The sequence below is a fragment of the Pholis gunnellus genome (genome assembly GCF_910591455.1).
Source record: "Pholis gunnellus genome assembly, chromosome: 1".
Lineage (NCBI taxonomy): Eukaryota > Metazoa > Chordata > Actinopteri > Perciformes > Pholidae > Pholis > Pholis gunnellus.
In genome coordinates, this window is record NC_136528.1 from 23,739,891 (window position 1) to 23,795,156 (window position 55,266).

Sequence of the window (55,266 nt, forward strand, 5' to 3'; positions counted from 1 at the left end):
TTCTCACAATTAGTCAATTGTTTTTCTAAACCATCATCCCACTACTCTGTTGTAGTAAAAAGGCAGCATTTTGAAACAAAATAACAGGTCTACAGCAATAAAAAAAAAAGACAAACTTAAAACATAAGTAAGCACGAAACATACATTCTAATAATCTAAAATATATTGTAATTTTGCTTTCAGGTAAGTGTACAACTAAACTTTTATCCAATAACTGAAATATACATTCATTTTCAGAAATTCACAGTCACTTGAAGAATTCAGTGCCCTGAAAGCAACATTGTTACATGGGTCCAGTTGGCTGATCGTTCTAGTTAGATTGAAATCTTCAGGGGAACTCGCTCCTGGTTAGTTTTGCTCGGCCGTTTGGGGTTCTGGTAGGAGAGTCTCACAAACACAACAATGAGAATAGTCCCTGGAATTGAAAAACAAAAAAATGCAGAGACAATCAACAGCAGTTATTGTACAATGGCCCAGAGACTACCACGTACTACTGTACACACATTTATGATATGTTATAGTGGCAGTAAAACTGTTTGTCATTCTCTCTGCTTACCGATGACTGCAAAGGTGCCAAGCAGAATCCCCACTGCAGACTGAATAGTTGGCATGCCCTGCAACTGCTTTGCAGCCATTTTGCAGTTCCCTCTAACGTTGCAGGGACACACTGTCACTAACAGGTGAGGAACAAGGGAGATTAGTTGTGACTAAACAGGAAAAGAGGAAATACGACTCATTGAAAGACTTTGTGTATTATATTTAGGGTTGACGTTCGGCACAGAAGTTATAAACAATTTGATTTGAACAAAAACACTGATCAACTTATGATTTATTTGAGAATTCTGAGAATTATTCATATACACTGTGCAGTAGACAGGTGAAATGTGTTAAATGTTTACCTGCCCATACGTATATTTATTGTTAGGGCCAAAGTACTTTCAGTGCCAGAGGCCCAGCGGTCCCTAGTGCCCCCCAATGCGTGGAAGGCCTTAGTTGGGACATAGTTGCTCCGATATTCACAGAATTTGGTACTCATATTGCTCTCATCATTTCATACATATTTCACTTGGCTTTCCTCAGTTCCGCCTAACCGGAAGTCGGCCAGTTTCAATTTTGTTTGCAAAATTTACATTTTATACAAACCTTTTCGAACTCTTTCTAGAAGTTTATCCTATTTGTTTCAAATTTGGTTGGGATAACCCTCCAGCTAATGCTAATTGCTAAGTTGCAAAGGAATAGTTGATACCTCAAATAATGATGTCATAGAGCAGGGGTATTCACTATACATCACAATAATGTCTTGTTATGGTGTATAATACTGGTGTTATGATTTAGTCCCATATACTGTATATTGAAGTAGCCTAACAGTTGTATTAACATCTGTATGTAGTCAACAACTGACTGTCATTTCAAATATAGAAAGTTCAATTAAATATCTCAACAATATTTACTGTCAGATTTCAAATTTAACTGGATGAATTATTAATAATACATACTCTAATAATAAATAAATGTTCTCTCGTTTCAAGTACAATATGGGCTGCATTTAAAAATAAAATACAAAACCGAAACCTTTTAAAAAATGAATTAAATTGAATTATCCTTGCCCTGCAGCTTTAAATTCAGTTTATTCAGGTGTGAAGTGATGTCAACCCAACAAAAGCCCTTTCTTCTCATTTTGTAAAAAGAGAAAATTGTGTGCGGGACTTTATCCGTGGTTATTGAAACCATTTGTTTCAGCTTTATTCCCCTCTCAGTTATAACATCACTGTTGGGCAGTGAATGAATGTGTTTGGATTCTGATCATATTGGGCTCTTATATTGTTTATTATCTGTGCCTACATTCCGGATTTGAGTGGTTAGATTTGCTCAGAAGATTTGTGCTTCGTCTCGTAGTGGCGCTTCACATTGCCACAACGAATAATCGCCACTGCCTCTGAACATACTGCGATGTACTGGTTTTTAACTGCCCGTGGGAAGATTGAAAATATAAGAGTCTGTCCCTTTTTGTTTAAAGCTTCTGGTTTCGCTGTCGACTTTTCTCTTTTTGGAGCACGCTATGTGAGATAACTCTGACTCACGTACTTCTCCGACTATTCGGTCTCTCCCGTTTGTGTAAATCTCACTCTAGCCGCGATGCTTATCGGAACACATGAATTTGATTGGCTGACTAGCATCACGTGAGATGATTTACAATGCATGTAACTGGTCTGTGTGTTTCCTGGACCGCTGAACGAGTGCTAGGCTGGAAAAGCTGCGCCTGTTATAATAGAAGCGCTCTGTCAAAATTAAATAATTCTCAATTATCTATCGGTTATAGATCCGGGTCTGGATACAACGGCATCTGCATCCGGACTCGGACCGCAGTCCCCCTATTAGTGACCCCTGTCATAGATCCTGTGACAATACGCCATTTTTGGCACTTTACAGGTAAGCTTTTGTGTGTGTCTAAGTTGTGTGCTTAGTGTCCGAGGGTCACGAAAATGCAAGGTTACGTTAACGACCACCCTGCAATTACTCTCTACGTATGTGCACAGAGGTTCATTGCTTTTTTGCAGCTTATATGATTTCATATTCAAGGTGAGTGGCAACACAAACTGAATTTAACTGCAAAACTGCAAGCAAAACTAAAGGAAATCTAAAGGACATTACTCTGCACACTTATACCCATTATTCCCTGAACCATATAGTTTATTCTAACCCGTGAATGAGACGTTATGTGTTGTTTTGGGCTATGTGTATAAGGTGTCAGCAGGCTGTACTGGGCAGAGCACAGTCTTAAGAGAGCTGTGTAATCACAAGCCTGGAAAAATCGTTTGTAAAGCTCCATTGCATCATTATTAAACAAGAACAGTGCTAGCACAAGCTGGCACACACAGGGGTTGATTTGTATTGATTGTTCCTACGCTCTTGTCCCATAACCTCCCTGTATTTGCTTTAGCTTATCAGCAGGAGAGTCGACATTACCTGGCAAGTTTATGAAGGTGCTCCTGGGAGGAGAGCTGCTGTCAGAGATGGTGAAGGGCACAGTGTACACCTCAGGAGCCAGGTACGGGATGTTTAACGACAGGTTGGTGTGTGTATCTGAAAGACAAAACACAAAAATGACACAAAACAATGGGATGTTAATTACAATTTTGTATTTAAAAAAATTAGACGTATAACATTGTCCAATTTTTCTTCAATGAGGATGTAAAGGTTGTCAAAGGCTAAGACTGCTTATTTTAGTTTTTCTTATTACATTTTGATTACATTTACTTATCATGTAATGTACTTATCAAACTCAATCTAAACTTGGCACAATAGCAGAACCATAAACAAAGGTCCAAATTCACAACTGCAAACTGTTGTACTTTAGATAACGTTGGAGAAATAAATAAGTGCATACCCCCTGGTATTTGTATTTGGTGGATTGAGAAACACATGCACTATAGTAACAATATTGTTTTCATATTTTCTGCACATAACGAGAAGAAACATCCCTTCCTGTGCAGCAATACAATTTAGTACCAGTGCTGTACATCACAGATCAGAAAAGTTAATTCTGAAAAGGTTTTTTAATATAAGCTAAATACTTAGTTATATCCGATATGTATACAACAATATTTGACCATTTCTACTAGCAAAGGAACAAAAACCAAGCAAAACAGCATGCATACAACTGCATAACTACACAATACACTGAATAAGAGAGACTGATGGAGCTGTGGAGTGGTCTGGAGTGTGTGACTCTTTATCTTATCTCTGTGAATCAGTCTAAAATACACGTCTGGCTGCATGACGTAAAAGCCCTGTTCCTTAAAGAGAAATGTTTTATCAAGTTGTTTGAACCCTTATCTGAGGGTCCTAAACTACACGCTCGCACCTCACCATCGTTCTCCTTCATGTTCCATTTGTCAGTCAGGGAAAATTGATCCTCTATCTGCACTGCTTCTCCTCTGATCTGACATTTTCACAGGTTGGATCTGTGACCACCTACCAAAAAGTTATTTTTACATTATAGTGCTATCAAATGCATTACATTAAGACTGTATATCTCACATTTCTCTCCTTACTGCTGTGAACAGCTATTAAGAGTGGCGGTAAGTGGAATAAGAGTGTGCTGCCGCATCAACTGAATATGGCATTGAAAAGAACTGCCAATTATGTAGACATGGTACTTTTGAGAGTCTCTGAAAGACATTCGATGAATGGCCATGGCACACTCACACACACACACACACACACACACACACACACACACACACACACAACCTTGTACTTCTATCTTTGTGAGGACACTGACTACGTTTACGTGCACCAAATATTCAGTTTTTTGCCCGTATTCCGAAAAAGACAATATTCCTACTAAGCTGACATGGCTAATGAAAATGAATATTCCAGCAATCTACTCGTTTACATGCAGCTGTGCATAATCCATAACGTAAACGGTGGCAGAATGTTCGACCGTGCAAGCAGCCTCTCTCTTTCATTCTTTCAACCACCTTCTTAAAAAAGGTTGGTATTTTTTTACATGTGTGCATATCAAAACTGTTTGTGTATAACTATTGTACAACACACACAGCAAAAAAAAAACAATCTCCCATTAAGACTCATATTACGAATGCGCTGTCTAAAGAATGTTCCAAAAAAACTGAATATTATCAGCATATCCCACGTCTTAATCAGAAAAAGCTTAAATCGTAATATGCAAACGGAAATTTCATTTACATGACCCATATCAAATTTGAAATACTGTCATATTCGAAATGATAGTGTAATATCGATGTGCATGTAAACAAAGTCACTCATAGAGTGCTGCAGAAATTAGTTCTAAACATAAATTAGGTTGCATTTTGGCACTCGCATCCAAGTCAATGTTTTTTTGCCTGAAATAAGGTCTGTGGTAAACACAATTTTAAGAGATTTTTTTTTTTTTTACATTAACTACGTAGCCCTCTCGTTCATTTTGAATCTTCTAAATGTCTTTAAGAAGGCAGTTGCCAACTACTGGCTGAATGAGACTACTAAACGTCATCCTGCCATACACAAGTCCACCTTTAGCTTAGTAGTGTTGTTGTGAAGTCATGCGACCGTGGTGGAGTTAATTTATAGCTTAACGTTGGCTTTGAACTTCTGGTGATTGCATTCATGCTTCAAAAATGATTAGAGTGGTGTTCATTTGTGAACATTATCTCGCTGAACAAAACGTGTAGTTATCATTAAACTGTCTTTGCTGCAGAGCTTATTTTCTACAATAATCCAACATCCAAAGGAAAAATACCATTGCCTTAATGTTGAGGGAGCCAGTGCGATGTTAAACATCGGGTTGGCCTACAAAAATATGTCATCCCTTCAGCATTCTATTGACATAATGCATTCCCTAGCCCCTTACCTTAACCTTAACCATCACAATGAAATGCCTGACCCCAACCCTTACCCTAACCAAACCAAAGTTTTACCTGAACCGTGAAGCCAATCTGAGCCCTTAAAAACAGACCTCTAAAGTTCTGACCCAAAGTGAGGACCGGCCAAAATATCCTCACTTTCCAAAATGTCCTCACTCTGAATGTTTAAAACTCAAATTGGTCCCCACAAAGATACATGGTCCAAGTAAACACACACACACACACAAGCATGCATACACACACGTGTTCTTCTCTGCATGAGAGGTTGTGGTTGTGTCACGCAAACCGTACAACTCTACAGCAGACATTACACTGGCACAAGTACACAGTTCATTGGTACGACCATTACTGGCTGCGACCAGGTGCAAAGCATTCTGAGAGATTCCTCTTTTAGCCTCCATCAGCTGGCAGGAACCCAGCGGTGACGGCAAAAGAAATTACACAGAAGATATAATTACAGCTCGGCTCAATCAATACCAACAGGAACAGGGAGTGAAAGAGGGAGATTAAAAAAAAACCTGAGCGGGAAGTGGCTGAGCTGTTTGAATGACTTAATGACAGACGTCATTGCAGTAAATAGTTGGTATTTAAAATAACCCAACAAGCACTTTACAACGGCAAAAAAAGGATGATTACATTATAACTTCCTTCCCAGACAGGGCCAACGAAATGATGCAGGAATAAAATAGAACAGAGCAATTTGCACATCTTCAGGGCCAGATCACTCTGTTTCTTTGACTATCCGTCCTCATGGACGCTGCATCGCCTATTTTCAAGTCAGAGTAACTCAAAACATTTAGCACACTGTGGCAAACTCAAGGTCCACAGACACAACTTTAACATATACATCTTAAACAAACTCAAACTACAGGATAAAATATAACATTTTTCAAATTAGTAATCAAATTATTTGATGTAGTAATTGTGATACATTTTAGAATTTGGGCTAATACTTACATCAATTAAGCAGCAGGCTGGTTTTGAGTCCATGTTGGCACCCAAAATTAGACAGAGTACTTGGGCATAACTGATACTTGAAACACCCAAATGATATTTGAAACACATTATTATAAAAATACTTAGAATAATGGCTTCAAATACATCTCAGCTTGTTTAGCCGACAAAATCAATGTTGAAAATGAGCTTAGGATAGTCTCTTCTAACAATGTGACCTTACTTGTCTTCTCTTTTCACTGTGAATCATAAGACTAACACTGCATGCTGTGGGTTGACCAGGTTCAACAAGTCTGCATTCACCTCACCATTAATAGGTGTAAGCTTCCAGTTACGACGGACTGTGGCATCGCTGCGCAGGGAGAAGTTCAGTCGTCCTCCATGCTGTGGCCCGTCACTGTCCCGTGAGGCCAGCACCAGAGCTTGGTCCTCCCAGCGGGGCGTACACAGGTACTTCCAGGAATAGTCTCCGACCAGCACTGGACTGTTGTCGTTCACATCCAGGATTTGGACCGTCACCAGGGTGGATGCAGATAAGGAAGAGTTTCCTAAGAGGAACATGAGAGATGTGGAAAAGATGTGAGCCCAAACAAATGAGGTTGGACCATAATACACCAGCTCAGTACATTCTAACTTCCCTTGCTGGTTGTTTGGGTTGTTTTCTGTTCTCTTGCACTCATAGTGCTTTCTCTTGATCTCACTCTTCTGCAACTCTGTCTCTTGTTCTACATCTCTATTCTAAAGACTTTAAGATTCAATAGAAAAAAATTACTTGTGACTAATGGCTTTTTCACATTTGAGAGAATATGTTTAGAGAACCATAAATCAAATAATATTATTCATATGTTTACACCTTAAATAACATTCAGGTGAATTATTAATTAATTAGAAGTGATGGATTCATCAAATACTTGTGTGGCATTTATAATCATGAAAGCGAACTCACGGCCATCCACTGCAATGACCTCCATGGTGTACGTGCTGTTCTCCTCTCTGTCCAAGGCCTGCACAGTCTTCAGTTCACCAGAATACTTCCCTATTGAAAAATATTTCTTGGTGTCCCCTTGAAGAGAATATCTGCAAAGAAATATGTGCAACTCTGTAAAATAAACTCTGAAGGTAGATAATTATTCCTACAGCATTCATCAGTTAAGGCTTACCTGATTGGGTGAGAATCGGGGTCGTAACCTCTGATGGTGGCGATAACCCGCCCTGGTTCTTCGCCCTCTCTGACAGTCACCTCATAATGGCTTTGAGACAAGATAGGACCTTCATTCACATCGTCGACATAGATGGAGACTGTTGCTGTGGATGCAGGTCCGTAACGGCCCCGGACCAGAGCCACTGGGTTCTGAGCACTGATCACGAGGATATATTCACTCTCACGTTCAAAGTCCAAGACCTGTCGACCCACATGTACACATGTATAGCTTCATTCCAAAGAAACAGTTTTTTGCTGTTTTTCCAATAAGAGCCAAAAAAATGGTCACAGGGAGATGAGCCAATTGATTCACTGTGTCACTAATGAAACATTTTCCATAACGATGGACTTAGAACAACTGCTACTGTATGGGACAATGAAATAAATTCCAATGTTTGAGCTCAATACACTGTTAAGAAGATTTGAATGTACATTGCACGGTATTCGATATATACAGCTCTTGATTGTAAAAACAAATTAATCACAATAAAACAATTAGACTTCACAACAATATTTGAGGCATGGAAAGATGAACTGCCTTATAATAGTGTTTACATTGCAGTCAGTGATTTTAATACTTGTCAAACATTTAAAGATTTCACCCATTTTAGAAGCAAACAAATGAAAAAGAAGGCAAAGGGATCATTAATCATTAATGCAATCTTTTTAATATTGCAGCTTGTATTTGCTGTGAGGTTTTAGCCTTAAATGTGTTCTGTCTGCCCATGAAACAAGACATTATCAAACCAGCGCTTCCTGACATCATGCTGCTCAGGCAGGAGTGCGTCTTTGTTGCCAGGGAGAAGAAACGCAGACCTTGGAGGATGTATGAGTACTGCCGTTGACTGGCAGTGATGCATCAAACTACTCAGCGCACCAGAACATGTGCGTGGACTCACTCGAGGCTATATCTGAACCATTATATTACTCAACGTCTTCACATGATGTACTACTTTTGATTTGTTCATATTGTACCCTGAAATACTGTGGACAGCTTTTATCACCCTTCCCTCACCTGCACTGCATCCAATATTTTCAGAAAATATCACTCGTTTATTTTGTTAAGTATTAATGTGATTGTTCTTTTATTTGTACTGATTATTATACCGTTTTTTTCCAGCCTGTAGGGGGGGGGGGGGGGGGGGGGGGGGGCGGGTTAGAAATGAATTTACTTCAAATTAATTCTTATTTCATTTTTTTTCTTTAACAAAATGTTTTTGTCATCCTGATTAGATTCCCTTCTCTTCCACCAGTTCTTTACCGCAATCGGCAGCCTCTAGTCTGTGTGGTAAACTGCCATTAGTGTCTGCTCACAGTCTAATTATTCACTTGGGCTGTAAACAGTGTGTGATTCATAATAATTAAATGTGTCTGCCTTCTGGCACTGACTTCACGCTGTAACAAGATGAATTAAAACATTTGCTCAACTGCATTTTAATCCAAAGCTAAATAAACAACAGTATCCCTTAATACAAAGTTAGTTGTGATAGTTCACAAGGCCAATACAAGAGCTTTAAACCAGCTGCTCAAAGAGATGACAGTTGAATCTGCCTGGTATCATTTCTAAAAAACAGAAGTCCTCTTGTGTTAATCTGAAATAAAACGAGATCCATTTTTAGCTTTTAGATACCTCCTGCTTTATCTCAGCAGAGCGTGTGCAGCTCACAGTTCAATCACGTTCGTCAACTCCCACAGAGGGGTTGAAAATAATAGACTGTCTCCTGCCTGGCCCACTTACAAAGCGCAGACCATAAGTACACACACACACACACACACTCGTTCCCTCATGCATCCCTAAAACATCCTGCGGGATTATGCGGCGCAGGCTAAGGGCAATTCACCCCGAAGGACAGGAGAGATTATTAGGCTAAAACATTCCACTGTCATCTGGACTCATTTTTTTTTTAGGCATGTCAGACTGAAGTATTGACGCATTCGAATATTGTTTTCCAACCTTTCGTCGGTGCCTCACACGTGCACACTGTGATATTAAAACCATGTCCTCGTAAAAATGATCTCTTAGAACTGCACAGACAAAAGAGGAATTAGTTTGTACCTTCTAACGCAAACAGGATAAAGAAAACAATTAACATATCTGATCTTTGTATATGTGTTAAATAATCAATAAGGTGGTCATATGTGTGTGTTTGGAGGTCACCATGTGGTTTGTGTTGATTACCTTTGAAAGGATGAGGGAGACCTCATTGGTCTGCTTGTCTGTCACTAATGTAAAGACCTCCTCCTCGTTTCCAGACTCTAAACGGTAGTCCACCTGCCAGCTGTCTCCTCCTCGAACATCTGCATCCCCTGCCAGCACAGCTGTTACTGTGGTGCCCACTGGAGCGTCCTCTGGAATGTGAAAGGGCCCATACTGATGGGAAGGAGACAGGAAATATATGCTTACCCAGCAGAAACTATTCATTTGTGACACTGTTAAAATGCACTTAAGGCAAATATATAGTAATGATCTATAATAAAATTGAATAAAATCAGCAATTTTCTTTACACATGTAAACTCAAATCAGACCTCACTGAGAGGAAACCCTTCAAGGAAATGTTGTGGAGAAAAATAAGGTAAGTAAACAGGACTATTTAATGATCACATGATAATAAAGCAAATCACAAACTTGCATTATCATCACTATTCACAATACTGACTGATCTTTGTTGTAATCATCTACCTTACTCCTTATTATAAAACATAACTTAATTGTTTATTGCATCTGACTGATACTGAATTTACACAATGTTGAACTAGATATGATGAATTAAAAAAAAATGATGAGAGAATATAAAATGATGTTCTTTTCTAATTCATAAACACACAAAGATCTCTGAAATGTAGTTATCTCAGATATACTGGAGGCGGGATAATCTAAAGTTGAACAATAATATTCTCAACTGACTCTGCATTAACAGCTGCATTAAATATTTGATAATACAAATAAATAAATCAATAAAAGGCAAATGTACATTTTCATATTCCATTGATGGTGTTGTGGTCGACAATAAAAGTCACATCTGACTGACTATCTGCTTATCAATATGCCGTGCTGTCGTGACAATACATGTGACTACATGTGAGTGTATGTTCGCCCCCTCTTGCCCTCTTGGTGTTAGCTAACCTTTATTCACACACCTATGTGTGTTTAGACAGCCGTTTAATCTGCCACTCACAGATGTCCTCTAGTGAAGCAGCCATTCCTCTGATCTAGCTGCCCCATCTACAGGGTCGCTGAACCCAGCCCTGTCACCACTCGCCTCCCACATCACCCCCTATAGTGCTGCCTTCACATTGCCATGGAAAAAGCTGCACTTCTCAGGCGTGACCTGCTCAAGAGCATTTTTTCCACCTCTGTGTGTATATGTGTGTATGCGTGTGTGTGTGTGTGTGTGTGTGTGTGTGTGTGTGTGTGTGTGTGTTGTGTGTGTGTGTGTGTGTGTGTGTGTGTATGCGTGTGTGTGTGTGTGTGTGTGTGTGTGTGTTTGTGTGTGTGTGTGCGTGTAGTAGCCATTATCTGAGCAAGTCCACACATTTGTTTGTAACAGCTTGAAATAAGCTTTCTGCCATGCTTGACCAATTTTTGGTTGAATCCTAAAGTATAAAGAATACCAGACAGATGTATAGAAATATATATATATATATTGCACAATCTTCCCAATCACAAAAGTCTGTATTCAACAATACTGTCTCCTGTGATTGAACTGTATATTCATACCAAAGTTCTACGGCCAATTACCACTTTTAAATTTAAAGGCGGTACCTTCTCTCCCTGCTCAAAATAAAATGTTCCTTCACAGCACACAATGTCTGTGCAGCCTTTCATGTTAATGTGGTCTGACAGAGAGAACAGCCAGAGACGGTTTCCCCATTATCACAGCATGATGGCTCTCCCACGTAACTCCCAACGCTCATGACATTCCTCTCTTCCATTATAGGGCACATATGGGTGAAAAGTGAGGGGATTTCCTGTAACTTCCTAGCTTTAGAACATTTCTTTTATTCCAGCAGCTATGTCAAAATGAGGGAAACCACTGTCACAATTCATGCTGGGCATGCAGCACAGATATTGGCAGAATTTCCAAAGATGATAAACTATTGCAAATATATTAATGAAATATAAATGGATGCAATACAAAATCAAAGTAATTATTTGTTGGATTGACACAATTGCTTATCTTTCTTTTGTTATTATTTAAGCATGTTATGGCTTTATTAGACAACTGAATGTAGAGAGAAATAGGAAATGAGGGCAGAGAGAGAGATAGGGAACAACATGGAGTCCCTGTTTAGAAGTGAACAAGGGATGTTGGGCTGTGGTCGGCGCCTTAACCTCTACAACACCCAAGGACCACTATTGCTTATCTTAAACACCCAAAGTCAATGTGGGCGGTATAGACTCAACTCAGGAAGGCTTCAAAGGTGGCTGTAAACAAGAAGTGGAGAAGTAGATTATGCTGAGAATGGTTCGAGAAATTTCTTTGGATTTGAATTTTGACTTCTTATTTTCAACACAAAGAAGCTTCTGGTGATTCTTTTTTTTTTACTTTGTCCGCTGTGAAAACCTGTCAGCATTGGAAAGTATTGTAATCGATATGAATACACCGTGACCACAGCTGCCGTTCTTCTGATAAAAAAATATTCTTTACAGTCACCTTTAAGCAGAAAGTGTATGTTTAATATGAAAATTAATTGTGGAGATTCAAAGCAGTAAGCTGCTGAAATAGCTGTGATTCTGACATCATTTCTAACACGTATAGTGTTGTCATGATGTAGATTTGACTATATTATCAACAAATGAGTGGAAACTACTCTCCAAAGAAAGCTTAATCAGATTACACTCAGAACACAGTCCACTTTGAGGACAAAGAACTGAATAAAACTCCTCCAATAACATGATGGTGCCATCGCTATAAGCCTGAGATTAGAGGGCATATCTAGTTCCCCGCCAGGAAAATTAGATCAGTGACCTGCAGAGCGGATTCACAGTCACCAGTCCAGTAGCCACTTATACGATGGCCTGTGATGTTTGGCCTTTTGAAAAGTATTATTCATCATGTCCCGAGCAGACTGTTCTCTCATACCTCGTGTTGGGAGAAGACTGGTGGGTTGTTGTTCTCATCCTGCACCGTCACAACCACAGTGCACGAACTGTTTAGACCTGACAGGAACATCATCACAGCTTCTGTTAGTGACTCAGGGTCAGCCCGTCAGCCCATCACACATATTAATTAAAAATGCTGAAGGAACAGCAAGTACCTCATCTTGTCTCCATCACGACCTGACGCGTGAGTCATGCAAACCACATCTGTCACCCCAGAGGCTAGCATACATGCATCTCTGGATGTCATAGTGTCAATGAAGCTACTTATTAGATTGTAAAGCTAACAGTCTTTTGGTTGTAACAGTCGTGATGGAAGCTGCAGTGTTTTACATATCCGAACATTATGTTACTCCCCACAGTGACTGATTTAGAAGTTTTGTATCACTGCTTTGTTTTCTCTCCCTACTCTTAACTGTCACCGCAAAGTCCCATTGGCACAAAGTTAGAGCGTCTTTAGCTTCTGGACTGCGACGTTTTTCCCAGTGAAACAGAATATTTGAGCGTTGTACATTTACAAGAGGGACTTAAATTAAACCCTTTGCATCTGATTGCTCCACACACAACTCCCTTATCATTAAAAGGTGAAGAAAGATTGATGGATGTCATAATATAATTGGGAGGGATTAACTCAAATAAGCACATTTGATATAATAGTATATATATATATATATATTAAATATATATATAGTTAAATAGGTGCACAAAATAATGTAATCTAAAATGGTCAAAGAGGCACTTTAAATCTTGAATTTAAATGTAATGTCCTCTGAAATAGCTTGCAGCTAGATTGGCAAGTATTTATTATCTTTTTTATCTTATCTTATCTCTTATCTTTCTTATTTAAAGGACAATGTGATTGGCCATGTAGTCTATACCATCAGCTAATAAAAGGGATTGGGATTGGAATCCAGGCTCTTTAATCCTCTCAACATAATATCCTACCTCAATAACAGGAAAGTCACAGTTGAAATGGTATTTATGCCTTTTTGTGAGATTTAGTAAGGGTTGCAAAAAGAAGAATCACAACATGAGGAAGGCTGTATTTTACATTGATGCCAAAGTCACCTTTGGCATCCTCAGCAGTGATGGTGAGGGTGTATTGAGGTGCTGTTCCCTCCATACTGTCTGCTTGGACGGAGATGACCCCTGAGTCACGGTCCACTCGGAAGAGGGCGCGAGGACTCTCTGGAATTTGACCAACTAAACGGTAGAATATCCGCACATTGTCCGTCTTGGGATCATCGTTATCGGCTGCCTGCACTGTCAGGATTTCTGTCCCTGGGGAAACATAGACCAGTAAAGAACAGTCCTGAAAGACAAGTGTCTTAAGATCTCTTAAGACGCAATCATAACATACATTAAATGTTATACTCTAATTATCTACTACACTAGACTTTAGCCTCTCTCAGTTTCTATAATACAGCCAAAGAATACAAATGTTTTTCTCTCTGCAATAAATTACGGTCACAGAGCACACTGAATGGGAATAAGGAGGGGAAGGATATAACAATAGTGTTCTCATTTAATCCTCACTCAGTAATTCCATTTAGATTAACAGATTGTCCTGTCTCATTCATTTCCCAGAATCAAGTGTATTAAAGCATCAACAAAAAAGCTTTTATGCCGGAGCCTGATATGTCACAACACACCATGTGCCTTTTATGAGCGAGGGTGCTTTCCCCTCCTGGCAAAAATCCCAATCTGCTTTAATAAAAGGTATCTGGCACTCTCAGCTCTTTCATCACTGCAACGTCCCTTCCAGCCAGTGTTTCCTCTACCTTGTTTTGAAACAAGATTCCCATTATGGAGTAAATGTGACAAAGTATTATTCAGAGGTCTCATTGTGTTGTTTTATAATGATCCCTCACTTCATCAGGACTTAGAAATATAACAAAAAAGCTAGTGAAACTTTGTTGAGTAGTATTATGTACTGAGTATAGTACAGTATAGTACAGTTGACCAAAGTATTTCTACAAGGAAACATTGTGACTGTTGACATGCTAGTTTTGCGTTGGGTTTTAGCCTGATCACCTCTGTTATGCAATAAATAAATATCCACCTGTAGCACATGTTGGCATAGAGAAAATGAGACCAAAAACAATTCCAAATATTTTTTAAACTGCTAAAATATAAATATGAAAACGTATACATGTCTGTTACCTCGAGCAGCCAGTTCCTTGACCACAGTATGGTACTGTGCCTGTGGAAAAGTGGGTCTGTTATCATTGGCGTCGCCCACCATCACCCTCAATTCCACAGGCTTGGCAATCTCTCTGCCATCTGGACGCTCAACCACAATGCTGATCTGGAACTGACAAGGCAAAAAGAGACACAATGTCTGCCTGTAGCGTATCAAAGGCACAGAGTGGTTAGACATATCTGGTCAACGATTGTGGTAGACTGTTAACCAGTGCAGGGTGCTCCCATCCCCACTGCATAATGGGATAGGATCCTGCAATGGGGGAAATCTGGTGAACAAAATAAAATAAATAAAAGTGAGAAACAACTTCTGTGAATAGGAACCTCTACGTTCATCATCCTGCAGCGGGCGACTTACGATAAAAAGTGTACGATGGGAAAATGCACCATCAACACCACTCATGAAGGATACTGAGTGATGGAGCTGTATTTAGAAAAGTGAAGTTTGGCATGTAGTGGCTCTTTAATGCCTCCACAGATTATCAATCATATTTTGGAGTGATGGTAAGTATGCAACTGCAACCTTTCCATCACTATGGGTAGAGAAATAGCAAAAAGTTAAAGTCTTCTGCATCTTTAAATTAAATGGTCATTCAAGAAGACAAATGACGCATGTGTTTAATTAACCACATCCACTGATGTTGTTCAGCTTCTCTTGTGTTGTTCTTTGGCCACTTGAGCATGTGTGCCAGAATATACTGTTCAGTGAGCCATTCAAAGCCCTCAGGAGCTGAAGTTGTACGCAAAACTCAGGAGCAAAATTCAAACAAATGATACTTTTTAATTTCTAATCCAACTACAAATAATGATCATTCACTTCAATATTTGAATAAATTATTTTAGCTTTATAGTCATTGTCATAATACAATAATTATTTTTTGCCACAGGCAGAATATGTGCAAGGAGCTGTTCAGCATTTGGGTTGTTTGCTTAATTACCTCTGTCTGGTTTAAAAAATAGACTCAGTGCTCAGTGCTCAGTGCTCAGTGCTCAGCATATTTTCAAAAATATGTACCAGAGTCCCTTTAATTAAAATATCATTCGTAATATGAAGTAATTAAAATAGGAGTTTTCTTTTAAGGAACAACATGATAAATTGTTTAGTGCCATCAAATCTGTCACTTCGTATTGTTCTTCTTCGGCATTTTGAATTCACTACCGAGCTCCCAGTGGTCAGTTGCTGAAAATAATTAAAAAGTGAATGAAATCGACTGAAAATGATTTGAAAATAGGAAAAGTACAAACGTGTGATTCTGTTGGTTTTCATAGAGAGGATATTGTGAGAGCCAGAAAATAATCATCTTTTAATTCAGAGCTAACTTTATATTAAGATTATATAACACACAGATTTATTGTCACACGTGAGACCAACACAATGTGACAGAGTTCAATAAACCTGCTTCTGTCTCTCTTAAAGGAACAGTGTACCACCTGCAGCCCTAATGTTTTGACGCTTTAACCAGTAATCATAAACTGACATGTATTATTATGCTGGATATGTTTAGCTTGCAGTTATACAGACCTGGTCTTGTGTCTCTCTGTCCAGAGGGGCGTTGAGATAAATGACTCCTTCTCTGCTGATGGTGAAGAGCATCTCTGGAAACTCTCCCTCCAGACTGTACACTACCTGGCTTCCACTCCATTTGACCTACATAAACACACACGAAAGCACAACAACAACAAAAATCTGAGTACAATTTTTTTATTTAATTTTAATATATATAAACTAGGTAAACATTTTAAACATATTTGTTATGCTTCCAAGCCAGGGACAGCCTCGGCCGGAAGCCTTAAGTTTTTGGGTCAATTGTCTTCCCGGCCCATTCTCAGACCCACGATATCTGAGGAACGCCTTGAGGGACTTTCTTCAAATTATGCTGAAGGATGAACTGATTCGATTTTGAGGGTCAAATCACATTTTCATCACTCAACAATTATGCTAATTATGACAATTAAAGACAAGTTTCTCATAGGATGAAATGATGAATTGTTGTCATTTTAGACAGACATGGATGTAAACTGCAACTTTGCTGGTTGTTGGAGGCATACAACCGCAAGACAGTAATTCTACAATAAGGATCTATAAAGCGTATATATATATGTAAATGTACCATGCAGTATAAACCTAAAGAGCTATTCACCATGGGCCTGCATGATGTATACGTACAAAGCTAAGCTACGTTTGTTTACATGATAAGGAGCAAACCAAATGCACTGACAATGATGTGGAACAGAGTGCACAGCCAAAACTAACTATGCAGGCTGAAGGGGATTTTCCACTCTGCTTTACAGCCCTCTGTCAAGGGCTGTGCAGTGGGGCTGAAAGGGCCCTAGTAGCCATCAAACAGCACCCAAGAAGGAGAGGAGCAGCACAGCTGACGGACACCCAGGGCATGTGTATCTCCTCAACTCACTGTCACACACTCCTCCCTTGTTTTGGAGATGGCTGCCCAAACACTATGCTCCTATATACACAAAGCGGCTTCACACAGCTGGCTGCCTCTCAGCGGTACGGTGTGTTTCTAGACCTCAGAACTTTAAAGAGATATGTTTAAAGAGCTGATTGATGATCACCAACTGCTCGATATAAAGGTCTATACAAAACATCTATGAAGTCATCTGTTTTGCCTCCGTCAGTGTTTGAGTTTGCGGAGCACGTTTTCTCTCCCCTGCTTGCTTGTGTTACGTCAAAAGAGTGACTCGTGTCTACGTGTGCTTTCATCCAACACACTGTGGACTGAAGAGTAATCAGCTGCTGAAATGCAGTTCAAAAGCTGGAGGGCAGAACAGAGTTGTCTTGTTTTTGCGGTTGGAAACATTAAAGCAGCAATAACAGATTAATAAGAAAAAAAGAAAAAAATGTTTGGCTACTTGGCAGCAACAAAAACAAGTTGTAAACAGAACACTGACATATTATGACCTCATGTAGTTAAGATGGCGAATAAATTAGCAAACAGTTGCCTATTTACAGCAGATAGTGAGCAACATTAGCATTTATTGTGATCAATTGTTAAAATTATATTTTGGTCACAGCAGCTTTATTGTTGGCGTAATTTAAACCAACATGAGATCGCCTGTGATGACTAATGTTATAGCTAAAGCATCACCTTGATACAACTATCATTTGTAATATTGAACAGTGATTAAGGGGCCACGACGAAGGTCTAGTGTGGCTCAAACTAATTCTGTAACAAATAATCTGATTTAATTTGACTGTGAAAACTGACAATTCAATGCAGTTAAGAGCCTTGACTCATTCATTCACAGGCTCTGAGGCCTCTCTTGCAGTCCAGTGTCTCAACAGATTGCATTACAGAGTTCAAGTAGTTCTACACTGATTGCATTACGTAATCAAAGTTTTAGGCAGACAATCAGAAACATGCAATTTCAACATACCAGATTGAAATTAGCCTCCCTAGCCCTAGTGACGCAAAAGTACCGATAACAAATGCCTGGATTTCATATTTAAAATTACAGCCAGAGTTTATTTTCATCTGATTGCAGAATAAGTCAAATTGATCACAACAGCAATCTCTGGCTTAGTTTTATAACCGAGTTCTACAAAGAGAAATATGATGGCAGAAATGCATAAAGTAGTACGCTAGACAAGAAAACAACATTTGTTACAGATGAGTGGATGAAAACGTCACTGCTCCATTTATCTGAGACCGTAGGGGAGGTGAGATTCATCTCTGCATGTGTCATAACAGCGGTTAGTCCCACCACCTACTGAGCACAGAAGTACAATCACTCAGCGTGGGCAAAATGAGGCTTCCCCCAAGTAAACGTCCATGTCGAACTAATCCAGTTTTGTGTGCTTTAGATTCTGGATGTAACAAAATAGTTTTCAAGTAGACGCCGCTTCAGTGATGGAACAATAGAGGCTTCATTTCTCACTCTCTTAACACATTTTTTGTACTAGAAATTAAAGCGGATACACTGAGGGAATCTGCTCATATTTTCACATAGGCTCATTTACATAAAGAGGCACAGATGCTATTCGTTAATATAAAAATTACGAAAATTTATTATAATTTCAAAGTCACCAAGCTGTGTGTAATAGCATTGGCAATTATATTGTACACCTTAGAAACAAGAAGATAGATTATTATTGTAGATTTGAACTGGCCTTTTGAAAGCTATGAATACAATAAAAAAATAAAATGTGCCTACACTTGTGAATCCACACGTTTTCTGTGGGTGGAAGGGGCTGTTAGAACAGGAGAGATGAGAGGCTGAGGGCGAGTGTGGGGGAGGTGGGAGAAAACAGGAGGAGGGGGAGGTACTGTGATGTACCTACTGGCCACAGCGACTCTCACAACCTGCACAATGCATTTAATTCAGCACCAGTATCAGCTCTACCAGCCTCTTTGTTATCACAGTTATCACAGTTATCAGTAATGAATGAATAAAGTTTTGTTTTTTATAGTGCAGGCGTATATTTGTAAAATGTTCTCACAGCCACTGCTGGCTGATTTTTGTTTCCATGTGTTCAAAAACCTCCGAGGGCTTTTGAGTTATTTATAGCCATGTAGCTGATATGGCTAATATTATAACAAGCAAAAGGTTAGACAAGACCCGGGACAGACACAGTAATACGTTAGGAGAACCTGAGGGAAACCTTTAAACAGAACTCACATTACGGCACTGCATTAATGTAGAGCAGTGCTTTAAATCCAAATAATCTCTTTTAACCTGAACTCAGTGACAAATTTTGGAGCTGGTCCACAATAATGATTGACTCTTTGAGCTTTGACTGTTTTAAGGGAGAGACTACATCCAAAATGTAGTTTGAAGTATTTTGGATTTCCATCTTTAGATCTGAAAATGTGCCTATATTCTCTAAAATCACCATGGCTACTTCTGTAGCTGTTACATCATTCAGTTCCAAATTTTAATTTCAACAAACTTTATTGGCTGCAACCAACAATCATTGTCATCATCAAGGGATCTGGTGTATTATTCCACAGTCCTAGATGATGTCTTTATATATATTATTTCATCCAACAAACAGTCCAAAACTCCAAAATAATCACATTACAATGATGTAAAAAAAAGAACTTTACAATGATGTATATGTTGTAGAAAAAGCAACAGATCCTCACGACTGAGAGGCTGGAACCAGAGAGTGTTTGGCATCTTTGCTTAAAAAAAAAGATTGATTGATTATTAAAATAGCTGCTGAGTAATGTTCTGTTAAAACAATGACTTTGCCAAAGCAGACTTTGAGGATACATAATAGTTCAGATATTAAGTAGACATGTATGCCAACAAAAATAAATAATTACTGTCTGTGGAGTTGGTCCAGTTTTTTTTCTAGATTGCGTGAAATACTAAATTATGGATACAATATGATTAAAACAAGTATGTGAAGTGTATTTTAGGCTGGATTCTGCCGTTAATCTCAGAGTGGTGGTGGTGGTTGGTGGGTGGGAGAGTGAGTGATTATGGGAGTTAAAGGGACTCAGTCAGGAGGTAGCCTGAAAGGATCCATGGCATTTGAACAGCATCAATAATTCAGTATTTGGTCACTTAGGAGGACCCAAGAGCCACTAAAACCAGCAACTGGTTATATCATGCCACTTCACCCGGCCCAGGCTATTGACAGAGTTTGTTTTATTGTAACATAATATAACACTTGGAGATGCATAAACAATAAAGTCAGCACTTACTCCCATTGTTTTGCATGATTTATGGTAAAGATCAAATAAGTCAAAGTGGTTTTAATGGGGATTGGGTGAAAACACTCTACGTGCTAAAGTTGTGGATGTGTGTTTCAGAGTGAACACATGTTGATCGGGGTGTGGCTGTCCCACCTGTGAGATGGGGATCGGGTAGGGGCCTGGGAGGTTCTCCTGGAGTCGTACAGGGTCGGGCGATGCCCAGGTGTTTCCCGTCACCTCGACGGTAACGATGCCGCTGGTGAAGAAAGCATTCGCCCTCCCTGCCATGTCCTTCACCATCACTGAGAGCTTGTAACGGCCGCACATCTCCGGGTCAAGAGTAGAGGCTCCTGGTGGTCACAGTGGGACAGGTGATACAAGAGCACCTTAAATGATTCTCTCATTTTCATTTTATAAAGATCTACAGAATACATTATGCAGTGATTAATGCCACGATGTTTGCAATGTATACGAGGAATCAAAGGAGTAATTTAAGGAGACACAAAAAAGGAAAAAAAAATACATACAAACATCATTTGATTATTTGATGGTCTATAAACCACAAAATCTATAACAGACTATATTTTCCCTTCGATTACTGAGACATTACACAAAGTGCTCATCACTTAATTTTCAATTTCCTGCTAAAATGGAGAATAAATACCAACCCACTGGGGAGGTAATCATAGCCATCAGTTACAGCTAACCTGAAAATAAAGTAGAAAATTAGGAAGGTGATTTAAAATGTTCACTGCTGAAGCTCTGTGGAAACCAGCCGCAGCAGTGTGGGCCGGAAGGGACCAGCAAGCGTGAAAGTCATCCAGCTCCTGTCAAGCTGTGACAAAGGGCAATACCAGAGCTACAGAAATAGCACCAGCATACAGGACTTTACGACATCTAGTGTAATTACAGTATTATTAAGAAGTGTTGTTGGCCAACATAATTGCATCCTTATTATACACATCTTAATTTGTATTTTATTTCACATATAGAATGCAGTAAGCCTGAATGTCAAGAAACTCGAACCTTAACAATGTGTCATGTTTTGCTTTTACAGGATGTATCTGTGAACCCTTTTACTTTTCATAAATGTAAGCTTTTCTCTCATGTTCATCATATTTCAAAAACTTCAATGTGTATAATTAACAAGAATAAGACCTTTTAAGGAGAGGGGTCACATCTCTGTAGCTTCTCTTTAAGACTTTCAAAACTGTATTCAATCCAGAGCTTGTTTCCAAATCAGCACTACATGTATTACTAGAGCCTGACCAATACCGGGTTTTTGAGGCTGATAAACATAACAGCTGATGTTCTTTTGTTTTAGAGTAAACACATTAACAAACTGTGATGTGTTAACAAAATGTATTTGAATGTAACCAACATTAATACCAACATCGGTATTTGACATTTAAAAAATAAACTTGTTGTCAAACTATGGAATGGCGAGCCTGGTACTAAACTTCAGCAAACATATCGTGAACATTTCTCTCCTGCCATTTCTTGTTACTATCTGCTAAATGTTAATGGACTGTGTTTATTATTCGTGGAAATGTTGGTTAAAACTAATGGAATAACAAAACAAGACTAAAGGTTTCATTACTAAGTGTCTTGTTCAAATTGCTAAAATTGCAATAAAAAGCATTCTTGAGTATGAAAAGAAGAGGCCTCTGAAGTTGCAGGAAGTTAACCCTAAACTGGAGCACATTGTGAGTTCTTGTATCTCTACATTGTGAGCTCCCCGAACAAAAAATAAACATTTGTATAAAATCTTCCCGTTGGGGACAAACAAAGTGTCACTGGATACTATCCCTACAGACACTAGCAGGGACTGACCTTCCTCGGTGAGGGAAACTTCTCCGGTGATGGAGTTGATGAAGAACATTTGGCTGGAGGGAATCCTGGGTGTCTGTTCCATGAGCCTGAACCGCAGCTCGGCGTGGGCGGTGTTGCGGTCATCACGATCCAGTGCGTCCACCTGCATGAATGGGATTCCTGAGAGACACAGGTGGTGCAGGGTCAAAAATATGACTTTCTTTTTGACACATCTCTCTCCCACCACAAATTCAAAGCACATTCAGTCTCTCAGGATAGAACATGGATTGTTTCCAATCAGCAGGCACCAAACCAAACACCTACAAGCATTTTATGTATGTTTTTTGTTGTTGTGATTTTATATATAGAAAAAAGTATATTGATACCAAGTTAAAAGATGTTACAACGAAATACCTGATTTGCAAATAAGACAACGTGATCCAATAATATCTTAAGCCATTACTGGAGGAACTGACCCTGTAGGTACATGTGCCCTCGTATTTCTAAGTGATAAGTGGCACATAAAAACAGCTTCAACAAGCAAGCAGTACAATAGCAACTCATATGCAAGTCAGATGATAGTTCTCTTTTTAAAATGAGCTATACAGTATTTTTTTTGGGAGGGGGGTTATTCTCCATCCTTCAAGGTACAAAGGAAATAAAGGAATTCGGTTAAAATAAATTGGTGGTATTGTATCTGAGCCGATGTGATTGCTAGCCATGTGACAGTTTGAAGTCAAGTCTTTTTTAGTGTAATCCAAATTTTAGTGACCCAGTATGCCACGTCATTGATTCTATAAATAGAGATGGTTGAGGAGTAAATTGCATTTTTCAGGGACACATTCAACACATTTATCCGTTGTTGGGAGGCCATGAGTTATTGAATGAGTTATTGTATTTCATGTAGCGGTACTGACACAAATGCGACCCAGACTGAAAAAGGTTGTGCAACGCGGTGACTTTGGTGCTCAAGGTTCTCGTACCTTTGAGAAGCCCGAGCTGCACGCTGCCTCTCATGCTCTCCTCTATGAAAGTGGGCACGTTGTCGTTCTTGTCGATGACACACACTTCAACAGTGAAGCTCTGGCGGTGCTCTGACGTTCTGAAGGACACCTGCATTAAACAAACACACACACGCACAGTCTGTAGGTATCTTTGATTAACGCTCTCTGGTGAGAATCTGATGATCTAGGAGTAATTCATTCTTCATACATTATTGAACATAAGCATTTGAACCTCATACGATGAACAAGAATATGAAAAAAATCAATTATATTTGTTATGTGAATTTGATGCATCTTGAATTAATGAATTTGTAAGAACTATTCATTATCGATGTATAGAAAACTGCTATCACTTCTATGTGATATGACACAATGATGATATGCTACCTGCAGGGAGTAAGACGGCTGTTTCTCTCTGTCCAGTGGTTTCAGAGCGTAGAGAAACTGAGCGTCAACCCCGAATATCCCCTCATCATCCCCTGTTACCACCAGTTCGCTGTAATTACCTGGCAGGCTATGGAGCTGTACACAATAGAAAAAAATGGAGAAAAAAAAACATCAGTTAGTGTTCCTGGTTAAAAGTAAGCCATATGCAGGGACAATAAAGTGTAGGAGGAGGAGGAGCAGCAAGGAAGTAACTGCAGTCATCAGTGATTTCATTTTCAACTGTATTTCAACAGGTTTGGTTGAGACGTTGACTAATTGCAGCTAATAAAGCAGGATTAAAACATAAAATAAAGGGGAGGTGAGAAACACATTGATAACAATTTGTTCACAAACTGAGACTGTTTCACATTTTGCTTTAGGGGTACCTATTTTGTTGTTTTTCCGGTGAAAAGTAACATGTTCAGGGACAATGAACCTGTTGTGGTGAAATGTTGAGACACGATAATACAGCTCCTATGCTAGCTTCAGCTGATCTACACTTGTCCCACGTGCCTTAAAGGATACGTCTGAGGATAATTTATATATTTCTTACGGTCAATAAATCCGTTAAAAGACCAAAACCAACCATGAATTGATCCAACTAACTTATTCATCTGTTCCACAGACCATTATTGCTATCTAAAATGATTAAAAACACATTAATGAGCCACACCATTGCATTTGGGGACATAATCCCTAATTACCAGGCACAAAAAACATGGCCACTGTAGTTTAATTTGATTCAGTTCCACATACACCATCTCGCTGCTTTAAATTCTCTATAGCGCACTAAATGTGTATTTATCCGCTGCTGAAAATAGTCTACAACAAATACATTAATTACTGCTGTTTAAATGTTTGCTAAAAATTACAATGCACAGATGTTTTATGGAATTATTGAGCTCTTTATGAATTAAACCATATAGTTTGTTTAAGCCTCGACATGTGTAAGCAGGTTCAGATGTTTTGAATTTCCTAAATGAAGGTCCTTTGAAAGTAAAAATATCTCAGGATACAAATGTCTACAATTAGAGTGGGTGGTGCTTTTGGGCTGGTCATTCACAGTAACCTCGAAGATGATTAATGCTGCATTGTTGTCCGTTACAAGGTTTGCTAAATCGTTCAAGCAGTTCAAATAGGAGAACTGACAAGCCGTCCCCTGATGAGCAAACCATAATGAAGAGCTTTTAACTTGAACTAAACAGGAGCAATTATTATGTCTTTTCCATTTATAACAAAAAGCGGTTATCGAACTCCTCCATCGTGACCATTTAATGTGCTATTTGAAGAGTGTTAATGACTCTCAGTCCGACGCAAAGACAGAAATTATTAATCATGTTCCACACAAGATGTGGGGACGTCACAATTCAACTAATCAAAGTGCCAGATACTCATGGTGCTGTACAATTCACAGGATGTCTGAGTGACATGTATGAACAAAACACTCCGCCTGCCACGCAGCTGGACTGAATGCAGAGGCTGATGCCTGAACAGCACTGTGAACACTCCAATTATAGTCTGGTGATGACGTTCATACATCTTCAAGCATAAGTGCAGATTGAACAAAAGAGGCTGACGCACTTTTGGCTAACTATACCTTCATCTACCTTCATCTTCTGCTTAATTCTGTGGTCTTTTCACTACGTTCCTCAGCACTAAAATATGATCAAACTGAAACGGCTGGCAGGAGAACATTTTATCATACAATGTTGAGGACAGTGGACTTTAACATTAAATCTAATTAAATATTGAAAGATCACTCTCTTCATCTTCATCAAGTGAACTGAAATGCCTTACCTTGGACAGATACCATGGGAAAATACCATCGTAGTTTTCAGGGACACCAATTTTAACATTTGTCCCAGAGCATGGTGCAAACGTGTAAAGTACCACCAACTGCAAAACAAGATATCGAGTGTGTCTTAGTGACATTGTTCATGCAGTAACTTATTCTAGTAAATGAATAAAGCATTCCAGTTAAGAGTGATTTAGAATAAAACAACATCTTACTATGATAAGCATTGTCGTAGCTCCTCTGTCAGCCATGGGTCCCTGTAAATGTGGCACATTCACAGCGTTTCAAACCACATGGCCTCGGCCCAACAATTAATACAATTTCTGTCTTGTTACTGATTCACCACCATGGTTATCTTTCATACACACAGATTTAACAGTTTTTACATGTCAGAGGGCTTGCATTTAAATGTACAACCACCTAGCCATTTAGAGCTGCCGCTATTACATAGCACAGAAGACCAATAGAGCCACCTTTGATGTGGAAGTAAAACATTTGTCCGTAAAAGAAAATACCAAGTTGGCTGAAAAGATTATGTAATTTCACTGGAACCTTGACAAATACCTTTAAGATTTGCTGTTTTTAGCAATACCAAATCATAGATACGTCAGTGTACAAGTGACAGTAATGCTCTATGTCCTGCATTATCGCACATTCAAGCCTCTAAAGTATAACAACAAACTTTGTATATGCTGTAGCTCAACAATCGAAGGTGATGAAAATGATTAAGGTGGCAAAAAAAACAGTAAGTAGCTAAATGTATAAAATTCTCTTCCCATTTTAAACAAAGGGTTCTGTGTCTTACCTTGTCCAAATGATATGTGTGTTCCCTCTGAGACGTGTGAGAGGAGTTTAAATTGGGTGGAAAAATTGCGCACTTGTCTTTCTTCGGTGGATTAATGGTTAACACCTTCAGATAAACATGCTTAACTACCTTGTTTCCTTCCTGTAAAACCAATGGCCAGTGAGGTTCCACTCCACTGATACGATCAAATGAATATTTATGAGGATGTAAATCGCCTGAACAACTGTTGCATTCTGCGGAACACTTTGATTCAGGAATAATGGCGCAGAAGATTTTATCTTATGATGGGTTTTTTTGATTTTATTGAAAAAGGAAAACAACGTAAACAAAGAATTTCCAAACAATGTTGAGGTTCACAAGACTTACATAACTTATTGCTTTACTCATACATTCACATCATGAATTCAATGTTATGGAACAACATAGAAAAACAGTTTTCTCATATCTTTAACTAGTGGGCAATAACTTGGGCGAGGCACGAACCTGCGTACCACGTTTCAAGTAAATATGACTCCAGATGACCAAGTATTGTAATCCTCCATGTCTTTTAGGATAATGAGATGAAAGTTGCATTTCGCATCATTCATGTTTTAGTATTTACATCAATCTCCTCCAAATAAGGAGCACAACAAAAACCCAACAGCGAGGCAATCAGTGCAACTCATGACAAATAACAAGCCTTTGTGGATTTTTCATACATACACAGCATAGTATGACAGCAACATGTTTAAGGCAGACAAAAATAATAACAAAATAAAATAAACTTCATGCAGGTTATCACCATTATCATGATATGACTTGAATAGGGTCATTCTTATTAATTAAGTCCGCTCTTTGCATTTCGTTGGTGTCTAAAAAGTAAAAATATATTTCTGTACAGCTCTATTAGTCCTTTAGGGTTAGTGTTAAAACACACACAGCGTCTGGTCTTCAGAGGCCAAAGAAACAATGTCCGTCTGTCCCGTCTGCTTCTCAGAGAACTGTTAGGTCATGGCAGGACTTTGACTTCTGCCTAAAAGCCATCTTCTTGTTCTTGCGTGCAACCATGCGGCCCAGAAACCGCTTGGCCTTCTTGCCGATGCTCTCTCTGCGCCTGCAGTTGGCCATGCGCCGTGCGTTCTCCTCCTTGCTGTCTTTCCTCAAGCGGATCTGTCTTACGATGCCCTCGAATAGGTCATGCACATTGTGGTGAAGGGACGCAGATGTCTCGATGAACTTGCAGTCAAATACCACTGCACAGGCGCTTCCCTCTGCGATAAAGAACATATGGAGAAACAACATTGAGTAGATGCACATTAGAGTGGGAGCTCAAGTAGATTAAGGCTTGGTAACCCTATAGTGATCATAGTTTTTAAACTTAGCTTCATGGGTATTTGAAAGTAGGCCTGGCCTGAACCTGAGCAGTCAAGAGAAATATGTGGCCTGCTGTCCCAAAGCCAGTCAAGCCCGACCAGCACTGTTAGATTTGATCATGAAAAGCCTCAAGAATAGCTTTTTAGCTTCAAATGATAAATATTAGACTTCTATTTAAGCAACCAAACGTCCTAAACCACTTCCCCTGAGCTTAAAAGTTATATTATCTTAACAAATCGATTATCTGTGGCACATTTTAGGTTCAAAGGTTAGTTAATCATTATGACTTACCATCTACAGACACCTCTCTTGACCGCACCAGGTCACTCTTGTTGCCCACAAGGATTATGGGAATGTTCTCTGACTGCCTGGCCCGGCGCAACTGAATACGCAGCTCTGACGCCTTCTCAAAGCTTGATTTGTCTGTCACTGAATACACGATGATGTAGGCGTCTCCCATTCTCATGCACTGATCCTGCAGCCACGGGCTGTTATCCTTCAGGAGAGAAACACCAGGTTTAGCATCAAACATGGCTAATAACATCTTTTCCGAATGTAATATCCATGAATCAATATAAATGGAGAATAAATAATATATAACTCACCTGTTCCCAGATGTCATACAACACAATGGATGACTCTTCTTCATCCACCACGATAGATCTGTCATAAGTGTTCCCTGAGGAAAAAAAACAATGAAATATTATACACGGACAGAGAAGGGAAAACACATCTCCACAGACATGTTTGTTGCTACTTTTCTTCACACTGATTTTAGCACTTTTTTTCTTTTGTAGTCTTTGATGCAGAAACTTGAACACAGCCTGTGATCAAGCCACTATAGCCTTTGATATTTTTCCTTCACATTATGCTATTGGATGGGATTCTGACAGCTGTACTACTGAGGGCAGGGCTGGTGCCTCGTTGTAGATGGAAATAGCAATAATCAATGCATGTACACTCATGCAAAAAGTTCAGCTTTTTTTTAATCCATCAACTAAACCTTTTCTCATACATAATTCTGATTTAGAGAGTTTATAGGGATTTTATATTATTCTCAAAAAAATACACATCTTCAGTGGTGTTGCTTCTTTTAAGATTATGGGTAAAATAATTCAAAAAGCAGAAAGTGGTGTCCAAAGTTTTGATGCTTATTAATATCATGAACATTCATTTAAACATTACATCTCCAAGCATGAGTAATTGCATCGTGTGTGTATTTTGTTGACTAATTATTACATGTATCTCCATGGACAATAGGGGGTGTGGTGGTGGTGGTGGGGTTGCTATAGGGTTGATGACTCATCCTCAGCATCGCCGTTTACCTGCTTCATCCCAGTCGTGACCAGCCTCCTCAACCCCTCCGAAGACGCGCGCCAAACTGGATTTGCCGACGCCGTGCTCCCCGAGGAGAACCACCTTGTACACCGGAGACTCCGCTTCGCTGCCGGTGGAGATGACGGAGTCGGAGGAGTCCGACGCGCAGCTGCCTAGGTGCTGCTCGTTCGGGGAGTAGGACGTGCAGCGCAGGAGGTTGGACAGCTCGTCCGTCTGCCCAGTCTGTGGCATCGTGGCGCGCAGGTCCCGGTCGTCCACGGGCATACTTCTCCTGTGTAGGTTTGGTAGATTCATGGGGAACGGCATGCTTCCTCTTCTCCTGTCCATGTTCCGCAATTTGTCACCCTTGTTCAAAGTCATCGTGCTTGTACGGGGGATCTGTGGATAAGTGTGACATGCGTAAATCTGTGCTCTTATGTTTAATCACATGAGAAAAACACAGGGGGAAACAGTAAAAGTCGATATAGAGATATAGTGAAGGATAATACCACACGCTAAAGTCATGCTGTAAAATGTAAACATCTATTTGTCTGTGTAGCCTCAGAAAATACTACATCTTCTATTTCTGAAATGCCTCTACTCAACATAAAACGCCTAAAACTAAAGCTTAAATGTAGGTATTAAAGATACTTACTGGCAATATTGAATCCAACGAGGGAAATCCAATAATAATTGGTTTGAAGAGTTGTAGCCGAAAAAGCGGTTTTGTTTGAGTCTGATCAGAGGCGCTGCTCGGGATATTTATATAGGTCTGGGAGTGACGTCGGCAGGGATTCGCCCCAGAAAAGCACGTCTCTGTTTATTATAGTGGTGCGTAACGGCACCATCATACAGAGGAGGGGGTGTATGACTGGAAGAGCTGAGGAATCTCCCTTCCGCATCGCCAATTGAAGATACCTCTGTGGGGGCGGTCAGAGAAGAATCCTTGAAGAGGAAAAGCCCATTTAAAGCTAGCGTGTTATGAATATTTAATGTTAATTTGGGAGATACATTTAGAGACGGTGGAAGGATATCCACATGATGCAAGATGTTAATGTGTACAGCGTAAGGAGGTTTTTGCGGAGATGGAATGGCTTTTGTTCAGTGTATATCTGTTTCAGAGCTTCATGGTCGCTGTAAGGTGGAGGTCAATGCCATAATTATAAAGTATCATGGGAATTTCATTTTAATATTTGCCATTGATTCCGTGGCACCCTTGGGCTAACGTCACACCTGCATTCATTTTTGTGCATAGAAACAAAAAAAAAGAAATAATTTTGCATGAAAATGCAATGATCACAGACAAATTCTACACACGGCATGTATTTATCATTCATTCCTATCTTTCCACTCACCACCTTGCTGTCTGAAATATGAAATGAAATGAAGGCTGCCACATAACCATGATTCTGTGCAAGTGCAGTTGTAATTATTCAGAGCTGATGGGCCTGCTCTATACCAGCAACGCTTGGTTTTGCTGACCCATGCCTTATGGGAATAATGCAAATATGCTTTCAATTTAAAACATCAATGCTGTGTAACACATTGATCGAGGCAAATCTCGTTATGCTGTCCTAAAGGAGCTCAAATCACTCCAGATCAGTTTCTTTCTTGTTTTTACTGCTGCATATGTTTTGTATCCATCATATTTGTTCATATATTTTCTTGCACACTATCATTTTCTGTTTTAAAGACTCTGCATGGTGTGTTGCTGCCCTCTTGTGGCTATAGATCGTGTACTACAGTTTAATCTTTTAAACTCATGTACAGTAAACATGTATTTTCTGCTTTGTTCCTTTGAGAAATGTAAATAGAGAACAAAAAACAAACAAGTAATTTTGATATAGGTAAGAATGCTATTGAATTTCCTTTTTAATTATTTATCAGTGTAAATATTTATCAGAAGCTGTCTTAGATGTGTACTTGTTTTTCCTCCAAAATCCACCCTACAAATCTGTAGGGTGGCATTGAGCATTGAGTGCAAATTGATGAGGCATTTTTGCTTTTGTATTCTTTGACGTCATTGAATTTAATTTAAATGAAATGTTTCGATTATCATTATCACTATCTGTGTGTTATTTTATTCTGTATTTGGATAGCTTCCACGTACTGTTTTTTCCTGGGGTCCAGATATTGATTTAGATTTGTACCCACATAAAACAGCAAATTTGATGATTGTCTGAACATGTTTTGCTTTCTTCAAATATTCCAGGTGACAGCTTGTAGAAATGCTGCTGTAAATAGTGTGAGGATTGTGACCACACACTTCCAGGCAAACATTAGGTCAGATTTTGGTCAAACATCACTTAATTTCCCCAAAGATTGATCTTTTAAAGGAAGATATTATCATATTATTTTAAGGGAATTATTCAGTGTGGTTGCAGTTGACCGATCACTGCTAATGTGGGCTTTCTTCAACGTGAGCTGTTCCCTGTGTGGCCTTTATCATTTCTATTGTTTCATTTGTACAATAAAACAAAACATGTGAGTGGAACATATCCAGGACATCTATGTTGCTTGACCTAACTTGGATATGACAGCTAAGGACTGTAGCTACTGATATTCTCATTCAGCTGCAGTAAATAGGATTGCGTTTGCCGTGTAAATTATTCTTAAAAGGGAAATTATGTCACCACCTAATGGCCATGATAAACACAATGAGTGTAAATTATAGTCCGACCGATTTTTCAGCTCCATAGATACTGATACTGACCACTATATGTGGTAATGTTTTTTACGGTTGAAAAATCAACATTGCTCTCTGATGGAAAAAGTATGTCAAGCTGACATTGTTTCTAAATTACCTTCAGCTTATAGTTTGAAATTTCCTTAGCGTATTGAAATGTTGTGTTATTTATCAGCCATACACTAATGTATTTGCAATAGGCTAATATTGGTCAATATATCAGCCTCTAATATAGATAACAAACTACACTAAGATAAACATTTACATTTGGTCATTTTTGAAAGGTTTGTATTCATGTTTAATTTAATATTCTTAAGTAATTACTGACCCATTCTGCGGGACAAATAGAACAGTAGAGAAAAATACCTTCGTAAAGCTTACACACATTATTTGTTGGGACTTTGCCAAACGTATTGACTCAACATTTGGGTAAATTGAGTAAGCCTTAAATTATAGTTGTGGTATATTCTCTAGGGGGTAGTAAATAACAAGTAGCTTTATGTGGTAATCTGCTAGTGAATAATATATTCTCTTTGCAGGCAGTGCCAGTAAAAGATGTCTGTGTGCTGTGGACAGTCATGGTTTACTTCATTGAAAAGGCATTTAAACATGCTGCACTACGATGATGGTCCATCCAGACTAGTTGTGTATGTTCCTATAATACATCCATGGTATAAGATCAGGGAACCGGAAGCCAACCCCTCTAACCTGACAATACGCATGCGCATGTTTCTCGTGTCTTCGACCTCTACTACAAACCGGTGAGAGCTAACCTCCTCTGTCACGATCTGTGTGCGTGAGTTAAACATTTAAACGTGCCGCTTGTGTTTAACTCGTTGTTTTTGTAGCTCTACCAACCGCAGCACTGCTCAGCTCTTCTGTTTTTTAAACTAGCCTGCTTTTGAGCGACATTGTTCGATTTGCAGCTAATCTTGACCTTACTTATATATATGGTTGTGTGTCCACTTAACTTTGTACACTTTGTTCCTTCTTAGGTAGCACACTAGTTACAGAGGCAACCGACTGAATCGTATTAATGTTTCTCTTTCTATCGACAGCAGACTGAATCAACGCCAGCTCCTTTGGTTGACCTGACCACTACGTCCCGTCGTCATGTATGCCTGTGCTAAGTTCGTCTCCACGCCCTCTCTGGTGAGTGAGTCTGCCTGGATGAATGGAGGTAAACGGGTTCATGTATTCTGCCTGTGTGCTTAGTCGTGAAAGTGTGCAAAAAAGCTGCCAGTCGGTGGCATTCAGGGCAAACTACCAGCAGCTTTAATTCGTCTTGCTAACGCTAGCATGAAGCTACGTAGCCGTCTTTGACCCTCTGCTAAAGTCAGCTAACAGTCCGTGATCACACCTGCAAGGACGTCCTTGTTTTGAACACTGTCAAGGCAAAGCTCAGCCTCGCGGTATCCTCGTGAGAAACACCTTTCCAGTTTTTGAAGCTAATCTGAATCGGTAGAGTATCAAAGGATATCATTTTGTTCATTGAGAAGCAGCCATGTTCCAGTTAAAAACAGACTATAATGGCTCCCTGTTTGCGTTTACCATAATCAGTTGTTAATGCTATTCCTCAAGTAACCTTATTAAGTAAACATTTTAAGATACTGAACTTCACTTGAGTATTTCCATGTTATGCTACTTTTTTTTCCTACGTCACTATATTTCAGAGCGAAATATTGTACTTTTAAATTTATTTAAGAGCTGTTACTTTACAAATTAAGATTTTACGTCATTTACAAACTACGATCCGTTGTGTCATAGTTTGAACTAAGTAAGTTAAAATGAACTCCACCTTGACCAAAACCAACATTTAACGACTGCTTACACATAAATATGTCAATAATAATTATCCAATAATATAACATATAACACTGACGGTAGCAGCTCAAAATTATGAGTACTTTAGTAAACATTTGAATGCAGGGCTTTTACTTTCTTCCACCTCTGACCATATTTAGTACAAGTTTAATGTACTCTAGATGAATACACATGCTTTTAATTCTGTCTTGAGCAGAGTATTCTTGGCAAATTTAAAGCTATACAGACGGATGTCAATACAACATGCTGGTAGAGCATCTTACCAGTGCACGACTGTCAACTAAATGTCTTTTTTTTTCCTTCTTCATACAGATCCGTGCTGGATCTCGGGTACTGTACAGACCACTCTCAGCAGCAGTAGTCTCAGATGCCAGGAAAGCCGAGGTAAGCAGCTATTTGTGCTGGGAATTATAACTGATTTATTGACTTTGAGTGTTCACAGAGGAAGGGCACTCTGTGAAGCTCTCCAAAGCTATCGCAACTGCATCGGTCTGCTTAGCTAGTCCCATTACCTTGTCTCACACACATACAGTGACTAAACAAATAATAAAAAAACATGCATTTAAGTGAAGGTTAATTTAACATGTTTCCAAGAACAAGAATACTGGTTTCTTGTCAGCAAAAGAAATGCTGACATTTGCATCAAAAGTCAACTTTAGCTAGCTATCCCTTGTGGCTAACACAAGCTAAATATAGGTTGCTACCATTGTAACAAATGCAATGCCAATTCTGCATCAGTATGCAACATTTCCTTTACCTTTTTTTTTAAAGCTGCACTTATGTTCACGTGTTTACTTTAATCAAGTACATAGTAGAGACGGATTCAGTCAAAGTTTGGCTGAGCATGTTTAGTATTCCAGATAAATAAAGCCGATCCAACCTGCAAACCTATTTTCTTGCCAGGAAAATATCAGTGAGCTTTCACATATTTGAGGAAAAAAAGTTTAGTGCTGCTCTCTGATCCTCTACTGTTTTGTACTAACCTCACTTCTTTTTGTGTGTTTCAGTCTGCTTCACTCCTGGCACCACAGAGCACTGCAGCCTCCCAGCAGCAGGTGGCAGTGCGGGGTTTCCAGACTAGTGCTGTGAGCCGTGACATCGACACTGCTGCAAAGTTCATTGGAGCAGGAGCTGCCACAGTGGGAGTGGCTGGATCTGGAGCTGGAATTGGAACTGTGTTCGGCAGCCTTATTATCGGATATGCCAGGTAGATTAAACACATCTGTTATTTTAGGATATCTTCACTGACTGACATTAGATGGTTGTTTGTTTATAGCAATATTTATGAAACTATCAGAGGTATACTGGATTCCAAATGTTTACATGGTCAAATTTTAAGCTTAAAAATATATTCAACATTGTCGAGGATCATTGATAGAATTATTTTGTAACATGTATCAGGGGCCTTCATGGGGAACCTTGGAAGACACTGGGATTGTCAGCTGCCTGAAATGTCGTGGCAGATGTATTTTTAACATTTTGTACCTCCAATGTGTCTCAGCTGCCTCTCTCTCTCTCAACAGGAACCCCTCTCTGAAGCAGCAGCTGTTCTCTTACGCCATCTTGGGCTTCGCTCTCTCTGAAGCTATGGGTCTTTTCTGTCTGATGGTTGCATTCCTTATCCTGTTCGCCATGTAAACCAGTTAGGCATTTGCTGCAAAGGGATACATCACAATGTTAATAAAGATTAGCTGTTTGAGATACCCTTGAATGGTACGATAATGTCAGCTTATCGTGTTGCTCATGCTTGTTCGTTGGTGTTTCTTAAAGCTAAAGATTGTGAACCCACTGATGTAAGAACCTCTGGCAGACCCAAATCAGTTCAAATGATAGTTTTGCCATTATATTGTATATTTCATCAAATGTTTTTGTTAAACATGCAACCAATAACATAAGTAAAATGTTTAATTCATCACGTTTGTTTTTGTACATTTGTAAACGGTTGTTTTATATGCTGATTAAGAGTTGCAGACGGGGCAGCTGTCAAATTAAGAACAATATTTACTTTTTGCAGACATGATGCATGTTGTATTCCTTCACACAGCCCCAATCAGAAGGGCTTGGCAGCTCAGGGTCAGGTACTAAAGCTCTGCTGCAGCCAGCCAGCGTTCCTCAGATTGGAGTGAGACGAGGAGAAAAGGTGTTGTCGTGATCTTCGCAATAGAACATCTTTGATGTGTCGAGTCTTGGCCAATCAGCGTTAAGATGTCTACACCATCTTCATATCCCTCCGTTAAAGTTTAAGATCCGTTATGTTCCGTTACAGTTCAGACTTGCTGGGTTAAGGCTATAACGTCCACTGGATGCGAAACTTTGTCGACTATTAACTTTCGTCCGTATCGCAATTTCGGAAAAAAAATCCTTTTCCATTCACTTCAGTGCAGTACGTAAATAAACTTTTGCAGAGCATTGAAACTTTGAGACGGGTTGGTAATCTAACACAGCAAAGTTGTGTGTTAGGTCAGGTGGTGATGTTGTGAAGAGCTTTTAAAATACGTAACATTAGACGTGTGTGGTGCATGCAGAGCAAAAGCAAAAGAGAGATAACATTGTGTGTGATTAATTATCTCAAAAGAACTTCATACCACACAGAAAGGAAGGCCTATCAATGGGTGCCTTAATGAGAGGGAAAACACATTCTACAATCTGCTATAAAATCAGTGTATACTGTGAAAAAATGACCATCAGTAATGTTACGAATACATGATTTGTAATCAGTTGACTAAAATATGCCAAATATAATTTTCTATTCGAATTTAATTCACAGGCTCCATCACCTGTCGTCATCAACACAACCTCTGAAACAAAGATTACAGAAAGACATAGAGCTCATTTGCCAACTATCTTGCTGACATAGCCCTTTTTCTTCAGCATCTGGGGAATCAAAATCTCATCCTCCCACTATCTCCTGTAGTGTGTATGCTACAGGAAATGTCAAAGATATTTAGTGTACAAGACTTTCCACGACTTTATTGCACATTACCCAGTGAGCATTTTTCCGTTGAAAAGACGTTCAAAAGACGTCTACGCCCACCGTTGAAAAGACGTTCAGAATTGGTTCAAAAGTGAAAGTTTTTTCGCCGACTATTCATAGACGGTGATTGAACGTTCACGCGTAGACCAGATTTCAACGGGATTTGCAATACTACAATTTTTCGTCCTCTACATTGTGCTAATAATAGTATATCCTCATTTTAGATGCTTACTAAGAAACCACATCCACATTTATCAGTTGAAAGCCAGTATCGCAAATCCCGTTGAAATCTGGTCTAAACCTAAACGTTTAAACAACGACTATATATAGTCGTCTAAAAAACGTTCACTTTTAACCGTGTTTTAAATGCCAAAATGCATACAGTAGGCTACTTCTGGGTATAGGATGACAACTAGACAACCCACAGCACATTAAAAGTTACATACTTATTCATAATACATTAACATTTTTCACTTAAAAGGACAACACAATGCTTTTGATGCATTTAGATTTATTAACAAACAATGCATGAACAATATAACACGAAGTATTTTTAAGCAAAATGAAATGGAACAATATAAAAATAACATGAATTACATTTATTAAATAAAAGCACAATAAAATGGAACAATAATATAACAAAAATAAAGCTAAATAATCATAATATATTAACATTTGGATCTATTAATGAACCATATAAAAATAACAAGAAAAGCACAATAACATATTAAAGCTGAACAACTATGGAAATAAAACTAGTGTGGGGTAAACATAACGTTTTTTTCCGCTTCAAAAGCCACCCCCACCGGACCTCCCAGGAGCCTGTTTCAGATGGTCTGCCATGGCTCTGTCAACTGCTGACTCTGTGGCACTTTGGTCGGACCGTATGACAGCCTCTATAAAATTAGGAGAATAGCATTATTGAATATAGTAGATCATGAAATGAGAGACTTTGACTGTACAACCATTCATTAAATGTATTTTGCATATTAGAACATATATTACCTTTAACAACGGCGTAGACTTCAGTTTCCCTGAAGGCCCTCTTTTTCTTATGACCACCTCCTTTCATATTGAAAGTGGCCATTAATCTGTTTGTGAAGAGTCTGTGAATAAGAAAACGCATAGTGTCACTTAAGCTGTTTCAACTGTTCAGTAATGCTCACCTGTTTAGAATGGCTCCATAATGTCCATGCCATATACATTTTATTTCCACTTCTTTAGTTGTCAGATATTACCGTGTTGGTATGACGTTCATACCTGTCCATGATTTTATTTGTGGCATCTTTGATATTCTCCCCCCCCACTTTGGCCAGCAGATGAACCTGTTTAAAAATAAAGGCGTACAATCTATTGCTCTGTGCTCTTAGAAACCGACTTCAGTTTTTTCATAAATGTTTAAAGCTTAAAAAGAAATTATCTTTAAAAATCTTTTCTTTTTTTACCAACAATGCCCGCTGCTCAGCATTTTGCAGCTTGCCCTCCAGCTCATCCAGCTCCTTGTTGTTTCTTAATGTTGGCACCTGTCTCTCAAGCCCTTCGTTCTCTACCCCTCTCCCAATTCTTTTCACTTCCTCAATGAGGTCCACCAATTTTCCCAGCACCACCCTCTGGAATTCTTTAAAAAAAAACATTAAATGGTCATTGATGTAGGTATTATAGACAAATCCCTCAGTCTAAAAGCTATTACTTACTTGCTGTGGACATCGGAAACAGACTTTTCTTGTTGCCTGGCGAAATTGATGGACAGATGGAAAAGGAATGTTATGATACTGTGTTGAACATGTCAGTCAAGTATTTTGTTGAGTCATACGAAGTTGAAAGTCAAAGAAATTAGGAGATACTTTCAGGTCTTTATTACAGGGCAGAATGTAGTACTTTGTTAGTGGTTAAGCCTCACCTCTTTGTGTTTGTGTCTGCGGACTTCTGTGCCCATGGTCTGACAGTTCTGGGCTGATGGTGCTGGCCTCTAGGTGAGTGCGTACAGAACCTAACAAGAGTAAAATCATGATACATTAGCATGAACAGTGTGGAATGTCAATGAAAAATGTTATTAACTTCAGAAAAAGACAGAGTGTGTAGAACACCCCTCGAGTGCAGACATGGACAAGTCCTCTCGTAGAGACGTGTTGGAACCCTCATTAACAGATGTGTCGGATTCCACGTGTGCAAAAGATCCCTCCTGTCCACCATCAGTTGTGTTGGAAGTAGCTAAAGCATCAATTTTGGCTTTTCGTACCCTCCATTCTTTCAAATAATTGTAATCCATTATTGTTTGAGCAGACGTTTAATTACTGTAATGTAAAATGTAGTTGTGTTAGATTCAGCTTGTGCGGAGAATTGACAAATTCAAGTACATTTCATGTAGACAACTTACGTTGTCCATGTTGTCCATGTGGGTGTTTGACAGGGAAGATGCCTGTAAATAAACATATTGTTACAATTAGTACATTGTTAGGTAGAATTGCATTATTATATTACCAAATAAATATAATTGGAATCAGTTACAGTTACCGAGAAAAATACATGCAATTAACTAACAGTTTCTTATCAAAATGTTGGTGATTACAAAGGGGTTACACCCAAATTGACTTTTGCTAAAAGGCTTAGGCTAGAATATATGTAGAAAAGATCAATCATTATAGTAGCCCTTTATAATTTTAAATCAAGTTATATTGAAGAACTTTAATACAAGTTGGATAGTATTAAATGTTGATCAGTGTTGTGAGGTTTACACTGCCTATTTATGGTGAATAAAACTTTTCAGCATTATTGTCCAGTTAAAAAAAGTTGTACAAAAAATAATGAAAATGTACTCACGTGTAATAAGTAACGTGTCATTAATAAAGTAAATACAGCTTACTTATTACACTATTAACAAGATAAATATTACTAGCTATTACATTTATAGAGTAACATTCTCAACATTGTGCATTACACTGTATTATACTGTACATTTTTTGCTGTTTAGCATGCAGCAACATACAATGTTTTGGCCGTATTGGTTGCAAAACAGGCCTTGTTTACTTCCTCCCCCATCCAATCTGTAATTAGCCCCTCTCGCGTTCTGCAGTGTATTTCCGATGCGAAATGGGCTTTAAAAGTACTTTATAGGTAACGACAGTCCACGAAGCCAAATGCATTAGTAACACCAAACATACACATACTGTACATTAAAGTCTGGGAGACTATTTAAGTTTACTTTTTACGTTTAATTTGTATCGTCGCAGCAGCACGTGCTAAATTGGCATGCTAACGTTACAAGCTAGCACAAGCTAGCATGCCAGAACGAGCAGCCCATCCAGTATCGTGTGGGCAGCATAAAGTGAAAAAAATGGTTATAATTTAAGGTTTAAAATAGTCAATGTACTTACAAAGTATGTGGAGCGTTAAGCCTTGGGTTTAGTAGCCCGTTTCTCGATGCTCTGGAGCCGCAACGTGTCTGCTGCTGTTCGTCTCTGGCGGTGCAGTCGAAGCTCCAGACTGTGGCGTAGAGGACTTGCGCATGCGCGTTACAGCTGTAAGCAAACTGTCTGATTTAAAAGTAATGTATTTAACGGACCAGATGATGATGTCCTGGGAGCTTCTTGTTGACAGCACAGTCAATAGTTCCATATTTATGACGTTTTATATGAAACATTAAATGCGTTGAAATCGCGTCTTCGTATAGACCACATATCAACGGCCAGCATAATATCATTTTGGAGAAATAAGTTTAAAGTAACCAAAATCGCGTCTCTTTCAACCTACAACTGAACACACCATCAATATTTTAAAAGAAATTGGTGTTTTGTGACACGTTGATATTGTAACCGTAATTTAGCCGGTTGAAATGAGGGTGAAAATAGGTCTAAGACGTTCAGACCCGATTTCACCGCGATTTAAACCAAATATCAACGTTGAAATCCGGGTTAGTGCTCACTGGGACAGGTTAAGTGTTTACTAATCCTCCACTCTTCAACAGCTCGGTATTACTCTCTCAGATAAAGTTTAGTTCGGACTGTTTGCCTTGAATAAACCCAGTAGTTTATGAATGTGCTCGTCAGGGACAGGGAGGACAGCAGCGTACTTATTTTCCCACTAGCTGGGTTAACGTTAGTATTGGGAACTTAGTTATGCTGTTTAGTAATTTTGACTCAAAATGTATTTGCTGAATTTATGAAGAACAATTTGGATAATATTCAGCTAAATTGTTCACAGTATTGATCATTTTGGTGTTGGTATTGTTTATATTTTATATTTCTTTCTACTATGCTGTATTATATGAAACTATAGTCAACGGCCTTCCTCCATGTACTTTTAGCCAATAACACTATACAACCAAACATGTCTGTACTCATTACTAACGGGACATATTTTGCACTTTATGTCCACCAGAGGTAGGGAGTGAACAAGACAAAAGACCGCAGCTTTTTTCAGCCATCCCAGTGAGCATTTTTCCGTTGAAAAGACGTTCAAAAGACGTCTACGCCCACCGTTGAAAAGACGTTCAGAATTGGTTCAAAAGTGAAAGTTTTTTCGCCGACTATTCATAGACGGTGATTGAACGTTCACGCGTAGACCAGATTTCAACGGGATTTGCAATACTACAATTTTTCGTCCTCTACATTGTGCTAATAATAGTATATCCTCATTTTAGATGCTTACTAAGAAACCACATCCACATTTATCAGTTGAAAGCCAGTATCGCAAATCCCGTTGAAATCTGGTCTAAACCTAAACGTTTAAACAACGACTATATATAGTCGTCTAAAAAACGTTCACCTTTAACCGTGTTTTAAATGCCAAAATGCATACAGTAGGCTACTTCTGGGTATAGGATGACAACTAGACAAGCCACAGCACATTAAAAGTTACATACTTATTCATAATACATTAACATTTTTCACTTAAAAGGACAACACAATGCTTTTGATGCATTTAGATTTATTAACAAACAATGCATGAACAATATAACACGAAGTATTTTTAAGCACAATGAAATGGAACAATCTAAAAATAACATGAATTACATTTATTAAATAAAAGCACAATAAAATGGAACAATAATATAACAAAAATAAAGCTAAATAATCATAATATATTAACATTTGGATCTATTAATGAACCATATAAAAATAACAAGAAAAGCACAATAACATATTAAAGCTGAACAACTATGGAAATAAAACTAGTGTGGGGTAAACATAACGTTTTTTTCCGCTTCAAAAGCCACCCCCACCGGACCCCCCAGGAGCCTGTTTCAGATGGTCTGCCATGGCTCTGTCAACTGCTGACTCTGTGGCACTTTGGTCGGACCGTATGACAGCCTCTATAAAATTAGGAGAATAGCATTATTGAATATAGTAGATCATGAAATGAGAGACTTTGACTGTACAACCATTCATTAAATGTATTTTGCATATTAGAACATATATTACCTTTAACAACGGCGTAGACTTCAGTTTCCCTGAAGGCCCTCTTTTTCTTATGACCACCTCCTTTCATATTGAAAGTGGCCATTAATCTGTTTGTGAAGAGTCTGTGAATAAGAAAACGCATAGTGTCACTTAAGCTGTTTCAACTGTTCAGTAATGCTCACCTGTTTAGAATGGCTCCATGATGTCCATGCCATATACATTTTATTTCCACTTCTTTAGTTGTCAGATATTACCGTGTTGGTATGACGTTCATACCTGTCCATGATTTTATTTGTGGCATCTTTGATATTCTTCCCCCCCACTTTGGCCAGCAGATGAACCTGTTTAAAAATAAAGGCGTACAATCTATTGCTCTGTGCTCTTAGAAACCGACTTCAGTTTTTTCATAAATGTTTAAAGCTTAAAAAGAAATTATCTTTAAAAATCTTTTCTTTTTTTACCAACAATGCCCGCTGCTCAGCATTTTGCAGCTTGCCCTCCAGCTCATCCAGCTCATCCAGCTCCTTGTTGTTTCTTAATGTTGGCACCTGTCTCTCAAGTCCTTCGTTCTCTACCCCTCTCCCAATTCTTTTCACTTCCTCAATGAGGTCCACCAATTTTCCCAGCACCACCCTCTGGAATTCTTTAAAAAAAAAACATTAAATGGTCATTGATGTAGGTATTATAGACAAATCCCTCAGTCTAAAAGCTATTACTTACTTGCTGTGGACATCGGAAACAGACTTTTCTTGTTGCCTGGCGAAATTGATGGACAGATGGAAAAGGAATGTTATGATACTGTGTTGAACATGTCAGTCAAGTATTTTGTTGAGTCATACGAAGTTGAAAGTCAAAGAAATTAGGAGATACTTTCAGGTCTTTATTACAGGGCAGAATGTAGTACTTTGTTAGTGGTTCAGCCTCACCTCTTTGTGTTTGTGTCTGCGGACTTCTGTGCCCATGGTCTGACAGTTCTGGGCTGATGGTGCTGGCCTCTAGGTGAGTGCGCACAGAACCTAACAAGAGTAAAATCATGATACATTAGCATGAACAGTGTGGAATGTCAATGAAAAATGTTATTAACTTCAGAAAAAGACAGAGTGTGTAGAACACCCCTCGAGTGCAGACATGGACAAGTCCTCTCGTAGAGACGTGTTAGAACCCTCATTAACAGATGTGTCGGATTCCACGTGTGCAAAAGATCCCTCCTGTCCACCATCAATTGTGTTGGAAGTAGCTAAAGCATCAATTTTGGCTTTTCGTACCCTCCATTCTTTCAAATAATTGTAATCCATTATTGTTTGAGCAGACGTTTAATTACTGTAATGTAAAATGTAGTTGTGTTAGATTCAGCTTGTGCGGAGAATTGACAAATTCAAGTACATTTCATGTAGACAACTTACGTTGTCCATGTTGTCCATGTGGGTGTTTGACAGGGAAGATGCCTGTAAATAAAAATATTGTTACAATTAGTACATTGTTAGGTAGAATTACATTATTATATTACCAAATAAATATAATTGGAATCAGTTACAGTTACCGAGAAAAATACATGCAATTAACTAACAGTTTCTTATCAAAATGTTGGTGATTACAAAGGGGTTACACCCAAATTGACTTTTGCTAAAAGGCTTAGGCTAGAATATATGTAGAAAAGATCAATCATTATAGTAGCCCTTTATAATTTTAAATCAAGTTATATTGAAGAACTTTAATACAAGTTGGATAGTATTAAATGTTGATCAGTGTTGTGAGGTTTACACTGCCTATTTATGGTGAATAAAACTTTTCAGCATTATTGTCCAGTTAAAAAAAGTTGTACAAAAAATAATGAAAATGTACTCACATGTAATAAGTAACGTGTCATTAATAAAGTAAATACAGCTTACTTATTACACTATTAACAAGATAAATATTACTAGCTATTACATTTATAGAGTAACATTCTCAACATTGTGCATTACACTGTATTATACTGTACATTTTTTGCTGTTTAGCATGCAGCAACATACAATGTTTTGGCCGTATTGGTTGCAAAACAGGCCTTGTTTACTTCCTCCCCCATCCAATCTGTAATTAGCCCCTCTCGCGTTCTGCAGTGTATTTCCGATGCGAAATGGGCTTTAAAAGTACTTTATAGGTAACGACAGTCCACGAAGCCAAATGCATTAGTAACACCAAACATACACATACTGTACATTAAAGTCTGGGAGACTATTTAAGTTTACTTTTTACGTTTAATTTGTATCGTCGCAGCAGCACGTGCTAAGTTGGCATGCTAACGTTACAAGCTAGCACAAGCTAGCATGCCAGAACGAGCAGCCCATCCAGTATCGTGTGGGCAGCATAAAGTGAAAAAAATGGTTATAATTTAAGGTTTAAAATAGTCAATGTACTTACAAAGTATGTGGAGCGTTAAGCCTTGGGTTTAGTAGCCCGTTTCTCGATGCTCTGGAGCCGCAACGTGTCTGCTGCTGTTCGTCTCTGGCGGTGCAGTCGAAGCTCCAGACTGTGGCGTAGAGGACGTGCGCATGCGCGTTACAGCTGTAAGCAAACTGTCTGATTTAAAAGTAATGTATTTAACGGACCAGATGATGATGTCCTGGGAGCTTCTTGTTGACAGCACAGAGTCTATAGTTCCATATTTATGACGTTTTATATGAAACATTAAATGCGTTGAAATCGCGTCTTCGTATAGACCACATATCAACGGCCAGCATAATATCATTTTGGAGAAATAAGTTTAAAGTAACCAAAATCGCGTCTCTTTCAACCTACAACTGAACACACCATCAATATTTTAAAAGAAATTGGTGTTTTGTGACACGTTGATATTGTAACCGTAATTTAGCCGGTTGAAATGAGGGTGAAAATAGGTCTAAGACGTTCAGACCCGATTTCACCGCGATTTAAACCAAATATCAACGTTGAAATCCGGGTTAGTGCTCACTGGGATGTGTTAAGGACCATGAAGGAAAGTCCACCTTAAACTAGAATGCACATTTTAGCTCTTCCAGTGGTTTTATAACAGTAAGACCATTACCATGTAAATCAGAATATCAAGACTTGAATTGTTTATTCCAACAGGGGATATTTTGTCATTTGATGTGTACTCTTGATATTTAGGTCAATTAGGAGAACATGTCCCATTGAAACTGTGTTGTGCTGTCAGAGTTCACTTTAAGGATGCTGCCTACTTCCGTGCCTCTCTAGATCACATTTTCACTGCAGTCTTTTTGTAACAGGTAACAAAAAGACACAAAAAAGCAAGATCTTCATGTCAGCCAGTACTGGACTGTTTTGACCAGCAGTACAGTCAGGAGCTTGGAGACCTGTGGGCATCTGCGAGGTAGATTTCTTTCTGAAATAATGATTGCAGCATACACACAGGCAGGGTTTGTACCAATCCTTCATCAGGATTGCTTTTCTCTTGCAGAGCAGTGCTCCTGGACCCTCCCTCTTGGCAGTATGGGGTCATGCTCAACCGCTTCAGCGCTGTGACCGGCATCACGCAGATCCTACAATCGCAGGGCTTTTCCACGTTGCTTTGTGACGACCCCTCAACAGTGTCACATTCAAAATACCAAGCAGGAAAAGACTCTCTGTTGCCACCTGATCACATCTCCAAGTGCCCTCCTCCTCCTAATGACTCCCACCTCCAACCTGACAGCACCTCTCGTGCGCTCGGTCAAGACCTTCAATCAGCGCCTTCGCTCAGTTCGTCCCGTCCTACACTACAGTGCTACATCCATCCATGTCCACTGCGGTTTCCCTCTCAGGCTCACCGGCCTGGCCAGCTGAAGCAGTACTACCTCCTGAATGCTGCCTCCCTGCTGCCAGTGCTGGCTTTGAAAGTCAGAGACGGGGAGAAGGTTTTGGATCTTTGCTCTGCCCCTGGGGGCAAAGCCGTAGCCATAATGCAATGTGCCACCCCAGGTAAAACGAGCACTTTAACAGGACTTTGCAAACTTTTATTTGATTTTACTTTTATCATGCAAAGAGGTATAAGAAAGTTGATTTAGTACAGTTGAGTATATAATTTATTTTGCATGTAAGTTGCCGCAGTTGAATATAAATATATATATAATAAAAGCCTGCTGTGAATAGCCTATTTTGTCTTGATTACTGTATACAAGTAATGCTGCCCTGCTTGTGTTCCAGCACTTCTCTGCTGCAATGAACCAGACCCTCACAGACGGGACTGGCTGGCCAAAACCCTTGAGTCTTTCTTGCCTCAGTCGCTCACCAGCAGAGTGATTGTGTCCGCACAGGATGGACGATCTTTTGTGAACAGTGAGGCAGGAACATATGACAAGGTGGGGCCCAGCGAGGGTCATGTTTATGTCAGCATGTGGCTGATTTTTGCTTCAGTGTTCAACATATAGAGGTGGTTAGAAATGAATAAGAACAGCAGGCCTTTGAATAGAAGCTAATATATGGGGTCAGATCAGTCTCAATAATCGCAAATGCACACAGATAGACTCACAAATGCAAACAGAAAGATTCACAAATGCGCACAGAACAATTCACAAATATATTCGATTAACAAATGCACACAGAAGGATTTACAAATATATTCGATTTACAAATGCACGCAGAACAATTCACAAATACATTCCAATGCACAAATAAATAAATTACGATTTATATATATGTAAAAAAAAAAATCACAAATATATTTCTGCATTTGTATGTATTTGTGTGTGGATTTGTATGTATTTGTGTGTGGATTTGTATGTATTTATTTGTGGATCGCACTGCATTCATTTGCAAATCGCTTCACATTCGTGTACGGATTTTTGAGACTGTTCTGCCCTCGCTGGATTCACAAATGCGTTTTTTTCAACATAGACCTGTCTGTAGCCAATCAGATGTCAGCCTCATTTTCAACCAATCACATGAGCGCAGCTTCATACATATTCATACATATTGTAGCCGTCTGTGTTCACCCAGAGCTCTACGATACCTCATATCAGTAGAGACCGGACCAAACTATGTGTGTGTAAACCATATGGTACAAACAATGAGGCCACTAGGCTGCTAGCGTAATGCTGCGGTTCACACCAAACACGATTCGCGCCGCGTTAATCGCGCCGCCGTTCTCGCCGGGGGACTATTTGTGTTCATTCGCGTGAATCGGTGAATCGCGCTGGACACGCCGGTGAGGGAGCGCGGCTTATCGCCCTGATAGCCGTTCAACTGTCCGCCGTCAACTGTGGAAAAAATAACCTCTATTTCTGCTTAGTATGTGTTGTGGAAGTCCCAGATATCACGGGGAACCAAACGCCGTCATGTCTGGTTCATAACATAGTCCGGAGGAGCTCCGTGGATTTCATCGAACTGTATTCTGTATTCCTCATATCAGTAGAGACCGGACCAAACTATGTGTATAAATGTTATTTCGGAGTTCCTTTTTGTTGGTTTACTGCCGTTAAATCATAGCCAAATCAGTTTATGTTGTGTTCATACAGCTATGGTAAACAGCCGACGTGTGGCTTGCTAGACACAGTGAATACAGTTCGATGAAATCCACGGAGCTCCACGGAGCTCCTCCGGACTATGCCGCGCTCCCTCACCGGCGTGTCCAGCGCGATTCACCGATTCACGCGAATGAACACAAATAGTCCCCCGGCGAGAACGGCGGCGCAAAGAGGTATAAGAAAGTTGATTTAGTACAGTTGAGTATATAATTTATTTTGCATGTAAGTTGCCGCAGTTGAATATAAATATATATATAATAAAAGCCTGCTGTGAATAGCCTATTTTGTCTTGATTACTGTATACAAGTAATGCTGCCCTGCTTGTGTTCCAGCACTTCTCTGCTGCAATGAACCAGACCCTCACAGACGGGACTGGCTGGCCAAAACACTTGAGTCTTTCTTGCCTCAGTCGCTCACCAGCAGAGTGATTGTGTCCGCACAGGATGGACGATCTTTTGTGAACAGTGAGGCAGGAACATATGACAAGGTGGGGCCCAGCGAGGGTCATGTTTATGTCAGCATGTGGCTGATTTTTGCTTCAGTGTTCAACATATCGAGGTGGTTAGAAATGAATGAGAACAGCAGGCCTTTGAATAGAAGCTAATATAGCTAAATAGTCCCCCGGCGAGAACGGCGGCGCGATTAACGCGGCGCGAATCGTGTTTGGTGTGAACCGCAGCATTACGCTAGCAGCCTAGTGGCCTCATTGTTTGTACCATATGGTTTACACACACATAGTTTGGTCCGGTCTCTACTGATATGAGGTATCGTAGAGCTCTGGGTGAACACAGACGGCTACAATATGTATGAATATGTATGAAGCTGCGCTCATGTGATTGGTTGAAAATGAGGCTGACATCTGATTGGCTACAGACAGGTCTATGTTGAAAAAAACGCATTTGTGAATCCAGCGAGGGCAGAACAGTCTCAAAAATCCGTACACGAATGTGAAGCGATTTGCAAATGAATGCAGTGCGATCCACAAATAAATACATACAAATCCACACACAAATACATACAAATCCACACACAAATACATACAAATGCAGAAATATATTTGTGATTTTTTTTTTTACATATATATAAATCGTAATTTATTTATTTGTGCATTGGAATGTATTTGTGAATTGTTCTGCGTGCATTTGTAAATCGAATATATTTGTAAATCCTTCTGTGTGCATTTGTAAATCGAATATATTTGTGAATTGTTCTGTGCGCATTTGTGAATCTTTCTGTTTGCATTTGTGAGTCTATCTGTGTGCATTTGCGATTATTGAGACTGATCTGACCCCATACTAATAAGCCCAGCGGAAGAGAAATCTGTTCAATAAAAATAGTCATGAAGAGGCAGACAAATGGCTGGAAATTCAACGGACTCAAAGTGACTGATAATGAACTTAAATATATAGAAAAAAAAGGAAGGCGCAGAATGAAAAGTTTATGTTTTCTTACTACTTACCTCTTGCTTTTCTTCTTTGATTGTTTTGGTTTCTCGCTGACATTACGCTCTTGAGCTCTCAGACTCTGAACTGCTCACATTTCTTCCTCTGTGTTGCAGGTTTTAGTCGATGCTCCATGTTCTAATGACAGGAGCTGGTTGTATTGTGGCAGCCAGCAGGGGGAACAGAGACTGAAGGAAAGGGCCAGGCTGCCTGCGCTCCAGGCTCAACTGCTTAGGTTAGTCCAATCCCCAACATAGAAAAGTGTCTGCTATTGTGTTACCGTTGTGGCACCCTTCTATCTTCCTACATATTATTACAGAATATAGGATATTACTGTTAATTTTAGCCATCTTTGTAGAATATTTTTGAAATGTTAATTCAGATTCTCAGAAGAGTACAGAACTGGAGTTATCTTCTTTTTTTAGTTCCACGCATTCTTCTTCCTTTTCAAAACCTGACGACTTCATTACCCACAATGCAACTCTACAGTTTAGTAAGAGATTTGGATGTGTTAAGTCATTAGGGAATAATGTTGCCGCTAGCCTCAACCAGAGATCAGGAGCAGACTACAGAGGTCTGATCATATCACCAGATTTCTTTTCATTTTCAAACTTGTAGTTTTCACACCCTACTGACGTTGACTCAAGTGACATCACTCGAGGTAGTTTATCAGACTCTGCACAGCTCCCACAAAAAGTCCTCATGTCCGGAAAGGAGACTTTGATGTGTAAAATAGGCGGAGTTCTCTTTTGAAGTCCCTTGTCATCAAGTGCAGTATTTGTCTACTGTTTACAGGTCTGCTCTGTCAGCCGTGCGTCCAGGGGGTGTTGTGGTCTATTCGACCTGCACTCTGTCCAGCTTTGAGAACTTTGCCGTGGTTGAGACAGTGCTGAATGACTGTCCTGAGGCTGAACCCGAAGACCTGTGGGAGGAGATTGGCATTCCTTTATCAAAATACTTTACATTTGGGAGCGCTCACCCTGGTCATGGACAGACGCCTCACAAGCCGTCCCTGCAGCCACAGAATGGCCCCTCGTCCTCTTATCGCCACAGACTCGGCATTTTAGTAATTCCTCAGCCGGGCAAGACCTGGGGACCCATGTTTTTGTCTCGGATTAGAAGAAGGAAATAGTGTGCATCCTCCTGTGCAGAAAAGATATGTGGAATTAAATGGCTAAACACACACATTTCCTTTGTGCGACATTTGTTACCTGTCGGTTTAAAGTACCTCCTGGAACTGGTTTGTAACTCAATCTCATAAACTGATAAACATACTAATTTGATATGGAGATCTTGTGTTCACAGCTTTTCTGCTGCCCCCAAATGGCCACAACAATCAGTAATTGCAGGTTTAATGGTTTTCTTTTAGCTTTTGCAGTCCACCGTCTTTTTATTTATTATGATTTATGATTTTTTATTGATGGCTCCTATGGAAACTACTGACACTGCAGATGTACAGTTAAATGAAATCGACCAAACATGTTTTTTAAGTACTTCACATTAATCACTGTGTCACATGCTTCAAGTCTCACTAGCAGCAGTCTGTCATCTATCGTCATACCTCCCGCCAGAGTGTTTCATTACTTACAGTGGCTCATTACCCGGGTGGACTGTTCTTGTGTCAGGCTCGAGCTAAAACTATGACTATTTCATCGCAGTGCTGTATCTTTTCATCGGGCTGTGATTACTCAGACCAGAGGCAGAAAGGTGTTTTTATAACACACAAGAATTCATACATTATTACTTTTTTGAGCATCACAGACTGACAAAGGCAGTTGTGTGAGGTGAAAGCCCTTCTTATTTCCTCCCAGATATATAAGGCTGGTGGTGGTGAGCGAGCCAGCCTTTGAGACACGTGATTGCTGAAATAAGACAGGTGCCTTGCACCAGTTTCAACCGCCTACGCCGCATGGCCATAGACGCAAGCATTTTTGAGTGCTACTGGCTACTGTATTTAGTTTGGCTGTCCTACTTTATCTCTACGTCTGTGTGTCGAAGTAGCTTCGGCCTCTGATACGAGGGCATCATTACACCACCAGGACTTCAACACAGCTTTAAAATAGCGAGATGTGGAGATGAAGTGGGCCTTCATTGAGGTTAACCATGTTGCTGACCTTTGTGTGAACTCCGGTTTGTTGATGTTCCCCATATTGCAGTGTTTCCTTAAGGGGAGAATCTCTAAGCAGCTTCTCCTCCACTTCAAAGGGGGAGAATGTAGGCCTGCTTTGCATAATCAGGTGGAGAACAGCTTTTTGCCAGAGAGGCAGGAATTCATTTGTGGCACCGCCAGATGTAATCATTAAAACCCTAGTCATTGACAATAAAGGGAGGAGGAGGAGGAGGGAATGGAGGTTGGATTTGTAGAACAGTATATAGAGAAAGAGATATGGAGTCCTGAATGCCAGAGGACAGTATCGCTAAGCAGGCTAATCTGGCGTTAGCTGTGCTGAACCAGAATGTTTTTTTCTGTCTGGTAACGCTCAGCTCTGTCTGTTTATGCTGCATGTTTCATTACTATTTCAGTGATGTACACGGTGATGGCAACACACCAGGAGAACAGGTATTTAGGCAGCTATATATGTCAGCCATATACTGAAAGTCATTTGTGTAGGCTTTAAAGCGCCACTCAGCCTGTAAATGTACTGCACAGCTCAGTCTCACTGCTCTTATTAACCCCGTTTTGTTTTCAGCAACAACAACAACAAAAAAGATCTCAAACCCACTGCACTCTAGCGGCTTAGCACCAAGCAGCAGACTGACAAAGTTAGTGAGTTAGGTGGTGACTTTTTGGGTACAATAATATACCCATTATGATCCATTCTTATATAGGATACTCTATAGAACATCACAGATTTAGGAAATGGATTATTTGTGGGCTCTAACCCACAATGATCACCCCGTCAATCTGACATTTCCGTCCTTGTGACGAATGTTTGACTTGAAGCGTTTGACACTCAATGTGCCAGACAGTTAACAAGTGGGTCTATAGATTTAGTACATTTTGGGGCATCCATCACTCATTTCAAATGTCATCATTTGTCAATATTCCATTAGTGGAAGTGAGAGACCTGGATTGCTGCTCTTGATTGATTGTCGCACAACTACTAATCTCTTGGGGGGAAATAAAGTCTGCAATGAATGAATACATACAGAGGTCAAGTCAAAGTGTAAATATGGACAGTGCAGGCAGTGTGGTTGCACTGGGGCCCATGGGATGAGGGGGCCCATAGACAGAGAGGGCCGATGTGAGCAATTTATCTTGCCATCTCAGGAACACGCCTGCGGTTCAAAGAAGAACGGTATCAAATTCATAATGGTGCCAATTAACTTGCTACACTTGCCCTCAAAAGGCAAACCCATCTCCATCAAGGTTTTCAGTTTTGGGGGGAAAAAATAATTTACAATATATATCAAAAGTATATGCTGTTTATTCTACATTAACTAAAAAAACTATAAATTAACTTAAAAAAAAAAAAATTGAATGAATGAATGAATAATTTCTTATTTTCTTTTGTGTTTTTGATATGTACAGATATGCAATGCTGATTGCTGGATAATAGTTATGTTGATATTGTCCATTGTCAAGTTGATCATGTGATTAGACAATAATATATAAGGTATAGTTCAGGCACATAATCTGTCAAGACTGACAAGCTGAGCACATCAGCTCAAGACAGTAAGTAACTATAGGGCCCGTCATAATAGCGCACACTCGGGGCCCATCGCAACCCCCGTCCGCCAGTGCATTATGGACAAGGAGTGGGTCTACCAACTGCACCTGTGATGCAATCCCCCCAGAAAATAACTTCTCAGGTCGTCATCTTGCCACTTCTGGCTTGATATTATTGAGATGAACTATAGCAGCCATGTGAACCAACACCTGTGACACTTCAGAGAAACACAGTACAATTCAACTGTAAGTTTCTGTGTAATCCAAATCCAATCATAACAGAGAATGTTTTTTTAAATGTTTTTATGTGAGGAGAGACGAAAAGAACATTTCATGGCAGAGGAAAATAAATTTGAGGAAAAGTGAGAGGGTAACTGAAACAGCTTCAAGATAAACAGATATTTCCCTCCTTTTATCTGTCTGGCATACACTGACTACAAATGCAAAAGAAACTGCAAAGAGAAATAAACATGATTGTTTTGTTTGTTTATTTCTTAGAGTGCAACAGAACAACAACAATTGGATAAAATCATTGTGGTTGTATTCTAGTTGGATAATATTTAGTATTGTTAAAACAGGGTGATATTTATTTGTTATATTTTTGTTTAAATGTTGTTTACTGCAAACTTCTTTTAATTGAAGAGGGACTCATGGGCAAAAGAAAAAGCACTCGAGCATCAAGAACACCTCAGGACTTACAGCAGTGGGGTCTCTGATGAACTACACCAAGAACAGATGTGTGTGGTTGTTCCTACGTGAGCCTTGGCAGCTGCGAGGAGGGAGACATCCATAACATCCTGCACGAGAAGACAAAGCACAGGCTCAACAGACTGAAGGCAGGACAGATTGCACTGGACCGGACATTCATTTATCCTTTGAGGAAAAGACAGAATTGATCGTGAGATATAAAAACTATATAAAAGCCGTGGACAGTCTTGCAGCGAAATGGGATTTGAGAGAAAAACTACCAGGTCTTTTTTTTTTTCAGTTTTAAGAAAGTCATCACTTTTCCACAAATGAAATGCAAATTTGAACAGCAGATCAGTATAACTGGGAGTGATTAAGGCAATTTAGAATGTGAGTTCTATTCTAACAGTGGTTCACTATCTTTTCCACTTGTGACCACTGCAAAAGCAACTTAAGACCACTCTGTATTACAAAAGGAAAGCAATGAGAAGTAACCATGACATAGCAGAGTTACAGTATGGTTTTCCACATCATAAAATATATCACGGCCTGCCCAAAATAATCTTATTGAGATATTTGAGGTACTGACCTCTAGTGTTCTTTACAGAATGACAACACTACTACTATAACACATTTTAATTTATTAAACAATAATAATACATGATAAAATAACACAAGAGAATCAGACTTTAATCAAAGAAAATTATGTCATGAGACTTGAAAACCCTCACAACAAAAGGCAGATTACTATTTAAATGCAAAGTAATACAATTTGTTGAAATCATTTTCCATCCAATACAAGATTCTGCGTCTAAACATGTGATAATCACATCAACCACTCTCTAAGCCTGGACTCCTGCTTCATTATCGGTTTGACGTCATTTTAGAAAATATTTCTCTCATTCCAGTACTTCTTATGTGAACCCGCTCCATAGCTGCAGTTCAGTTGCATTTGATCCTGCCATAAAGGAACATACACACCGAAGCCCCGTGTTAACACTTATTTGACCTCTGCATGGATCCCGGCGATACGTGCTCTCCAAGAATAAAATGTTCGTCCAGTCAAGGTGCACCCAGATTGAGTTGCCTCATCTCAATTTTCACTTCACTTCTATTCAACTTCCCAACTTCAAACCTTGTTGAAGTGGACACTCCCAGAGTGAAGGAGAAGCATGAATAATAGATTCTTCACCGAAAGGGGATAAAAAAAAGGGAAACGGAAGTCAGAGGGGGAGAGGTATGAAGGGGTTGATTAAAACGTGGGGGGTGTCAAGTGAACAGCAGTTCCTCAAATTAAGAACATGTTCTCAGTCAGAGCAGTATTACAGAAATAACAAGGTAATTTAGAAATAATGGCGCTCCCCTGAGCCTACCTTTAAAATGCTATTCATCACATTTTATGTTGGCACTTAAGCACTTAAATAATATATTTATTATTCATATTCAGCAGGTCGTAGTTGCTGTTAGGCGTTGCAGGATGCCATCTCTCTACTCTCAATTTTTTTCACACCATTTATTTCCAAAAAACTTGAACTGCTTGCCTTTTGAAATCGAGCACTGATAAAATGACACTGAATACTTGTACTACAGTAATAAACTAATTGTGCTACTTTGGCCAGGTTCATCTATCACAGCGATACAGTTGGTATTTGTTTTAATACAAAACCATATAAATTGCTTCAGACTATCCAAAAAGTTGTATGTGATATTTAGGAAACAGGAGCGGTTAGTATCTACCATGTCCACGATCTTAGTTTAGCGCGTTAGCATGCTAACATTTGTAAATTAGGCTGAGGGAAATGTCTTACGTTTTTCGGGTATTAGATTGAAATGTTCATCTCTTGGTGGCACCAGATGAATTGTCAGAGCATCACCTACGTTTTTAGAGTTTATCCCGCAGAGGGACATAAATGACAATTTATCTAATAGTTGTTGAGATATTTCAATTTGGGCCAAAGTACTGGAAAGACAGACCGACCAACCGACTGCCATTGCCACTGATAGAGCCATGCTGTGGTCATTGGTGCAAAGAGGATGCTGCTTCACACTGCAGACTTATTTCCAATTAAAATGACTCAGTAGT

The 55,266-nt window shown here is 39.3% G+C and overlaps 5 protein-coding genes and 2 long non-coding RNA genes across 12 annotated transcripts; 2 read left to right on the forward strand and 5 right to left on the reverse strand.

The window, feature by feature from the left end:
• Positions 1 to 314: 314 nt before the first annotated feature.
• Positions 315 to 25,797, reverse strand: cdh16 (cadherin 16, KSP-cadherin; the record flags this gene model as incomplete). Its single annotated transcript, XM_079164154.1, has 17 exons — positions 315 to 415; positions 557 to 673; positions 2,968 to 3,084; positions 6,650 to 6,889; positions 7,288 to 7,418; positions 7,502 to 7,743; positions 9,722 to 9,913; positions 12,628 to 12,704; positions 13,713 to 13,925; positions 14,808 to 14,958; positions 16,369 to 16,494; positions 20,663 to 20,859; positions 22,343 to 22,501; positions 23,305 to 23,434; positions 23,713 to 23,847; positions 25,549 to 25,647; positions 25,762 to 25,797. 17 exons carry the CDS (start codon positions 25,795 to 25,797, stop codon positions 315 to 317), a joined length of 2,463 nt encoding a protein of 820 aa, XP_079020280.1.
• Positions 25,798 to 26,705: 908 nt separating this feature from the next.
• rrad (Ras-related associated with diabetes) lies at positions 26,706 to 29,739 on the reverse strand. The gene is made up of 5 exons (XM_079159801.1): positions 29,677 to 29,739; positions 29,030 to 29,420; positions 28,310 to 28,383; positions 27,996 to 28,200; positions 26,706 to 27,601 (listed from the first exon to the last, which is right to left on the reverse strand). Exons 2-5 carry the CDS (start codon positions 29,400 to 29,402, stop codon positions 27,324 to 27,326), a joined length of 930 nt encoding a protein of 309 aa, XP_079015927.1. The 5' UTR covers positions 29,403 to 29,420; positions 29,677 to 29,739; the 3' UTR covers positions 26,706 to 27,323.
• Positions 29,740 to 32,416: 2,677 nt separating this feature from the next.
• LOC306711423 (ATP synthase F(0) complex subunit C3, mitochondrial-like) lies at positions 32,417 to 35,444 on the forward strand. 6 transcript variants are annotated; one of them, XM_079180372.1, is made up of 5 exons: positions 32,417 to 32,468; positions 32,766 to 32,859; positions 33,844 to 33,915; positions 34,539 to 34,738; positions 35,055 to 35,444. In XM_079180372.1, the coding sequence occupies exons 2-5, from the start codon at positions 32,821 to 32,823 to the stop codon at positions 35,167 to 35,169; spliced, it is 426 nt and encodes a 141-aa protein (XP_079036498.1). In that variant the 5' UTR covers positions 32,417 to 32,468; positions 32,766 to 32,820; the 3' UTR covers positions 35,170 to 35,444. The 6 variants fall into 6 exon arrangements, with proteins under 6 accessions (XP_079036498.1, XP_079036496.1, XP_079036500.1 ...); XM_079180370.1 differs by having other exon boundaries at positions 32,442 to 32,499; XM_079180374.1 differs by having other exon boundaries at positions 32,447 to 32,468; positions 32,769 to 32,859.
• A 1,861-nt stretch (positions 35,445 to 37,305) lies between these two features.
• On the reverse strand, positions 37,306 to 37,797 carry LOC306699046. The gene is made up of 3 exons (XR_013767160.1): positions 37,766 to 37,797; positions 37,511 to 37,611; positions 37,306 to 37,401 (listed from the first exon to the last, which is right to left on the reverse strand). It is a non-coding gene; the product is annotated as an uncharacterized lncRNA (long non-coding RNA).
• A 244-nt stretch (positions 37,798 to 38,041) lies between these two features.
• Positions 38,042 to 39,991, reverse strand: LOC306697346. Its single transcript, XR_013767115.1, has 5 exons — positions 39,880 to 39,991; positions 38,883 to 38,924; positions 38,406 to 38,799; positions 38,200 to 38,235; positions 38,042 to 38,123 (listed from the first exon to the last, which is right to left on the reverse strand). It is a non-coding gene; the product is annotated as an uncharacterized lncRNA (long non-coding RNA).
• Positions 39,992 to 41,709: 1,718 nt separating this feature from the next.
• Positions 41,710 to 44,379, reverse strand: LOC306697172 (uncharacterized protein; the record flags this gene model as incomplete). Its single annotated transcript, XM_079160936.1, has 8 exons — positions 44,305 to 44,379; positions 43,308 to 43,349; positions 42,831 to 42,920; positions 42,625 to 42,660; positions 42,366 to 42,547; positions 42,181 to 42,245; positions 41,926 to 42,026; positions 41,710 to 41,816 (listed from the first exon to the last, which is right to left on the reverse strand). Exons 4-8 carry the CDS (start codon positions 42,635 to 42,637, stop codon positions 41,710 to 41,712), a joined length of 468 nt encoding a protein of 155 aa, XP_079017062.1. The 5' UTR covers positions 42,638 to 42,660; positions 42,831 to 42,920; positions 43,308 to 43,349; positions 44,305 to 44,379.
• A 770-nt stretch (positions 44,380 to 45,149) lies between these two features.
• Positions 45,150 to 49,964, forward strand: nsun3 (NOP2/Sun RNA methyltransferase 3). The gene is made up of 5 exons (XM_079183982.1): positions 45,150 to 45,253; positions 45,341 to 45,840; positions 46,066 to 46,220; positions 48,943 to 49,061; positions 49,622 to 49,964. The coding sequence occupies exons 2-5, from the start codon at positions 45,381 to 45,383 to the stop codon at positions 49,956 to 49,958; spliced, it is 1,071 nt and encodes a 356-aa protein (XP_079040108.1). The 5' UTR covers positions 45,150 to 45,253; positions 45,341 to 45,380; the 3' UTR covers positions 49,959 to 49,964.
• Positions 49,965 to 55,266: the final 5,302 nt, after the last annotated feature.

What these genes read in the sequence shown, in the direction of transcription:
- LOC306711423 (XM_079180372.1), top strand. Translation starts at nt 32,821, where the DNA reads ATGTATGCCTGTGCTAAGTTCGTCTCCACGCCCTCTCTG. An exon ending in CAGATGCCAGGAAAGCCGAG is followed by an intron (nt 33,916 to 34,538) that starts GTAAGCAGCTAT and finishes TGTGTGTTTCAG; the next exon opens with TCTGCTTCACTCCTGGCACC. An exon ending in CTTATTATCGGATATGCCAG is followed by an intron (nt 34,739 to 35,054) that starts GTAGATTAAACA and finishes CTCTCTCAACAG; the next exon opens with GAACCCCTCTCTGAAGCAGC.
- rrad (XM_079159801.1), bottom strand. Translation starts at nt 29,402, where the DNA reads ATGACTTTGAACAAGGGTGACAAATTGCGGAACATGGACAGGAGAAGA. An exon ending in TCACGACTGGGATGAAGCAG is followed by an intron (nt 28,384 to 29,029) that starts GTAAACGGCGAT and finishes TTTTTTCCTCAG; the next exon opens with GGAACACTTATGACAGATCT. An exon ending in AAGAGAGGTGTCTGTAGATG is followed by an intron (nt 27,602 to 27,995) that starts GTAAGTCATAAT and finishes TCTTTATCGCAG; the next exon opens with AGGGAAGCGCCTGTGCAGTG.
- nsun3 (XM_079183982.1), top strand. Translation starts at nt 45,381, where the DNA reads ATGCTCAACCGCTTCAGCGCTGTGACCGGCATCACGCAGATCCTACAA. An exon ending in AATGCAATGTGCCACCCCAG is followed by an intron (nt 45,841 to 46,065) that starts GTAAAACGAGCA and finishes CTTGTGTTCCAG; the next exon opens with CACTTCTCTGCTGCAATGAA. An exon ending in CTCCAGGCTCAACTGCTTAG is followed by an intron (nt 49,062 to 49,621) that starts GTTAGTCCAATC and finishes TACTGTTTACAG; the next exon opens with GTCTGCTCTGTCAGCCGTGC.